The sequence below is a fragment of the Mustelus asterias genome, chromosome 15 (assembly GCF_964213995.1).
Source record: "Mustelus asterias chromosome 15, sMusAst1.hap1.1, whole genome shotgun sequence".
Classification (NCBI taxonomy): Eukaryota; Metazoa; Chordata; class Chondrichthyes; order Carcharhiniformes; family Triakidae; genus Mustelus; species Mustelus asterias.
This window is the reverse complement of record NC_135815.1, coordinates 6303990-6376078: the sequence shown is the minus strand read 5'-3', so window position 1 is coordinate 6376078 and position 72089 is coordinate 6303990. Positions and strand designations below refer to the sequence as shown.

The 72089-nt window shown below is 45.7% G+C and overlaps 1 protein-coding gene across 1 annotated transcript; it reads right to left on the bottom strand.

The window, feature by feature from the left end:
• Positions 1–18563: 18563 nt before the first annotated feature.
• LOC144504777 (endothelin-1) lies at positions 18564–59036 on the bottom strand. The gene is made up of 4 exons (XM_078230520.1): positions 58809–59036; positions 45161–45326; positions 22257–22385; positions 18564–19616 (listed from the first exon to the last, which is right to left on the bottom strand). The coding sequence occupies exons 1-4, from the start codon at positions 58867–58869 to the stop codon at positions 19505–19507; spliced, it is 468 nt and encodes a 155-aa protein (XP_078086646.1). The 5' UTR covers positions 58870–59036; the 3' UTR covers positions 18564–19504.
• Positions 59037–72089: the final 13053 nt, after the last annotated feature.

Below are 72089 nucleotides of genomic sequence, written 5' to 3'. Positions count from 1 at the left end.
TCCTGCAAGCAGAATTTAGGGAGCTAGGAAATAGATTGAAATACCCAGAAGGTAGTAATTTCTGGATTACTTTCCTGGGCCAGATACTAGTGAGTTTAGAAATGGGATATTAGCCCAGCTCTATGTGTGGCTGCAGAGAAGGTGCAGGAGGGAAGGCTATAGATTTCTGGGACTTTGGGACCATTTTTGGAAACAGTGGGAGCTGTAGGAGAGACTGAGTAGACTGGGGCTATACTCATTGGAATTTAGAAGAATGAGGAGAGATCTTATAGAAACATATAAGATTATGAAGGGAATAGATAAGATAGAAGCAGGGAAGTTGTTTCCACTGGCGGGTGAAACTAGAACTAGGGGGCACGGCCTCAAAATAAGGGAAGCAGCTTTAGGACTGAGTTGAGGAGGAACTTTTTCACACAAAGGGTTGTGAATCTGTGGAATTCCCTGCGCAGCGAAGCAGTTGAGGCTACCTCATTGAATATTTTTAAGGCAAGGATAGATAAAGTTTTGAACAATAAAGGAATTAAGGGTTATGGTGAGCGGGCGGGTAAGTGGTGCTGAGTCTTCAAAAAGATCAGCCATGATCTTATTGAATGGCGGAGCAGGCTCGAGGGGCCAGATGGCCTACCCCTGCTCCTAGTTCTTATGTTCTTATACTCTTATGTTCTTATGTACAAAGTGGGCTGAACTGAAATGGGACTAGCGTCCTTGCAGGGAGATTTGCTGGTGCTGTTGGGGAGAGTTTAAACTAACTTGGCGGGGGTGTGGGATCCTGAGAGAAGGTTCAGCAGGGGAAGATGCAACAGCCAAACGTAAAAGAGGCAGCAAGTGTGTCAGGAAGACAAAGACGTTTTCGGCCAGTTAAGGCACAAGAGAGTTTGGCAAGATTGGATGGTATTTATTTTAATACAAGGGCCCTGATGAAGAAGGCAGATGAGTTGAGGGCACAAGTTATGATGTGATTGCTGTCACTGAGACTGGTTGAGAGAGGGGCAGGTTTGGCATCTCAATATTCCAGGATATAGGATCTTCAGGTGAGACAGGGAAGGAGGTAAAAGAGGAGGAGGGGTCACAAGTTTGATCAGGGGATCAAAAACAGCAGCAAAGAGGGATGACATCTTAGACGGCTCTTCTAATGAAGCCATATGCATAGAGCCTAAAAACCAATAAGGAGCAATCACACTGGGAGTGTTCGAGAGGCCCACTAACAGTCCGAGAGAAATATGTCAGCAAATTTCAGAGAATTGTAAAAGTAATAGTATAGTGACAGAGGGGAATTTCAAACTCCCCAACATTAACTGGGGTAGTCCTAGTGTGAAAGGTTTAAAGGGAGCGGAGTTGTTCAAATGAATCCAGGAGATCTTTTTAAGCCAGTACGTAAAGGGACCTACAAGAGGGGGGCATGGTCCAGGACTTAATTTTAGGTTAAGAAGCCGGGCATGTGGTTGAAGTATCAATGGGGGAGCATTTTGCAAACAGCGATCATAACTCTGCTAGATTCAGGATTGTTCTGGAAAAGGACAAGGATGGGCTAGAAATCAATGTTTTAAATTGGGGTAGGTCGATTTTAATTAGATCAGATATGATTTGGCCAGATAAATTTGTGACAGAAGAGTGGGACACATTCAAGAAGGGACGAGGGAGATCACAGGGCCAACACATTCCAATAAAGAAAAAGGGTGCGACCAACAAACCTAGTGAACCCTGGATATCGAGGGATGTACAGCATTGGATAAAGAGTAAACAGGATACTTCTAGCAGACATCATGGGCTCAAAACAGCAGAAGCCCGAGAGGAGTATAGAATGTGCAAGAGGGAACTTAAAAAGGAAATGAGGAGAGCAAAAAAGGGACATGAAATGATAAATTAAAAGAAAAGTTGTTCAAAGTTGTTTTACAAGTACATTTAGGGTGAAATGATAACTAGGGAAAGAGTAGGGCCCATTAAGGATCACAGTGGTAATGTGTATGTGGAGTCGGAGGATGTAGGTAGGGTTCTAAATGAATAATTTGTGTCATTCACGAGAGACAGCATGTGTGTAGAAATCAGGGAGACGGACTGTGATATAATTAAAGAAATCAACATAGACAGTGTGGATATCCTGAATGGCCTGACAGATTTAAAAGTAGATAAATCTCCGGGGCCAGATGAAATGTATCCCGGGCAGTTGAGTGAGGCAAGGGAGGAAATAGCAGGGAGGCCCAAGGCCACAAGGACCTCTCTGGCCACAGGAGAGGTGCCGGGGGACTGGAGGACAGTCAATGTGGTATCATTATTCAAGAAGGGAGGAAGGGATAAAGCAGGAACCTAAAGGCCAGTCAATCTAACCTCAGCGATGGGGAAACTATTGGAAGCAATTCTGAGAAACAGAATGAATCTGGATTTGGAGAGGCAAGGATTGATCAATAACAGTCAGCGTGATTTTGTTAAGGGGAGGTCGTGTTTAACCAACTTGATTGAATTTTTCGAAGGAGACCAGGTGTGTTGATAAGGGCAATGCATTTAATGTATTCTTCTGGTACAGGAATGTGACAGAGAATCTGGTGAACTGGTGCGGCAACTATAATCTCTCCCTCAACGTCAACAAAACGAAGGAGATTGTCATCAACTTCAGGAAGTGTAAAGGAGAACATGCCCCTGTCTACATCAATGGGGACAAAGTAGAAATGGTCGAGAGCTTCATGTTTTTAGATGTCCAGATCACCAACAACCTGTCCTGGTCCCCCCATGCCGACACTATAGTTAAACAAACCCACCAACGCCTCTACTTTCTCAGAAGACTAAGGAAGTTTGGCATGTCAGCTACGATTCTCACCAACTTTTACAGATGCACCATAGAAAGCATTCTTTCTGGTTGTATTCCAGCTTGATATGACTTCTGCTCTGCCCAAGGCCACAAGGAACTACAAAAGGTCGTGAATGTAGCCCAATCCATCACGCAAACCAACCTCCCATCCATTGACTCTGTCTACACTTCCCACTGCCTCGGCAAAGCAGCCAGCATAATTAAGGACCTCATGCACCCAGACATTCTCTCTTCCACCTTCTTCCTTCGGGGAAAAGATACAAAAATCTGAAGTCACATATCAATCGACTCAAAAACAGCTTCTTCCCTGCTGCTGTCAGACTTTTGAATGGATTTACCTTGCATTAAGTTGATCTTTCTCTACACCCTAGCTATGACTGTAACACTACATTCTGCACTCTCTCCTTTCCTTCTCTATGAATGGCATGCTTTGTCTGCATAGCACGCAAGAAACAATACTTTTCACTGTATGTTAATACATGCGACAATAATAAATCAAATCACATCAAATCAAATTAAATCTTGGATTCCAACAAGGCTTTTGACAAGACCTTACATGGGAGACTGTTAGCAAAGGTAAGAGCCCGTTGGATCCAAGGAAATTTGACAAATTGGATCCCAAATTCACTAAATGGCAGGAAACAGAGGGTGATGGTCAAGGGATGTTTTTCGGACTGGAAGGCTGTGTCCAGTGGGGTCCCACAGGGATCAATGTTGGGGCCCTTGCTGTTTGTGGTTTATATAAATGATTTATATTTGAATCATAGAAATCATAGAAACCCTACAGTGCAGAAGGAGGCCATTCGGCCCATTGAGTCTGCACCGACCACAATCCCACCCAGGCCCTACCCGCCCATATCCCTACATATTTACCCGCTAATCCCTCTAACCTACACATCTCAGGACACTAAGGGGCAATTTTAGCATGGCCAATCAACCTAACCCGCACATCTTTGAACTGTGGGAGGAAACCGGAGCACCCGGAGGAAACCACGCAGACACGAGGAGAATGTGCAAACTCCACACAGACAGTGACCCAAGCCGGGAATCGAACCCAGGTCCCTGGAGCTGTGAAGCAGCAGTGCTAACCACCGTGCTACCATGACGCCCACATGAATGTAGGAGGGTTGATCAGTAATTTCTCAGATGATACAAAAACTGGTAAATAGTGAGGAGGATAGCCTTAGATTGCAGGATGATATAGATGGGCTGGTCAGGCCAGCTGATCAGTGGCAAATGGAATTCAATCCGGATAAGTGTGAGGTGATGCACTTGGACAGGACAAACAAGACAAGGAAGTACAAGATGAATGGCAGGACCCTTGGAAACATCAAGGATCAGAGGGACCTTGGTGTGCATGTCCCTTCAGGTAGAAGGACGAATGGATAAAGTGGTAAGAAGGCATATGATATACTTGCCTTTATATTAGCTGAGGCATAGAGTTTAAGAACAGTGAGGTTATGATGGAACTATATAAAATGTTGGTTAAGCCACAATGAGAGTATTGTGTGCAATTCTGGAATCCACATTTATAGGAGGAAAGTGTGCAGAGAAGAGTTACCAGGATGTTGCTGGGGCTGGAGATATAGAAATAGAGATTGGATAGACTGGGGTTGTTTTCACTGGAGCAGAGGAGACTGAGGGGAAACTGAGATGTATAAAATTATGATGGGCACAGATAGACAGGAAAAAACCTTTCCCCTGAGAGTAGGGATCAATGACCAGGGCACATAGATTTAAGGTAAGGGGCCGGAGGTTTAGAGGGGGTGTGAGGAAAAACTTTTCATCCAGAGAGCGCTGGGAGTCTGGAACTCCAAGTGTGGTGGAGGCAGAGACCCTCATAATATTTAAGAAATATTTAAATGTGCCCTTGTGATGCCAAGGCACGCAAGGCTATGGACCAAGTGCTGGAAAATGGGATTAGAATAGTTGGGTGGTTTGTCGTTTCCAGCGCAGCTGCGATGGGGAAAAGGGCCTTTTTCTGTGCTGTAGACCTCAATGACTGTATAACTAATCCCAGGTCCCAAACCTTTTAGAGGGAGAAGGTTTAAGATTTCCAATGTGTGAAGAGGTTCTCCGTGACACCCACCCCACCCCCTCCATCTGCCCCCCACCAACCTGAAGGGGTGGCACGGTGGCACAGTGGTTAGCACTGCTACTTCACAGCGCCAGGGACCTGGATTTGATTCCGGCCTCAGGTCACTGTATGTGTGGAGTTTGCACATTCTCCCTGTGTCTGCGTGGGTTTCCTTCGGGTGCTCCGGTTTCCTCCCCCAGTCCAAAGGTGTGCAGGTTAGGTTGATTGACCATGCTAAATTCTCCCTTAATGTCAGGGGGATTAGTAGGGTAAATATATGGGGTTACGGGAATAGGATTTGGGTAGATTGTGGTCAGTGCAGACTCGATGGGCCAAATGGTCTCCTTCTGCACTGTAGGTTTTCTATGATTCTAAATTCTAATACTGAAGTTCTTTCTCCTTTTTCTGAGCTCTCGCAACAGAAAGACAAAATGGTTTCTCATTCTCTACCCTTACAAATCCAAAATCATCTCTGCAACATCTCAATGAGATCACCTCTTAACCTTCTATGTACAAGAAAATCTTGACCTGTTCTGTGCCACACAGCCTCACAAGTTAACACTTCCAACTGGTCTATGCATAGGAGACACTGAAAGTGAGTTACAGACCGAAGTCTAATCGAGGGGTTCAGATGGATTACAAAGGAAAAATGAATATAGATGGAGTGTAAGGCTGAAATCCAGTCAACAGGCTCAGAAGGTTGATACATAGATTACTTGCAAATGAGTTCATGGGCTTTGGCTCCTGTCCAAGTGTGGTGAACCATCGTTGGTTCCCACTGTGGGATTGTTCTAATGTTGTTGTTGGGCTAGGGTGGGATTGATACACCTGTGGTTGTTACTGTTGTGGCACATCCCAGTCGGGCTCCGCCTCCTGGGAGAGGTATAAGACCCCCTGCTCGGGCGGGACCTCTTCAGTCTGGGATAGAGTGTTAAAGTTCTGTTAGTTCCATTGTTAGTTAATAAAAGCCTTCTTTTACCGAAGCTTCGTGCCTCGTGTCCAATTGATGCGCATCACCAAGCATAAACTCTGTTCAACCTATTGGTTAAAGTCAAATTTGAAGCAACATTTAAATGTAAACACATTCCTTGTACTCTTTCCATAAGAGTAATTATGCAAATAGTGGACAGCTGGATAAAAGCAAATCTCTCAGAGTGGAAGGATCAGAATCTACACGTGATAAGGTCCGAACAATTTACAAGTCTTATTACATTGTTAAAGTTTAATGGTAATTACCTTGTTAAACAGGTGGTGGGTGTTTGTACACAAATAAATTGGGATAGCTGGGACACTGGAGGTAGGGTAGAGGTAACGACATCAACTGAGAAAACTACAGTGTCTTAATTTTAACTTCACCAACCACCATGGAGCCTGTTAACAGCAGAGACTGTGGAGTCAGTTTATCTCTCACTGACTGGCAATTCAGTTCAAACTTTGAACTGACAATGTGACCCAAAATAATGTATTTATTATGAGATCATCCTATGATCAGATCAAGGGCTGATTGATGGAAGCTATCTGCTGCTGGAGCTAGCGTATGTCCTACGTGCACTCCTGGGATGGGTGAGGTCAAAGTCTGGGTACGAGTGCAGAGACGGGGGCCAAGGATGAATGTTCTGGCCCCAATCCCCCTCCCCACAGCAAGTGGTATCTTGGAAGTGAGCTCTCAGACATCTCCAAGTAGTTCCTCCCATTACATCCTAGCAAGGCATTGAAGGAACTCGGGCCAGTTGAAGCATGATTCAGAACTGTCAGAAGGCACTGAGATGTTCACTGGAGTAGCTGTTGATCCAGGGCTATGTTGTTGGAGAGCTCAATGGGTTTTCAGCTCTTTTGGGCCGTAGGAATGAAATTGAGATGGTTTCTCCTACAGCAGGGCAATACATTCTGCTAGAAACCACCCAACTATTCTGGTCTCATTTTCCCGCACTTGTTCCATAGCCTTGCGTGCCTTGGCATCACAAGCGCACATCTAAATACTTCTTAAATGTTTTGAGGGTCTCTGCCTCCACCACCCACCCTTTCAGGCAGTGAGTTTCAGACTCCCACCACCCCCTGGATGAAAAGTTTTTCCTCACGTCCTCTCTAAACCCCCTGCCCCTTACCTTAAATCTATGGCCCCGGTCATTAATCCATCTATCAAGGGGAAAGTTTTCTTCTGGTCTACTCTATCGATGCTCCTCATAATTTTATACATCGAGAAAATGAGGTACCCATTCTGGGGAAGGTGGGACCTGTACAAACAGAACGGTTTGCACCTGAACCAGAGGGGCACCAATATCCTGGGAGGGAAATTTGCTACGGCTCTTCAGTTGGGTTTAAACTAATTTGTCAGGGGGATGGGAAAACGAGCTGTAGTCCAGAAGCCAGTGTTGAGTGTAGTGAGGTACTGTGGAGGGTATCAAGGTCACAGGAGTGTACCGGCAGACAGGAAGGTGGGTTGAAGTGTGTCTACTTCAATGCAAGGAGCATCCGGAATAAGGTAGGTGAACTTGGAGCGTGGATTGGTACTTGGGACTACGATGTTGTGGCCATTACGGAGACATGGTTAGAACAGGGACAGGAATGGTTGTTGGAAGGTCCAGGGTATAGATGTTTCAGTAAGAGTAGGGAAGATGGTAAAAGAGGTGGAGGAGTAGCATTGTTAATCAAGGATAGTTTAACGGCTGCAGAAAGGCAGTTCGCGGGGGATCTGCCAACTGAGGTAATATGGGCTGAAGTTAGAAATAGGAAAGGAGCGGTCACGTTGTTAGGAGTTTTTGATAGGCCCCCAAATAGTAATAGAGATGTGGAGGAAGAAATTGCAAAGCAGATTATGGATAGGTGTGGAGGTCACAGGGTAGTTGTCATGGGTGACTTTAACTTTCCAAATATTGATTGGAACCTTTATAGGTCGAATAGTTCGGATGGGGCAGTTTTTGTAGAGTGTGTGCAGGAGGGTTTCCTGACACAATATGTGGATAGGCCGACAAGAGGTGGGGCCACATTGGACTTGGTACTGGGTAATGCACCGGGCCAAGTGTTAGATTTGTTTGTGGGAGAGCACTTTGGAGATAGTGACCACAATTCGGTGTCTTTTATTATTGCAATGGAGAGGGATAGGGCCTTATGGAAGGACAAGGTTTATAGTTAGGGGAGGGGTAATTATGACGCGATAAGGCAGGAATTAGGGAGCATAAGATGGGAACAGAAACTGTCAGGGAAAGGTACAAATGAAAAGTGGAGCTCAGAACAAAGAACATAGAACATCGAACAGTACAGCACAGAACAGGCCCTTCGGCCCACGATGTTGTGCCGAGCTTTATCTGAAACCAAGATCAAGCTATCCCACTCCCTATCATCCTGGTGTGCTCCATGTGCCTATCCAATAACCGCTTAAATGTTCCCAAAGTGTCTGACTCCACTATCACTGCAGGCAGTCCATTCCACACCCCAACCGCTCTCTGCGTAAAGAACGTACCTCTGATATCCTTCCTATATCTCCCACCACGAACCCTATAGTTATGCCCCCTTGTAATAGTTCCATCCACCCGAGGAAATAGTCTTTGAACGTTCACTCTATCTATCCCCTTCATCATTTCATAAACCTCTATTAAGTCTCCCCTCAGCCTCCTCCGCTCCAGAGAGAACAGCCCTAGCTCCCTCAACCTTTCCTCATAAGACCTACCCTCCAAACCAGGCAGCATCCTGGTAAATCTCCTCTGCACTCTTTCCAGCGCTTCCACATCCTTCTTATAGTGAGGTGATCAGAACTGCACACAATATTCCAAATGTGGTCTCACCAAGGTCCTGTACAGTTGCAGCATAACCCCACGGCTCTTAAACTCCAACCCCCTGTTAATAAAAGCTAACACACGATAGGCCTTCTTCACAGCTCTATCCAATTGAGTGGCAACCTTCAGAGATCAGTGGATATGGACCCCAAGATCTCTCTGTTCCTCCACAGTCTTCAGAACCCTACCTTTGACCCTGTAATCCACATTTAAATTAGTCCTACCAAAATGAATCAACTCACATTTATCAGGGTTAAACTCCATTTGCCATTTTTCAGCCCAGCTTTGCATCCTATCTATGTCTCATTGCAGCCTACAACAGCCCTCCACCTCATCCACTACTCTACCAATCTTGGTGTCATCACCAAATTTACTGATCCACCCTTCAGCCCCTCCTCTAAGTCATTAATAAAAATCACAAAGAGCAGAGGACCAAGCACTGATCCCTGTGGCACTCCGCTAGCAACCTGCCTCCAATCTGAAAATTTTCCATCCACCACCACCCTCTGTCTTCGATCAGACATGATGTGGAGATGCCGGCTGTAGAAACTTGATGTCCGTGTCGATATGCGCGATCTTCTTGGAGATCCTTTCCACTTGGAGCCGGCAGTTTGCGGTGTCGATGGTCGTCATGATGTGGAGATGCCGGCTAGAAACTTGATGTCTGTGTCGATATGCGCGATCTTCTTGGAGATCCTCTCCACTTGGACAGCCAGTTACCTATCCAATCGGCCAACTTTCCCTCTATCCCACACCTCCTCACTTTCATCATAAGCCGACCATGGGGGACCTTATCAAACGCCTTACTAAAATCCATGTATATGACATCAACTGCCCTACCTTCATCAACACACTTAGTTACCTCCTCAAAAAATTCAATCAAATTTGTGAGGCACGACTTGCCCTTCACGAATCCGTGCTGACTATCCCGGATTAATCTGCATCTTTCTAAATGGTCGTAAATCCCATCCCTAAGGACCTTTTCCATCAATTTACCAACCACCGAAGTAAGACTAACCGGTCTATAATTACCAGGGTCATTTCTATTCCATTTCTTAAACAGAGGAACAACATTCGCCATTCTCCAGTCCTCTGGCACCATCCCCGTGGACAGAGAGGACCCAAAGATCAAAGCCAAAGGCTCTGCAATCTCATCCCTTGCCTCCCAATGAATCCTAGGATATATTTCATCAGGCCCAGGGGACTTATCGACCTTCAGTTTATTCAAAACTGCTAGGAGTTTTCTCCTATTTCCTCCAGCCTATTAGCCTGTAACACCTTCTCTTCCTCAAAAACATGGCCCCTCTCCTTGGTGAACACTGAAGAAAAGTATTCATTCATCACCTCGCCTATCTCTACTGACTCCATGCACAAGTTCCCACTCCTGTCCTTGACTGGCCCTAACCACACCCTGGTCATTCTTTTATTCCTCACACAAGAGTAAAAAGCCTTGGGGTTTTCCTTGATCCGACCCGCCAAGGACTTCTCATGTCCCCTCCTCGCTCTCCTAAGCCCCTTTTTCAGCTCATTCCTTGCTAACTTGTAACCCTCAATCGATCCATCTGAACCTTGTTTCCTCATCCCTACATAAGCTTCCCTCTTCCTTTTCACAAGACATTCCACCTCTTTCGTGAACCATGGTTCCCTCATTTGGCCATTTCCTCCCTGCCAGACAGGGACATACCTATCAAGGACACCCAGTATTTGTTCCTTAAAAAAGTTCCACTTTTCATTAGTTCCTTTCCCTGACAGTTTCTGTTCCCAACTTATGCCCCCTAATTGTTGCCTAATCGCATCATAATTACCTCTCCCCCAATTGTAAACCTTGCCCTGCCGTACGGCCCTATCCTTTGGAGCTTGTTCAAGGAACAAATACTGAGTGTACTTGATAGGTATGTCCCTGTCAGGCAGGGAGGAAATGGCCGAATGAGGGAATCATGGTTCACAAAAGAGGTTGAATGTCTTATCAAGAGGAAGAAGGAAGCGTATGTAAGGTTGAGAAAACAAGGTTCAGTTGGGTCGCTTGAGGGGTACAAGGTAGCAAGGAATGAGCTAAAAAAAAAGGGTTTGGGAGAGCTCGGAGGGGGCATGAGAAGTCCTTGGTGGGTCAGATCAAGGAAAACCCCAAGGCTTTTTACTCTTATGTGAGAAATAAAAGAATGACCAGGGTGAGGTTAGGGCCGGTCAAAGAGAGTAGTGGGAACTTGTGCATGGAGTCAGAAGAGATAGGAGAGGCGATGAATGAATACTCTTCTTCAGTGTTCACCAAGGAGAGGGGCCATGTTTTTGAGGATGAGTGTCAGATACAGGCTGATAGGCTGGAGGAGGTAGATGTTCTGAGGGAAGATGTATTAGCAATTTGAAAAACCTGAGGGTCACTAAGTCCCCTGGGCCAGATGGGATATATCCTAGGATTCTTTGGGAGGCAAGGGATGAGATTGCAGAGCCTTTGGTTTTGATCTTTGGGTCCTCACTGTCTACGGGGATAGTGCCAGAGGACTGGAGAGTGGCGAATGTTGTTCCTTTGTTCAAGAAAGGAAATAGGAATGACCCTGGCAATTATAGGCTGGTTAGTCTTACTTCAGTGGTCGGTAAGTTAATGGAAAAGGTCCTGAGGGATGGGATTTATGACCATTTGGAAAGATGCAGCTTAATCCGGCATAGTCAACACGGATTCGTGAAGGGGAAGTCTTGCTTCACAAATTTGATTGAATTCTTTGAGGAGGTAACTCAGTGCGTAGATGAAGGTAGAGCAGTTGATGTCGTATACATGGATTTTAGTAAGGCGTTTGATAAGGTTCCCCATGGTCGGCTCATGAAGAAAGTAAGGAGGTGTGGGATAGAGGGAAATTTGGCCGATTGGATAAGTAACTGGCTATCTCATAGAAGACAGAGGGTGGTGGTGGATGGAAATTTTTCAGACTGCAGACCAGTTAGCAGCGGTGTACCAGAGGGATCAGTGCTGGGTCCTCTGCTATTTGTGATTTTTATCAATGACTTGGAGGAGGGGGCTGAAGGGTGGGTCAGTAAATTTGCTGATGACACCAAGATTGGTGGAGTCGTGGATGAGGTGGAGGGCTGTTGTAGGCTGCAAAGAGACATTGATTGGATGCAGAATTGGGCCGAAAAATGGCAGATGGGGTTTAACCCTGAGAAGTGCAAGGTGATTCATTTTGGGAGGACAAATTTAAATGCGGATTACAGGGTCAACGGCAGGGTTCTGAGGAATGTGGAGGAACAGAGAGATCTTGGGGTTCATATCCACAGATCTCTGAAGGTTGCCACTCAAGTGGATAGAGCCGTGAAGAAGGCCTATAGTGTGTTTGCGTTTATTAACAGGTGGTTTGAGTTTAAGAGCCATGGGGTTATGCTGCAACTGTACAGGACCTTGGTGAGACCACATTTGGAATATTGTGTGCAGTTCTGATCACCTCACTATAAGAAGGACGTGGAAGCATTGGAAAGAGTGCAGAGGAGATTTACCAGGATGCTGCCTGGTTTGGAGGGTAGGTCTTATGAGGAAAGGTTGAGGGAGCTGGGACTTTTCTCTTTAGAGCGGAGGAGGTTGAGAGGCAACTTAATAGAGGTTTATAAGATGATGAGGGGGATAGATAGAGCGGACGTTCAGAGGCTATTTCCTTGGGTGGATGTAGCTGTTACTGGGGGGCATAACTATAAGGTTCATGGTGGGAGATATAGGAGGGATATCCGAGGTAGGTTCTTTACTCAGAGAGTGGTTGGAGTGTAGACTGGACTGCCTGCTGTGATAGTGGAGTCGGACACTTTAGGAACTTTCAAGCGGTTATTGGATAGGCACATGGAGCACACCAGAATGATAGGGAGTGGGATAGCTTGATCTTGGTTTCGGATAAAGCTCGGCACAACATTGAGGGCCGAAGGGCCTGTACTGTGCTGTACTGTTCTATGTTCTAAGTCTCACACTTGTACTGAAGGCAGCTATTATTTTATCAGTCAAAGGATGTTGGCACTGTTGACAAGGCCAGTGTTTATCACCTTTGGGAAGGTGATGGGGAGCTGCCTCTTGACTAATGAGTGGTTTGCTAGGCGATTTCAGATAAGAGTCAACCATGTTGCTGTGGGTCCGGGAGCCCAGGCATAGGCCAGGCCAGGTTTGAAGAGTGGATTTCCTTCCCTGAAGATCATTAGTGAACCAGATGGATTTTTAAACAACAATTTGGTAGTTTCATGGTCACCTTTACTGAGATTGCCTGACTTTTTATTCCACATTGGTCTAAATAACTGAATTTAAATGTCCCAGCTAATAAGATGGGATTTGATCACTTGTCAATAGATTATTAGTCCAAGTCTCTTGATTGGTAATCTAGGAACATAATCACCCATCATGTTTATATGTTGCAAAGTCCCACAAACTGCAATGAGGTGAATAACCACATTGTCTACTTTGAATCATTAGCCGAATGTAAAAGACGCTGGAGGTAACAAGAAAGGAGAGTGTTGCATTTATATATCAACTTTCACATCCTCAGCAAATAACCAAGTGATCAGAGCCAACAATGCACTTTTGATGTGCAGACGCTGTTGTTTTGTAGGTGGGTGCAGCGGCCAGTTTTTACTCAGCAGGATCCCAGCAAACGTGATAAATGACCAGTTGACCACTGTTGGTTCAGAGATAAATGTTGACCGGGAAACGAGACTTCTGCTGCCCTTTCAGGATTAGTCGCAGGATCTTGTACATTCAGCTGAGAACTTGTCCATAGCTTAATGTCTGATTTGCAAACTGGCATCTCTGGCAATGTAGCACCCTGGCGTGTCAGAACGGGTCATGCAAAATAAATGCCCAAAGATTTGAAAAAGGCCCTTTGCTTTGGTAGCTTTATCTGTATCAGAGAAATAAATCATCCCAAGGACAATTTGTTTACAGACATAGATACTTTAATAACAATTTCAAATAGCAATTACAAATATCTATCTTAATAAAACAAGTACAACAGAAAAAAATAAGGATATGTACAAAAATGATAAGTTTGCACTATAAACAGTGGTTTCATCGTGTTACTGACTTTCTCTTTAGCCTGGGATAGAACATAGAACATAGAACATAGAAAGCCACAGCACAAACAGGCCCTTCGGCCCACAAGTTGCGCCGATCACATCCCCACCTCTAGGCCTATCTATAGCCCTCAATCCCATTAAATCCCATGTACTCATCCAGAAGTCTCTTAAAAGACCCCAACGAGTTTGCCTCCACCACCACCGACGTCAGCCGATTCCACTCACCCACCACCCTCTGAGTGAAAAACTTACCCCTGACATCTCCTCTGTACCTACCCCCCAGCACCTTAAACCTGTGTCCTCTCGTAGCAACCATTTCAGCCCTTGGAAATAGCCTCTGAGAGTCTACCCTATCCAGACCTCTCAACATCTTGTAAACCTCTATCAGGTCACCTCTCATCCTTCGTCTCTCCAGGGAGAAGAGACCAAGCTCCCTCAACCTATCCTCATAAGGCATGCCCCCCAATCCAGGCAACATCCTTGTAAATCTCCTCTGCACCCTTTCAATGGCTTCAACATCTTTCCTGTAATGAGGTGACCAGAACTGCGCGCAGTACTCCAAGTGGGGTCTAACCAGGGTCCTATAAAGCTGCAGCATTATCTCCCGACTCCTAAACTCAATCCCTCGATTAATGAAGGCCAGTACGCCGTACGCCTTCTTGACCGCATCCTCCACCTGCGAGGCCGATTTAAGAGTCCTATGGACCCGGACCCCAAGGTCCTTCTGATCCTCTACACTGCTAAGAATGGTACCCTTCATATTATACTGCTGCTTCATCCCATTGGATCTGCCAAAATGGATCACCACACACTTATGGATGTTGCTTCTACTGGTGGCATTTAATTTGGAAAATTTGCATTGAGAAATGAAACTTGCCTCCTCATCATGCTCTGACTGAGAATTCAGCCAGGCCCTTCCCAATGAGGAGGTCTTGAGAGACGGGAGGCCCTCGAGAGATCCATCCTCTGATACTCGTCGTTTCGTGGACAGAGCCCTCTCCCCCCCTCTCCCTCCCCTCCCCTCCCCAGCTCAATGTCTCTCTGCCAAAGAAGGAGATCCTAGGGGCAGGTCAGCCAGCAGGAGTGGGCAGTGTGGGTGATGTAAGGCCTGTACTGATTGGCAAACATCTCCTCCACCAGACTCCAGTTCGTGGCCCTGACTACCTCACAGTGTTCGGCTGCTTTGTTGAGTGAATGGGTTAGAATTGTCAATCAGAAGGTACGACAAGCACGTGGGGTTTCATGCTGGGCCAACTCTGCCATCGTAAGGACCATACGTATTGGGGCTCTACCCAGTGTTAGCAAATTTGAGCAGATGAGGGATTTCATCAAGCAACATAATTAATGGCGTTAGGGATTTAAAGAAAGGCTTGTATTTGTATAGTGCCTCTCACAACCCAGGATATCCCAAAGTGTTTTAGAAAAAATGAAGTACTTTTCGAAATAGTAATTTAAGAAAACACTTTGCAGTTTTCCCCTAAGTGGTTTCAGCTTCTGAAGAGTTCTCATCTATTTCCCGTCGAGGCATCATCAGCTTTCTTAGGGTAGCATGCACTTGACACTAAGGTTGTTTTCTTCCACCATCTGAGTTTTTGGATTAATAGTCCAGTGATAATATCACTAGGCCATCGCCTCCCCTGTTTCATTAGCTGCTTACTTAATCTCAAAATGTTGCCCCGTTACTTTAACTCCACTCCCAGAAATGGTTTCAGATAATGTCAGGTTGCCAACTCTGCACGAATGAATTCCTGGAGGTGCAGTCACATGATCCACCATCAGCAGCTCCGCCCCACACTCTTGCCATTGGCCACCGATATAACTAACCTCGTGGTGCTCTACCCTCTCACAGCCAATCAGGAAAGGAACAGACTCTTCATTATCCAATTGGATGAAACTTGTCTGTCCGTCAAACAGCTTTCAATATTTTAACAACTACCAAACTAAAATATTCAAAGAAAATTTTGAAAAACCGTCAGACAGCTCCGCAAGCCAGAGAGAAAAGCGACCACTCTAAATCTCCCACCAAAATATCTCGACTTCCCCCACATACTGTGCAGTTTTGGTGTCCTTATCTGAGAAAGGATGTCCTTGCTATAGAGGGAGTGCAGTGAAGGTTTACCAAGCTGATTCCTGGGATGGCAGGTCTGTCATATGAGGAGAGATTAAGTCAGTTAGGATTGTATTCATTGGCGTTTAGAAGAGTGAGAGGGGATCTCATAGAAACTTGTAAAATTCTACCAGGGTGAGACAGGGTAGATTCAGAAAGAATGCTCCCGATGGTGGGGGGAGTCCAGAACTAGGGGTCATATTTGAGGATAAGGGATAACTGAGGTGAGGAGAAATTTCTTCACCCAGAGGGTGGTGAATGTGTGGAACCACAGAATGTAGTTGAGGCCAAAACATTGTCTGATTTCAAGTAGAAATTGGATATAGCTCTTGGGACTAAAGGGATCAAGGGGGGAAGGGGGGATCAGAATATTGAATTTGATGATCAGCCATGATCAAAATGAATGGTGGAGCAGCGTCGAAGGGCCAAATAGCCTCCTCCTGCTTCTAGATTCTATGCTCCTTCTGGAGCTAACCCAACACACCACCGTCATTGCCCAACAGCTGCTGAGTGGAGACCAACAGACTTTTCAGTTGGGTAATTGCAAACTCGAAATCAAATGGCCTTGCCTGCTTTCCCATCTCCCAACAGCTAAATGTGGAAGTGTTCAACTGCCCCACTGATTCTTCTCCTGGGTGACGTTCATCAGTGCCCAGAAGATTGTTGCTGGATGCTCCAAGATGGGGAACTTTGGTGAACACTAGTTCTGCAACAATTTGTGTTTGAACCAGATGGTCACTCAGTCCTGGGATACAGAGCTGACGGTGGTGGATAGATTCCTCAATATGATGGATTTAGTGCTCTATGTACCTGGGATTCTGAATGCAAGCCGTTCTCTTCAGGGACAGAGTCAACCACCCCCGATAACACAACAATGCTGGAGCACTCGGCTAACACAACCAACCTTCATTTCTAGTTAATGAATCAGGCACTAACAGGGGAGGGGCAAAAGAGTGGCAGAGATTTTCTTTAAGGATGTAACATAGGAGGGAATTTTCCTGTCTGTAGTGGGCGAGGGCAGGGGGGGGATTTTCCGATTTTGGGGTGAGCGTGGGTGGAAAATCCTGCCCGTAATCTTTCTTGCAAAAGCTTATGGCTTGTTACGTCAGCGGCATTCTACAGTGTGGCAATTTAGCCAGAACATTTGTCAGAATACCTGCACCTATTTTACAAAATTGTGGCTGTGGGGCTCCTCAATCTTTACACGGGCTCCTTGGACTGAAAGATCTTGCAAGTTTCTGATGCAAGTGGAGTAGCTACTGCACTTCACATATGAAGCCTCACTATCTCAGCCGGACCAGGGTTCAGTACTACCTTCCTGCAAAGTAGCTTATTATACAGCTTCAGAAGCACATTACAGAGTGACGGGCAGATCTTATTTATTCGCGGGTGAGCATTACTATCAAGGCCAGCATTCATTGCCCATCCCTAATTACCCTTGAGAAGGTGGTCGCTAGCCACCATCTGCAGTCCATTTGGTGTAGGTATAACCACAATACTCTTACCAAGGGAGTTCCAGGTCTTTGACTCAGTGCCAGTGAAGGACAGAGTCCCAAATCAGGATGGTGCGGGGCTCGGAGATTCTTGCAGGTTCTTCCGAGTGTGTTAGCAACAACTTCTAGATATGAAAAATGCAAAGTAACATGCATCGACGGTTTAAAGCGACATCGCTCCATCCTGCTGTCAATTAATTGGACAAGCCGCAATAAAATGAGTTGACGCGATTATGGTGTTTTGCGGAAGCGTGGTGTGAAATATGACGCCTGTGGACAATCATGGGTGAAGAAGATCCAGGTTCCTGTTTGGGACTCCTCACCATCATCACCGCTATGTCATCAATCGCGATCCGCCTTCTGTGGGAGCACAACATTCGGAAAACAGGAACCTCCATGTGGGGGCAGACAGGATGATGGGAAGTGAAAACCGGTGACACCAAAAATTATTGATATGCACAACCGATTTGGCGAGGGGGGGGATAATGCCCAGTTAGAAATGAGCAGCAGAATTGAGACTCCAATTGTAAGGAAGGATAGATAACAATGACCACACCATTTTATGTAATATCTTTAACTTAGTAAAATACCCCATGGAGGTTTACAGGAGCGTGGTCGGACTAAATTTGACACCAGGACATGTCAAGTCATTAGAACAGGTAACCAAAAGCCTGGTGAAGAGGAGGGTTGTAAGGTTTACCAAAACAGGAGGGAGGGAAGGTGGAGAGGTTTAGGGAGGACTTCCAGAGCTCAAGGCCTTTGCAACTGAAGGCACAACCACCAAGGGGACAGCAGTGGGAGTCAGAGATACACAAGAGGACAAAATGGAGGAGAAGAGAGAGATACTTCAGAGGCTTGTAGGGCTGGAGGAAGATAGATGGAAGTGAGGTTGAGGTCATGGAGGGATTTGAAAACTTGAATGAAAATGTTCAGATGTATGCATTGTGGGACCAGGAGGCAATGTGCTTCAATTTGCCCGGGAGTGATGGACGACAGAGACTTGTGCAGCTGGATTTTATGCCCCCTCACCTGTAGAGTTTTGAAAGCAGTGTTCCTTCTGGTTAAATCCAGTAGGTGGCTTGCCCCACCCCCACCCCCACCCCACTGTCCACCACTGATGTTTTCGCTGGCAGGGTGAGGGATTCAGTGCCTCATATAATTCAGCCCATGGGAAAGAGAAAAGTGATTAGCATTTTCCATTGAAGATGGGCGGCACGATGGCACGGTGGTTAGCACTGCTGCCTCACAGCGCCAGGGACCCGGGTTCAATTCCCGGCTTGGGTCACTGTCTGTGCGGAGTCTGCATGTCCTCCCCTGTGTCTGTGTGAGTTTTTTCCGGGTGCTCCAGTTTCCTCCCACAGTCCGAAAGATGTGCGGGTTAGGTGAATTGACCATGCTAAATTGCCCCTTAGTGCCAGAGGGATTAGCAGGGTAAATACGTGGGGTTGCGTGATAGGGCCCTGGTGGGATTGTTGTCAGTGCAGGCTCGATGGGCCTAATGGCCTCTTGCATTGTAGGGATTCTATGAAAAAAAAGTAATTGTAATCATTTGTAAATGGTTCAATGGTGTGTGGCCCCCTCTCCCTCTCGCCCCATCTCTCAGTCGATTATGTGTGAGGTGGGTGTGGTTAGTAGACTGCCAGAGCAATCATTTCCTAATGACTTTAAAGGGACACTGCATTCATTGAAAGATCTTAGCAATTTTTTTCCTTTGGTTTTTTCAATGAGGTGAGACGAGGAATGAGACTTGACATGATTTACTTCATTCATTGATTGCGTGCCTGTCCAAGATTCCAGCCTCACCGAGTGATGTTACACACCTGGAGTTTGTTAGCCTTAAACCACGCTGAGCAGACGGTGCTCATGTTGCGCTTTGAGGCCATCAACTTGTCTGCGGAGTTGTACTGAGTTTGCTGCATAGTCTGTTGGCAGAAGCCGAATCAAGCATCCAGTCATAATACTCTGGTACGGAGTCACGAGTCTTTAATACTCGGCCATTTTTTGGTAGTTCTTATTGCTGTGTCATTCCACCTTGCCAACACTAAAATGCCACCCGCGTGGCAGTGAAACGACGTGTCTGTCCAAAGGGTGGGGCAGGAGGATGGGGGCGAGGGGTCTCCGATGTTTGAGGCGCATCCCTTGTGCTGTTGGTGAAACACCCCAGCAGCTCCCCCCCCCCCCTTCCCACTTCTTCCCACGCGCCACACTGCTTCTCCTTTAGCTTTCCGACTCCCACAAGGCACCTCTTCGGCCATCCTCACTTGGCAGTCTCTGCGTCCGCTTCCCTGCCCCTTTCCGGGACATTCCAATGCTCGCATCTCTGACGCGTCTGCAACAACAACAACAACTTTTGATTTCCTCTGGCTGCTAAAGCATTATATATAAATGCAATTTCTTAGCACTATTTTTTTGCTACGGTGCCATTGACATAGGAAATGTCCCAAGATGCAATATTGAGTTACATAAGGGGTTTTTAAAGTGGAGGAGAGAGAGGGGGAGATGGAGAGGAGGGGAGGTTCAGGGAGGGAATTCCTGTAGCTTTGGCAGTTTGAAGGTACGGCCACCATTGGCGGAGCAGTTAAAATTGGGAATGAACACAAAGACCAGAACTGCCGGGGGGGCAAAGTTCCTGAAGGGTTGTAGGGCTGGGGGTGGTTACAGAGATCGCGGATAATGAAACCCTGTAGGGATTGGAAAGCATGCCAATTTTCAAACTGAGGCATTGCCACACCAGCGGCCAGCGCAGTGGGGTGGCATGGTGGCACAATGGTTAGCACTGTAGCCCCACAGCGCCAGGGACCCAAGTTCGATTCCTGACTTGGGTCACTGTCTGTGCAGAGTCTGCACATTCTCCCTGTGTCTGCGTGGGTTTCCTCAAGGTGCTCCAGTTTCCTCCCACAGTCCGGAATACGTGCTGGTTAGGGTGCATTGGCCATGCTAAATTCTCCCTCAGTGTACCCGAACAGGTGCCGGAGTGTGGCAACTAGGGGACTTTCACAATAACTTCATTGCAGCGTTAATGTAAGCCTACTTGTGACACTAATAAATAAATAAAAACAGCACAGATCAGCAGGCACGTGGGTGTTGGAGAACAGAACTTGGTGTGAGTTGGGATACGAACAGCAGAGTTTTAGGTGGCCTCACGTTAAAGTGGCATGAACGAGAGATTGAGGAAAAGATTCAAGCAAATGGATCTGGGAATGTGGAACTTCAATCCCAGATTGAAGGAGTTCTCCTGGAGAACAGAAGATTGAGAGGAGATTTGAAAGAGGTGTTCAAAGTTGTGAGGGTTTTGGACAGCGTAGATCAGGAGAAACTGTTCCCATTGGTGGAAGGATCGAAAACCAGAGGATACCGATTTAAGGTAATTGGCAAAAGGAGCGAGGGCGACATGAGGGGAAAGTATTTTCACAGAACGAGTGGTTAGGATCCAGAATACGCAGCTGAGGGGGGTGGGGGGGGGCTTTCAAGTGGGAGTTGGATTATTATCTGAAAAGGAGTCAACTACAGGGATATGAGGAAGGGGATTGCCACAAGGTGCTATCTCATTCAGCACTGGCATGATGGGCAGAATGGCCTCTTTCTGTGCTGTGACAGTGATTCTGTCAAGTTTATGAGACATGGAGGGATGGTCAGCCAGGAATGCAGTGGAATAGTCAAGTTGAGAATTGACACTGCATTCCTGGCTGACTATCCCTGCATGTCCCATAAAGGCATTGCCAGAATCCAGATGGCAAGGAAACTGGTACCGCACAGTGATGCATCTCCACATTTTTGTGGTAGAATATGACTAATCTAGCATTCAAATGAAAAATTCCAACTCTTCCCCAGCTTCAGTAACAGGGAATTTATTTCTTGAATAACTTGCACCCATTTGGGTAAATATTCCCACTGCTCCTCTCAGCGTGGAACCTTAACATCAGAAGCCAGAGCATGGGGAATATTCAATTGGCCAAAGGTCAGAAGAGAAGAGAAGGGTGGCCTTCCAAGGATCTGTAGCATCGTGACTGGGTTCGCTGAGGTAGATGGGGGATTGGAGAGGGTGGGGAGATGTTTCCACTTGTGAGGCAGAAAACAAGTCACCAATAAATCCGAATATAAAATGCAGGAGAAATGTCTACCCAAAGGGTGACACAAGTGAGTGGTTTGGAATATCCAGAACCGGGTGGCACAGTGGTTAGCACTGCTGCCTCACAGTGCCAGGGACCCGGGTTCGATTCCCGGCTTGGGTCACTGTCTGTGTGGAGTTTGCACGTTCTCTCCCCGTGTCTGCGTGTGGTTTCCTCCGGGCACTCCAGTTTCCTCCCACAGTCCAAAGATGTGCAGGTTAGGTGGATTGGCCATGCTAAATTCCCCCGTAGTGTCAGGGGGACTAGCTAGAGTAAATATGTGGGGTTTTGGGGACAGGGCCTGGTTGGGATTGTGGTGGATGCAGACCCGATGGGCTGAATGGCCTCCTTCTGCACTGTAGGATTCTATAAAACAGGAAGGCACAAACCTCAGGTTTGAGACATGGGGCAGGGTTTTTCCGGCCGTATTCGCCCCAAAATGGAGAATCCCGCCCAAGGTCAACTGACCTCTGCATGGTCATCGCCCACCTGCCCCCCCACCCCCCTCCCCACCCCCCACCATCCGTTACAATCCCCGTGGCAGGCGGGATGGGAAAATCCCACCCAAGGCATGCAACTTGGGAGCATTTATTCATTCGAAAATGGGAACTCATTCCCCCTCCCCCAGAGTTGTGGATGTTGAGGGTCAGCTGAACGGTGCAAGAGATTAGAGGGGCTGAATGGCCCACTCCTGTTCCCAAGTTGCTGTCTGGACTTGGACGTGTATTACCAGCAAGTTCCCAGCAAACGTTGCCATGGTAAAGTGACTGCATCAAGCTTGCATAGTTTCAGGCAGTGTGTCACAGGGCAGAACTTATCAGACCTGAACCAATCTGCCTGGTCTGGCTTTTAAAACTTACCGGAGCACTCTCATTGGTGACTGGCAGAAGGTCCGGCAATGCCCGTCGCTGCCCCTGGTGCATGAGCATCGAGCCAGCTCTCGTTTTCGGCGTTTCAGAGGGTTGCCCAGTCCATACGGGACCACCTGGCTGTGAGGGTGAAAGTTACAATGAAACATCTGTCTAGCAGCAGTTAATCACAGAGCATATCACGGGAGTTAATCACGGGGCAGCACGGTAGCACAGTGGTTAGCACTGCTGCTTCACAGCTCCAGCGACCTGGGTTCGATTCCCAGCTTGGGTCACTGTCTGTGTGGAGTTTGCACATTCTCCTCGTGTCTGCGTGGGTTTCCTCCGGGTGCTCCAGTTTCCTCCCACAGTCCAAAGATGTGCGGGTTAGGTTGATTCGCCATGCTAAAATTGTCCCTTAGTGTCCTGAGATGTGTAGGTTAGATGGATTAGCGGGTAAATATGTAGGGATATGGGGGTAGGGCCTGGGCGGGATTGTGGTCGGCGCAGACTCGATGGGCTGAATGGCCTCCTGCTGCACTGTAGGGTTTCTATGATTCTATGATTCATACCCAGACTGAAAATATTCCCTCCGACAGGGTTTCCCAAACCGGGTTCCAGGGAAGCCCCAAGGGTTCCGGGTTAAGTCCAGACATTTTTTAAAAAGCTGTCCTCCCAGCTTGACCAATCCAAGGCAGGTTTTTCATCTTGTCGGCTACTGATAGGCACACATGGACGGCACGGCAACACAGTGGGTTAGCACTGCTGCCTCACAGTGCCAGGGACCCGGGTTCAATTCTGGCCTCGAGTCACTGTCTGTGCGGAGTCTGCACATTCTCCCCGTGTCTGCGTGGGTTTTCTCCCACACTCCCAAACTGTGCAGGTTAGGTTAATTGGGCATGGTAAATTGCCCTTAGTGTCAGGGTAAATATGTGAGGTTACGGGAATAGGGCCTTAAGAGGGATTGTGGTCGGTTCAGGCTCAATGGGCCGAATGGCCCCTTTCTGCACTGTGGGGATTCTATGGTTCTATGACCAGTCAGCCTATCAGCAGCCAATGAACCAAGAAGCTGGCCTCTGATTGGACAAGGTGTAAAATGGCCAGTGCCATGGGGGCCTGAGAGAGGTGTGTGTGTGTACGAGAGAGAGGTGAGTGTGTGAGACAGTGAGAGGTGAGTGTCTGCGTGTGCAAGTGTAAGGGATGTATGTATGTTTGTGAGAGAGAGAGAGATGAGTGCGTGTGTGTGTGCGAAATGAGAATCCAGCTCTCGAGCTGCGTTCCGAATATTGAATGAATTTATCAGCAACAGATCAGAATCACTCCGTCCATTAAAAATGACAAAAAGAAGGTAGACAAGAAACAGAAGCAGGAGTGGCCACCAGGCCCCTCAAACCTGCCTCGCCATTCAATACAATCATGGCTGATCTGTACCGGCCTCAGCTCCTTCTCTGTGCCGTTTCCCCATAGCCCTCTATTCCTTGATCTATCAAATGTTTATCCAGTTCCACTTTAAACACTTCTAATGATCCAGTCTCCACCACCCTCTGGGGCAGAGAATCCCAGAGATTCACCACCCTCTGCGAGAAGAGAATTCTATGCACCTCAGTTTTAAATGACCGGCGCTTTACCTTGTAGCTATGTCTCTGTGTTCAACACTTTCCCACTCATGAAAACATCTCACCATCTACGCTGTCAAGCCCTGTCACGATCATATATTTGAATAAGGTCACCCCTCACTCTTGTATACTCCAAGGAATACAGAGCCCGACTATCTAGTCTCTCTTGATATGACAACCGTCTCATCCTAGGAGTTAGTCCGGTGAATTTCCTGTGGACTTCCTCCAATGTTACGATACCCTTTTTTAGGTAAGGGGACCAAAACTGTACACAATATTCCAGATGAGGCCTCACCAATTGCAACAAAATCTTCCTATTTTTAAACTCCAGCCCCTTTGCAATAAAGGCCAAAATGCCATTTGCCTTCTTAACCACTTGTTGAACCTGCCGATTAGCTTTGTGTGATTCATACACTAGAACACCCAGATCCCTCTGTACTTCACTCACCTGCAGTCTCTCTCCATTTAGATAATGATCTGCCTTTTGATTCCTCCTATCAATGTGCATGGCCTCACATTTCCCACATTAAACTCCATTTACCAGGTTTTCGCTCAGTCACCCAATCTATTTCTATCCCGCTGCAGAATCACAGTATCCTCATCACAACCTTTGGACAGTATCCTCATCACTTTGGAGGAAATAATAGCAAATTGGATTATTATCTAAATGGAAAAAAATTACAACATGCTACTGTGCAGAGGGGCCTGGGGGTCCTTGTGCATGAGACGCAAAAACCCAGTCTGCAGGTGCAACAGGTGATCAAGAAGGCAAATGGGATGTTGGCCTATATCACAAGAGGGATAGAATATAAAAGCAGAGATGTCTTGCTGCATCTGTACAGGGCATTGGTGAGGCCGCAGCTGGAATACTGTGTGCAGTATTGGTCCCCTTATTTGCGGAAGGATATATTGGCCTTGGAGGGAGTGCAGAGAAGGTTCACCAGGTTGATACCAGAGATGAGGGGTGTTGATTATGAGGAGAGACTGAGCAGATTGGGTTTGTACTCGTTGGAATTTAGAAGGCTGAGGGGGGATCTTATAGAGACCTATAAGATAATGAAGGGGCTGGATAGGGTAGGGGTGGAGAGATTCTTTCCACTTAGAAAGGAAGCTAGAACTAGAGGGCACAGCCTCAAAATAAAGGGGGGTCAGTTTAGAACAAAGAACAATACAGCACAGGAACAGGCCCTTCGGCCCTCCAAGCCCGCGCCGCTCCCCGGTCCAGGATTGAATCCTGAATCCAGGATCCCCGCCCAATTTTCCAGCCTATCTACATCCTAATATCCTATACACCAAGCTGTACCTCACAGCTACGATGCTTTGTTCATCACAACCTATTAACTCACCCCCACAAACAGTGCACAAAGTAATCAGAACTCCCACCCACCTGACGAAGGGACAGCCTGTTCCGAAAGCTAGTGGCTTTTGCTACCAACTAAACCTGTTGGACTTTAACCTGGTGTTGTTAGAGTTCTTACTGTTTCTATCTGACAGCCAGTTTTCAATGCTAACATACTTCCTCCAATTCCATGGGTTTTGTGGTACTTCTCAAATGCCTTTTGGAAATCTAAATACATGACATTTATAGATTCTTCTGTCTACATCAATGGGGACAAAGTAGAAATGGTTGAGAGCTTCAAGTTTTTAGGTGTCTAGATCACCAACAACCTGGTCACCCCATGCCAACACTATAGTTAAGAAAGCCCACCAAAGCCTCTACTTTCTCAGGAGATTAAGGAAATTTGGCATGACTCTCACCAACTTTTACAGATGCACCATAGAAAGCATTCTTTCTGATTGTATCAGAGCTTAGTATGGCTCCTGCTCTGCCCAAGACCGCAAGAAACTACAAAGGGTCATGAATGAAGCCCAGTCCATCACGCAAAACAGCCTCCCATCCATTGACACTGTCCACACTCCCTGCTGCCTCGGAAAAGCAGCCAGCATAATCAAGGACCCCACTCACCCCGGGGATGCAATGGGCTTGTGGCATTATTGCGAGATTATTAATCCAAAAACTCAGCTAACATTCTGAATTCACGGGTTCGAATCCCGCCACAGCGGATGGTGGGATTTGAATTCAAAAGAAAAAATATCTGGAATTAAGAATCTACTGATGACCATGAAACCATTGTGGATTGTCAGGCAAACCCATCTGGTTCACTAATGTCCTTTAGGGAAGGAAATCTGCCATCCTTACTTGGTCTGGCCGACATATGACCCCAGAGTCAGAGCAATATGGTTGACTCTCAACTGCCCTCCAAGGACAACTAGGCATGGGCCATAAATGCTGGCCGGTCAGCGACACCCATGTCCCATGAATGAATAAAAAAATAAATACTCTCTTCCACCTTCTTTCGTCGGGAAAATGGTACAAAAGTCTGAGATCACATACCAACCGACTCAAGAACAGTTCATTCCCTGCTGCTGTCAGACTTTTGAATGGACCTACCTCGCATTAAGTTGATCTTTCTCTACACCCTAGCTATGACTGTAACACTACATTCTGCACTGTCTCATTTCCTTCCCTATGTACGGTATGCTTTGTCTGTATAGCGCAAGAAACAATATTTTTCACTGTATGCTAATACATGTGACAATAATAAATCCAATCCCTCGATCTACTCTCCATGTTACATCCTCAAAGAATTTGGCCAAATTTGTCAAACATGATTTTACCTTTCATAAAACCATAAAACTTGGAAGTATTTGTTTAATAAAAGGGAACTTTCTTGTTACAATAAATCCATGCGCGTAAGAAATAGAAAACACTTTTATAAATTTATTTTTGTACCTATTGCATAATAATGTTTTTTTGTGTGGTTTAACTCATCAGTATAATAAGGATGTATTTTTGGGATTCCGTCAGTATTCTCAGAGGTCGAGAGGGTTCCGTGGCTGCGAATGTTCGGCAAATCATTGCGTGACGTTCGATTATATATTCCGTGATTGTGTCATTTTTTTGTTATGCAATCCATTGTACAACCATTCTTATGACTCACAAAATTGTGCCGTAATTTAATTATTGAAATACGGGTAGAAATTTAAATGAACCATGCCTTCAATCTTGAATGAAAACAAAATAAGAGTGATTTTAGGAGGGTGATTAGGTAAGTGGTTAGGTAAGGATGCTGAGCGATTGTCTGGTAATGAACTGAATCATTATCAGGGTATGTTGCATAAACAGATAAAATGGCTGCTGAGGGTATGCACACTCAAAGTGGGGCCTTTATAAGTGAATGGCTAGATCGGGCGGCACAGTGGTTAGCACCGCTGCCTCACAGCGCCAGGGTCCCAGGTTCAATTCCGGCTTCGGGTCACTGTCTGTGTGGAGTTTGCACATTCTCACCGTGTCGGCATGGGTTTCCTCCGGGTGCTCCGGTTTCCTCTCACTGTCCAAAGATGTGTGGGTTAGGTTGATTGGCCATGCTAAATTGACCCTAGTGTCAGGAGGATTAGTAGAGTAAATGCGTGGGGTTACGGGAATAGGGCCTGGGTGGGATTGTGGTCAGTGCAGACTCAATGGGCCGAATGGCCTCCTTCGGTACTGTAGGGATTCTATCTCTATGTCTATTCTATGTCTAAATCCTGGTCTGTAGAAGATCAACTGTGGTTCAGTTGGTAGCTGCCTACCACCCTTAGTCCAAAGGTTCAGTGGGTTCGAGTCCCACTCCAGAGACTTGAGCACACTATCCAGGCTGACACTCGCAATGCAGGACTGAGGGAGAGCTGCACTGTTCGAGGCGCCTTCTTTCAGATGGGAACAAATCTACCTGGGAGATACCATGACCATTATTTTGAAAAGTGGGAGAGTTCAGCCCAGTGACCTGGCCAATACATATCAGTCAACCCAACCAGATCACATTGGTGTTTGTGGGAGCTTGCTCTGCACAAACTGGCTGCCGCATTTCCTACATTACAACCGTGACTACACTTCAGGACTATGCCGTGCTGGCTTCATTGATTATAGAGACATTCTAAGGTCATTAAATACGCTCCGTAAATGCAAGCTTTTCAATTTTTTAGTAAGTATCTTTCATTAAGGTAATGCATGCTGCAACATGAAAGTATGTACACTATGCATTGTGGTTTCGAAATTCCTGGCAAAGCCTGTGGTTGGGTGAAGGAAAGAAATTGGGCCTCCACCAGTTTACTACCCGATGAGAAATATCCAATGGGATGGGGCAGTGCCCTGCATGCCCCTCCCCCCACATTAATGCCAGACAGAGAGGCAGAACTGGGCTGATACCATCAGGCATCTGGAATTCCTTCACCTCCTCCTCAGTTGGGACTGCCACCTTGGCTGGGTTCAGAACAGGATTGCTCAGATAATTCATGGACTAAGGTGTCAAAGTTAGAAAGTGACAGAGTTGAAACTCATCCCCAATTGGAGGAGGCAAAGGAACGTGGGATTTCTAGATGTCAAAAAGAGCCGAGGCAATCAGATTGACCATCCACCAGATATTCCAACAATAATGGAGTTGATGGCCAATCACATTGATCAATCTCTGCCAATGAGTTTGCAACATACTCCGACATGAGATGAGGAAAAGTTTATTTATTTGTCACAAGTAAGGCTTACATTAAACCGACAATGAAGTTACTGTGAAATTCCCCTAGTCGCCACAGTCTGGCGCCTGTTCGGGTCAATGCACCTAACCAGCACATCTTTCAGAACGTGGGAGGAAACTGAAGCATTCAGAGGAAACCCATGCAGATACGGGGAGAATGTGCAGACTCCACACAGACAGTGACCCAAGCCGGGAATCGAACCCGGGTCCCTGGCGCTGTGAGGCAGCAGTGCTAACCACTGTGCCACCGTGCCACCCCCAGTGGTAGAGATATCTGGGAACTATGTGTGGAATCTTACAAGAATTTGGCAGTGTCAGTCCTGGAGCGTAAACTGGTGTGGAACTCTCTAGCTCCGTGGCCAGGTTCACTGCAGAGCATCTCCCTTTCATTGCCAAAAAGAGTGGGTGAGGTTTTTGCCATCACTTTTGTGGGGCTGGGACTCTTAAAGCCAGAACACAGTTTCACTGAGATCAGGGGTTGGGTGGGGCGGGGGGGGGTGCATTTTTAATGAAAAAATAATAATCTCCCCCCCCACCCACCCTCTCACCACAGAGGTACCTGTGGCCTTTCCCCTGATTATCCGCAGAATCTGTCTCGCCCCCTCCCTCTCCCCCACCTTGGGTCCTCACTGTCTTCCCCCCCATTAAACCGCTCCCCCAGCAACATCATCACTGGCATCTTCCGCACCCCACAACCCCACATCACTGCCGACATCCCCACCTGTCCCCCTGTCATTGTCCCCTTCTCCCCCACACCATCATTGCCAGCACAGCCGCACCACTGATCATCGCCAGGATCCCCCCCCCATAATCATCACCAGGAGTCCCACCCCCTACCCCGATCATCGCCAGGATCCCCCCCACCCCGATTACCGCCGACAACCCCCCCTTCTCCCCTCTGATCAATGTCAGCATTCCCCCCCTCCTTCTGCCCCCCCAACCATCGTCAGCATCCATCCCCTCCCCAATGTTTATGAAGCAGAAGGGACTTTTCAGTTAGAGATAATAAAATAAAACAAAACTTACTCCAACAGATAAGTCAAAGAACAGGATTTAATAAAGAAACTTCATTACTCCAACACTTGAGGCCTCACCCTGGGCCATTCCAAGCTCTCCCACTCTTTATACTGAGTCAGCTGGTCAGCTGATCATAATATCATTTTGTCATTGGTTACATAGTTTGCTGGGTCAGCTGACCCTTACATCTTGTTACCATTGGTCACATTACAACAGATCCAATGTTATCATTGGTTACATTCTAACCAGATTCCCTTTTTTTCCCAAAATAACTTAAGACAATCATCCTCCAGTATTCTTAACAACTTTCCAGTTCCTGCACCCTTTTTTGGAAAACAGTCGAATAACTGTCGATTTGCACCAAGCAAGTTAAGTTTGGAAACTTCCTTGTTTTCCAGCATTTGTTTAATGCTGACTAAATCAGTTGACTTTTCTGTTACACTTTTTGTTGCGTGAACATTGTCCCAGAAAGACCGATTGTCCACATAACACTCAATTGATACTTTCTTACCCAATGTGGACATAAAAAGTAACTCTGTTCATGTGTCAGACAAATATATCCCCATATCCACTGCCCCTGCTAACATTCGGGTTTTAGCCGCCAATGTACTTCTGACTACCCTTTTTATTTTCTTTGCTTCTCAGCCCAAGGGGCAACATTTTCCTTCCTTACCAACCAAGAATATTACGAATCCGGTACCACTCGAATGTCTATCTGGTAGATTGGCACGTGAAGCATCACTAAACACAACTAACTTCATGTCTTCCAGTTCTCCTTATGCTGGGAATTTAATTACACATTCTTCTAAATTTAGCTTTTCTTCAAGTTTTATTAGCCTGCAAGATCTCTCTGACTGGGGCATGGTGGCACAGTGGTTAGCACTGCTGCCTCACAGTGCCGGTTTCAATTCCAGCCTCAGCTCACTCTCTGTGCGGAGTCTGCACGTTCTCCCCCTGTCTGCGTGGGTTTCCTCCGGGTGCTCCAACTTCCTCCCACAGTCCGAAAGATGTGCGGGTTAGGTGCATTGGTCATGATAAATTGCGCCTTAGTGTCAGGGGGATTAACAGAGTGGGGTTATGGGAATAGGGCCTGAGCGGGGTTGTTGTTGGCGCAGGCTTGATGGGCTGAATGGCCTCTTTCTGCACTGCAGGGTTTCTATGATTCAACCTATTACTTAGCTCTAGGACATTATAGCTCCCATCTGGTCTTGTCTGTGTGCATAGCCAATGTAGCTGTCCTATCATACTCCTCAACAAATCTGTTTCTTTTTCTTTGACCCATTCCTCTTTATCCATCGAACTTTCTCTGGTGATGGGATGGGATTAATGCTGTTTAGATATCCCTGTTGACTTATCGTTACCCCAGATGTGCTTTGTCGGATATCAAGACCAAGGTATGGAAAAGCACCAGCTGCTTGACTCCCTACTTGAAATTCTGTCTTCAGCTTCTTAGTTGTCCTTTTTCCAAACTCTTCTGTGGCACCCCATAAGAAATCATCCACATGCATCATGAAAATTCCAGCTAATTTTCCTTCAGACTTCCAGTAGAATATTGCTGGATCTGCTTTTAACTGGACACAGCCAGTCTTCAGCAATCCAGATCGTACAGAAAAATTCCAAACACTTGATGCATCACTTTGCCCATAGACACATTTGTTCAATTTCCACAATTGTCCCTGTTTATTACCTGCTTCTTTGGGTGGCCTCAAAAAAACTTTTCTCTGAAATGTTTCGCCCTGCAGAAATGCTGCTTTGATATCAAATGATTTACACATCCAATTATTAGATGCTAGAACAGGAAAAAAATGTTCAGTGTCACTTTCTCTGCTGTGGATGAATCGACACTAATGTCTCTCCCATCCAAATGTGTTTCATACCCAAGGGCTATTAATCTGGCTTTAGCTCTATAGGTCCCATCTTGCCAAACTTTCTCTGTGCAAACCCACCTCTGGGACAAAGCAGGCTGCCCTTCATCAGGTACCTCGGTGTACACCCCAAATACTTTCTAACTGTCCAGCTCTCTCTGTTTGGCCTCTCTTACTTCCACAAGCTCCATTTTATTGGCAGCTGTCAATATTTCCTTATCATTGGGTTTCTACTCCTATTCCTGTCATCGGTTTAATTCCTAGCCTTCCTTGTTAAACTCCGATCTCTACTGCTGTGTCTGTTTCTGTCAGGGCTGCTAATCTCAGACCTCTGTTCTCTGTTAACACACCTTTGGTCTCAGATTTGTAACTTTTTCCTGGGTTTGCGAATGCTCACTGGCTCATCCTCAGGACTTAGATCTCACTTTTATTGTTTCCATCTGTCCACCCCATTTTCCCAATCTATAGCTTTGGCTTCCTGTCGTCTCTCCTGGATGTTGAGTCAGTGTTTATACTTTCCTGAGGCCTTTCCTGCTTTCCCGATTATAGTGGCCTCCCTCCACTCGCTTGACCCTTCGGGTATGTATGGTACCACTGTGCCTACTTTGGGGATTGAAACCGGCACGGTGAGGCAGCAGTGCGAACCACTGTGCCACCGTGCCACAGTCAGAGAGATCTGGCAGGCTAATAAAACTTTAAAAAAGCTAAATTGAGAAGAATGTGTAATTAAATTCCCAGCACTAGGAGAACTGGAAGACAGGAAGTTAGTTGTGTTTAGTGATGCTTCATCTCCTGCTTCATTGGTACTTTGTTGATCCCCTCTCATCTATTGTTGACTGATCCTCATAATAGCTCAGTGTATGTGCATGTGAGGTACAAGGTGCCTCCTGCACTTCTGCATCTTGCTCAGATGCTCCAAATTCATATCCCATTCCCACTCTCTCGAAGAGTGAGCTCGCACAGTCTGGTTACCGTGTTGTAGCATAACTACCTTGCCGTCTGTCCCTATCACTTGCCTCGGTCCTTTCCATTCTTTTAGGCCCTCTCTTTTGTAGTCGACCATATCCCCTTTCTTGAAGTAAACCCCCAATTGTCTCATGCGATGCCTTAGGTCTCGTCTTATCCATTGGTAAGGGCATGGAATGCCCTGCCTGCAGCAGTAGTGGACTCGTCAACATTAAGAACATTCAAATGGTTATTGGATAAACATGTGGATGATATTGGAATAGTGTAGATTAGAGGGGCTTTAGATTGGTTCCACTGGTCGGCGCAACATCGAGGGCCGAAGGGCCTGTACTGCGCTGTAATGTTCTATGTTCTATGTTCTATTGGAAACGTTGGTTTCCACGTATTCTGGGTCACATGTCATTTCAAAAACACGGATTTCTTCTTTTCGGGGAGTTTACTACACAGTGATATGGGGAATCACATTGGAAACGGCGATTCACAATCCCTTTAGCATTCCTTTGATGTAAAAGTATTTTATCAGTTTCCCATGTGCCTCTTTTTCCCCATTATCAAATCGGTTATATCCGATTTCAACACTAGGTCTGTTATTAACGTAACTGTCTCTGTTTAAGGGCCTTTGTGTCCCATTTGGTCTGGTACACGGCTGAGTCACCATTGACTCCTCCATTCTGGGTGCTATGACATTCCGGTCTGTATTGAACAAGGTGGCAGGGAATGATTGTTTCCCAAAAAGCTTCTTTTAATGATACTGCCATTTGATCAAAGAGGAGCTCTGTTCCCTTGAATTGTATTTAGTCATTTCTGAAAGGGTATCTATGTACGACAGAAATGCACAATCCAACAACCTAACAGCCAATACTGCATCTGGAATCTCCAAATTAAATTTCATTAACTTGTTACAGCCCTTACCAAAATCCATGATGTACTCTTCCATGGACTCATAGAATCATAGAATCATAGAACCCCTACAGTGCAGAAAGAGGCCACCTGGCCCATCGAGTCTGCACCGACCACTATCCCACCCAGGCCCTACCCCCATATCCCGACACATTTACCCGCTAATCCCTCTAACCTACACATCTCAGGACATGAAGGGGCAATTTTAGCATTGCCAATCAACCTAACCTGCACATCTTTGGACTGTGGGACGAAACTGGAGCACCTGGAGGAAACCCACGCAGACACGAGGAGAATGTGCAAACTCCACACAGACAGTGACCCAAGCCGAGAATCGAACCCAGGTCCCTGGAGCTGTGAAGCAGCAGTGCTAACCACTGTGCTACTGTGCCGCCCACGGTATCTTTTGATTTGATTTGATTTATTATTGTCACATGTATCAGTATACAGTGAAAAGTATTGTTTCTTGCGTGCTATAAAGACAAAGCATACCGTTCATAGAGAAGATGTGGAGATGCCGGTGTTGGACTGGGGTAAGCACAGTAAGAAGCCCCACAACACCAGGTTAAAGTCCAACAGGTTTATTTGGAATCACGAGTTTTCGGAGCACTGCTCCTTCATCAGCTGAATGGCCAGCAAGGGGGGGGGGGGGGTGTGGCAGGGGGGGGGGGGGGGTGGGGCAGGGGTTGGGGCGGTGGTCACTGTCTGCGGGGCCGGAAGATCCCGCTGGCGGGAACGGTTGGAGAATTTCAGCTGGTGACTTTGGTGACTCACAGAAATAACATTGCACTGTAAAGAAGGTTGAACTGAGGACCTTGTGAATAGTGTGGACAATGTCTATCCATCAGTGCATTATTTCACCTGGATCATAACTGCAGAAAGAGGACACCATTAACCAGCTTTAACTAACACTCGAGGTTGCATTAAATCTCCTCCAGGGCAGAGTGTTGTGGTTTCAGTTCCTCCTCTGTGAGTGTTTAGGTCCTACAATGTTCCGTGTGCCCAATGTTGGAACACTTAACTGGCATCAAACATTCTTATGATCCCTCCGAAACAAGATGGCGAGTATATTCTCTTCCATACATGTGGTGTTATTTCGACAGATTGGCCTGAATTTGCTTCCTGACTCTGCGCCCAGAGAACAAATCCATTTTCAAACACTCTCCATTAACCCTGGGAAATTAAAGCCACATGTAACCACTGCACACAACGCTGATCAACATTGCCTTGCTTCAATGAATACACTGAGATGCTGAGTGTGGAACTGGCACTTGCTTGTAGTCAGAAGGGGAAAAGTCAGAGCAATGTTTCTCTAACCTTACCCCATTGTCTGCTTGCTTTTTAAGTGTGAATATGTGGTATTATGTGTGTGTGTGTGTGTGTGTGTCCCCGACCGCTCGCCTCACCCCTGCCATTCCCTAAAATTCCTACATTTCAACAGTGATCACAACTTCAGAAGTACTTCATTGGCTAGAAAGCACTTTGGGATATCCTGAGGCTGGGGGAACACGATACAATTACAAGTCTTTCTTTCATCCTCTTTTTAATAATCATTTCTGCTTTCAAGTATTATGCACTGCACTTGAAAAGGCAACTGTGGGATTAGGATTCCACTGCTGTTTCTGATTAAAAAAAACTCAACGTTCTCACAACTCAACAAACAACGTTCCTCCTCCCAACCTCTCCCTTCCTTCTTTTAATAATGAGTTTACATTGATGTCCCCTCGTTACTGATTCATTGATGACCTGGTGGCACAGTGAGTACCATCCCGGGCCTACAGACTAGAAACCTAGGGTTCGAGTCCGGCTCCAGAAGGTGGTGGCCAAAGAAGGAATGTGGTGAAGCAGGTTGGGTATCGAAGGTCAATGGCAGGCGCTGAAAGTGGGAGAGAAATTGGGGCAGATTCCTGGGCAGCCGTGTGACGGACAGAATGTTGGAGCCTACACATCACTATCCAAAGCTCCAGATTGCAACAACTCGCTGAGTGATCTATAACTCACCACCACCAGTTACTGATTCACACACATTTTATCGGGTATCCTATTAGCTTTGCTATTTTTGATTTGATTTTGATTTGATTTACTCTTGTCACATGTTTTAACATACAGTGAAAAGTAATGCTTCTTGCGTGTTTTGCAGACAAAGCATGCCATTCATAGGGAAGGAAAGGAAAGAGTGCAGAATGTAGTGTTACAGTCATAGCTAGGGTGTGGAGGAAGATCAACTTAATGCAAGGTAGGCCCATTCAAAAGTCTGACGGCAGCAGGAAAGAAGCTGTTCTTGAGTCGGTTGGTACGTGACCTCAGACTTTTGTATCTTTTTCCCAATGGAAGAAGGTGGAAGAGAGAATGTCCGCGGTGCGTGGGGTCCTTAATTATGTTGGCTGCTTTGCCGAGGCAGCAGGAAGTGTAGACAGTGTCAATGGATGGGAGGCTGGTTTGAGTGATGTACTGGGCTACATTCACGACTTTTTGTAGTTTCTTGCGGCCTTGGGCAGAGCAGGAGCCATACCAAGCTGTGATACAACCAGAAAGAATGCTTTCTATGGTGCATCTGTAAAAGTTGGTGAGAGTCGTAGCTGACATGCCAAATTTCCTTAGTTTTCTGAGAAAGTAGAGGCGTTGGTGGGCTTTCTTAACTATAGCGTCGGCATGGGGGGACCAGGACAGGTTGTTGGTGATCTGGACATCTAAAAACTTGAAGTTCTCGAACCTTTCCACTTCGTGATGTGTAGCAATAGCAAAACCACTGGTTTTAACGACTTAAAATGTTACATCGGCTTAACGGGTTCATAGAACCATAGAATCCCTGCAGTGCAGAAGGAGGCCTTTCGGCCCATCAAGCCTACATCAACAACAATCTCAACTAGGCACTATCCATAAGACCATAAGACCATAAGACATAGGAGCGGAAGTAAGGCCATTCGGCCCATCGAGTCCACTCCACCATTCAATCATGGTTGATTTCAACTCCATTTACCCGCTCTCTCCCCATAGCCCTTAATTCCTCGAGAAATCAAGAATTTATCAATTTCTGTCTTGAAGACGCTCAACGTCTCGGCCTCCACAGCCCTCTGTGGCAATGAATTCCACAGACCCACCACTCTCTGGCTGAAGAAATTTCTCCTCATCTCTGTTCTAAAGTGACTCCCTTTTATTCTAAGGCTGTGCCCCCGCGTCCTAGTCTCCCCTGTTAATGGAAACAACTTCCCTACGTCCATCCTATCTAAGCCGTTCATTATCTTGTAAGTTTCTATCAGATCTCCCCTCAACCTCCTAAACTCCAATGAATATAATCCCACGATCCTCAGACGTTCATCGTATGTCAGGCCTACCATTCCTGGGATCATCCGTGTGAATCTCCGCATATCCCCCCATAAGCCCACATATTTACCCCACTAATCCATTGTAGAGGACGGTTGAGAGTCAACCACATTGCTGTGGGTCTGGAGTCACATGTAGGCCAGACCAGGTAAGGACGGCAGATTTCCTTCCCTAAAGGACATTAGTGAACCAGGTGGGTTTTTACAACAATCAGTCATGGTCATCATTAGCTGTTTAATTCCAGATTTTTATTGAATTCAAATTTCACCGTCTGCCATGGTGGGATTTGAAGCCAGGTCCCCAGATCTTGCTCTGGGTCTCTGGATTATTAGTCCAGTGACAATGTCACTACACCACTGCCTCCCCTAATTATTGGGCATTAGGCGGTGAGCTAATTGAGGTCATTCAGTTGATGAAGTTCTTATTGCACCATTTGCTTATTTTAAACATAGGAACATAGAAAACAGGCCAGGAGTGGGCCAATCAACCTCTCGAGCCTGCTTTGGCATTCAATTATATCACGACTGATCATCAACTTCAATGCCATTTTCCGCAATATCCCATATTCCCTGATAACTTTCCTAGTTAGAAACCTGTTGAACTCTGTCTTGGACATACCCATTAACTGCGTGTCCACAGACCTCTGGGGTAGAGAATTCTAAAGCTTCACCTCCCTCTGAGTGAAGAATTTCCATCCCATCTCAGTACTAAATATCCTGCCATTTATTCTGAGAGTGTATCCCCTGAATCCAGATCCCAGCCAGAGGAAACATGGCGGGAGTCTGGATGCTGTATCTACCCGGTCGAGCCCGCCAAGAATTTTGTAGATTTCAATGCGATTACTGCTCATTCTGCTTTACTCAAGACAATACAGACCAAATCTCCTCAATCTCGCCACAGAGGGCAATCCCTCCATCAGTCTGGTGAACTTTTGTTGTATTCCCTCTATGGCAAGACTCTCCTTCCTTAAGTAAGGAGACCCAAACTGTACACAATCCTCCAGGTGTGGTCTCACCAAGGCTCTATACATTTGCAGTAAGACATCTTTACTCCTGCATTCAAATCCACTTGCAATAAAGGCCAACAAATCATTTGTCTTCCTGATCACTTGTTGCATGTTGGCTTTCAGTGGCTCATGAGCAAGAACATCCAGGTCCCTTTGGACATCAACACTTCCCTTTGTGTTTTTTCTACCAAGGTGGATAACCTCACATTTTTCCACATTCTATTCCATCCGCAATGTCCATGACCACTCACTGAGTCTATCTAAATCCCCTTGAAGCCTCGTTGCATCCTCCTCACAACTCACATTCTGAACTAGTTTTGCGCCAGTAACAAACTTGGAAGGATTGCATGTGTTCCCCACAGCTAGATCATTGATGCAGATTGGGAGTAGCTGGGGTCCAAGCTATGATCCTTACTGTGCCTCACCAGTCACAGTCTGCTTGTCTGACAACAACTTGCTTATTTCTTCTTGAAACTCAATTTGTTTAGCCCTTAATCTTCCACACTTCAAGACATACAAGATTCATCTATATTAAGGTTTATTTATTAGTGTCACAAGTAGGTTTACATTAACACTGCAATGAAGTTACTATGAAAACCCCCTGGTTGCCACACTCCGACGCCTGTTCGGGTACACTGAGGGAGAATTTAGCATGGCCAGTGCACCTCACCAGCACATCTTTCAGACTGTGGGAGGAAACCAGTGCAGCGTTTTGGGTGGCACGGTGACACAGTGGTTAGCACTGCTGCCTCACAGCACCAGGGACCCGGGTTTAATTCCAGTCTCGTGTGACTGTCTGAGTGGAGTTTGCACATTCTCCCCATGTCTGTGTGCGTTTCCTCCGGGTGCTCCGGTTTCCTCCCCCACTCCAAAGATGTGCGGGTTAGATGGATTGGCCATACTAAATTGCCCCTTAATGTCAGGTGGACTAGCTAGGGTAAATGCATGAGGTTATGGGGATAGGGCTTGGGTGGGATTATTGTCAGTGCAGACTCGATGGGCTGAATGGCCTTCTTCTGCACTGTAGAGTTTCTATGACTCTATGATTCACCTGAAGGGAACCAACGCAGACACTGGGAGAACATGAAAACTCCACACAGACAGTGACCCAAGCTGGGAATCGAACCCAGGTCCCTGGCATTGTGAGGCAGCAGTGCTAACCACTGCGCCACTGTGCTGCCTGGTGCCACTGTGCCTCCATTCTCATAATTTAATGCTTTTATAAATAGGCAACTGATGAAATTTCTCCTGCGGTGCATCAAGTCATAATGACAAAGTTTGGGGTCTCGGCGCTAATATATAATGATATAAAAGTTCCTGGCGGGATGTAGTTATTTTTGTTATGCAGCAGCCAATGTGGCTTTGAGCTCCTGCTCAAGGTACATAATTAACCTCAGATTTAACATCAGAAAATGTTGAAACAATAACAGAAATGGAGGGATAAATTTCAGCTCCATTCGTGATTTGGCCATGGTCGCTGAGGCTTTGCGATTTTTCAACAACAGCCTGGAGACAATTGCGACTGAACTCTGCAGGAATGCACAAGACCAGCAAGTTGTATGTCGAACTGTGGATTTCTGCAGCTGTGTAAACAGCTGTAGGGACACCATTGAATGGTGCAGCAGTTGTTCTCCAGGTGGACCTGGCCTGGCCTGCTGACACACTCCACACACTAGCCCCACTTTAAGGCTCTGTAGATTTTCACTATCATTGCCATGGTCACCATCGTTGCCATGGTCACCATCATTGCCAAGGTCACCATCGTTGCGATGGCCACCATTGTTGCGATTGTCACCATCGTTGCCAAGGTCACCATCATTGCTATGGCCACCATTGTTGCCATGGTCGCCATCATTGCCATAGCCACCATCATTGCCATGGTCACCATCGTTGCCAAGGTCACCATCATTGCCAAGGCTGCCATCATTATCATGGCCACCATAGTTGGCATGGCTACCATCATTGCTGTGTCATATGATACTGGGTCGTTCAGCAAATTTTGTCTTTTGATTAGCGCTTAAAAATGATAGCAACAATGGTCAAAAGTATTGCAATTTGGGTTATAGAGGTTTACAGCATGGAAACAGACCCTTTGGCCCAACTTGTCCATGCCGCCCTTTTTTTTGAAACCCATAAGCTAGTTCCAATTGCCCGCATTTGGCCCATATCCCTCTATACCCATCTTACCCATGTAACTATCTAAACGCTTTTTAAAAGGCAAAATTGCATCCGTCTCTACTATTCCCTCTGTTCCAGACACTCACCACCCTGTGTGAAAAAACTTCAATACTTAATTTGCTTAAATGATAACTTATATCAATTAAGGAAATATCTTCCCTCTGTCAGAGGTGGGTGCTCCTAAATCCATAAGTCTCTCTGCTCCTCTCAATATTCTACCTCCCAGCATACATTTGTTGTTCCTCTGTTACTTTCTCAATCTTTAAATCCCATTGGTTATGGAGGCCAACTGTTGATCCAGTTGATCCAAGATCCCAGATGCTTCCTGGCTCCCATTATTGGCTTTCACATTCAAGCAAAAATATTCGATCCTGAGCCAAAGTCTCTCCTTATCCTTCCTGATAAAATCACCTCACGTTTCTCACATTAAATGTTATCTGATAACATACTCCTTCCGCGTTCCCTTGTAGTTGCTCACAGTTCCCCTGATGGCAACCATCATTGCCTACTCCTGGGTCTTCTGCTAGTATTTCTCCCCCATTCCATTAGAAAGAGTGATGACCCCACAAATACTGAAAGTTTGGGATGCTACACTTCAGATTATCCTAGTCCCATCCATCCACAGCCAATCTCCACGTCATAATTCCAATAGATTTGCGATGGATCTCCGATTGTTCCAAGGTCAGATATTACTTTCAAATAGACGCTAAATCAAGGCTCCATCTACACTCTCAGGTGGATATGAAAAATTCCCATGGCAAAAAAGAGTAGGGAACATCTCCGCAGTATCCTGATCAACATTTATCCCTCAAACAACATCCCTGAAAAAAAACTGATAATCTCATTAGTCACCCGTCCTAACTCTGTGTGGGAGCTTGCAATGATTAATTTAGCACCCACACTTACTGACGTAACAGTGATTGCACTTTTAAATGTATTCAATTAGCTTTGGGATGTCCTGAGATTATAAAATTCTCAATATAAATACAATCTCTTTGTTTTCAATCATTTCTGTGGGAGGAAAATCTCTCCTGGCTTCTCTCTCTCACTCAAATCAAATGATAATGATCAAAATTTTTCTCTGTGTCAGGCACTAACACTTGACAATGTGCTGGAACCTCGTGGATAGACTGAATGAATGGTTTTGATTTGATTTATTGTCATGTGTATTAGTGTACAGTGAAAAGTATTGTTTCTTGCGCACTATACAAACAAAGCATACCGTTCATAGAGAAGGAAAGGAGAGAGTGCAGAATGTAGTGTTACAGTCATAGCGAGAGTATAGAGAAAAATCAACTTAATACGAGGTAGGTCCATTTAAAAGTCTGACGGCAGCAGGGAAGAAGCTGTTCTTGAGTCGGTTGGTACGTGACCTCAGAATTTTGTATCTTTTTCCCGATGGAAAAAGGTGGAAGAGAGAAGGTCTGGGGTGCGTGGGGTTATGCTGGCTGCTTTTCCGAGGCAGTGGAAGTGTAGGCAGAGTCAATGGGTGAAGGAAGGAATGAATGAATTGCTACCTGTAGCATCTGCGCTCTCTCTTTCTCTCTCTCTCTCTCTCTCTCTTCACCAACCATATCAACACACTGTACAACTTGTTTCTTGTAGCAATACTTCTGTGTTCATCCACAGATGCCTGACTGCTGAAGGGATATAATTATAGTACAGCAAAAATACCTCAATATAATGAAAGCTGATCTATGATGTTAAATATAGTGCAGAGACAAAAAGACCCACCCTGCAAAATAGTTATTGTTGCAAGCAGCTCGGTCATGCTCTGGTATATGTGAGTGTCTGCATGTGTGTCTATTTGGATGTATTTTTGTAAATGTGTATCTGAGTCTAACCACAAGGGGTAAGAAACTCAGCAGTGTTTATTAACCTATAAATCTTTATTGCCTCTCATTGAGCTTACTTGTAAAGAAAGATGGAATGCTCATTTATGTCATACCTTTCACATAACTTGGAACATTCACAACCGGTGAAGTATTTCTGAAGTGCCCGTGATAATGCAGAGAATGCAGCAATTAATTTGTGCACAGCCAGCTCCCACAAACAGCAACGCGATGATGAGATAATCCGTTCCGGTGATTTTGGTTGAGGAATAAGTATTAGCTAGGACACTGGGGGGAATACCCCACCCCTCTTGCAAAGTGCCAAGATCTCTTACAACCACAAGATTGACTGAAAGGGTCCTTGTTCCAGGGTGAAGCTAAAGGCAAGCGGCTCCGACCAATATAAATGTTCCTTTGCAGCCGTTTAGATTTTATGCTGAAGTCTCTGGGGTAGGGAATGAACGCTCAACATTCTGATGCAGAAGCAAAGCACGTGTCACTCACTGAAAAAGCATGGCTGGCATGGAGAATGCCAGATCGCGAGTGGTGGAGAGAGAACGGGAAGGAGTGAGAGGGTGAAAGAGGAGAGGAGAAAGAGAGAGTGGGAAATGAAGAAAACCAGGCCAAGAGAGAGACTGGGCCTGTAGCACAGAAAAGAACAAAGAAAATTACAGCATAGGAACAAGCCCTTCAGCCCTCCAAGCCTGCACCGACCAGGATATCAGCTGCGATGACAGTGTAGTAACACTACCAGTATTACAGGTTGATGTTATCATGTTATGTATCAGCTCAACTGTCAATTATCTAATTTAGAGATTAGAGCTTCAGTTCCTGATAGCATAGATACTGGAATAAACTCCATTGGATCTACACCTCCAGACTAAGCACAAAATATTGGGTTACCCTTAAGGAAAGGACTGTGCCCTGCCGCACTGAATCACAGCATGCTTACAGCGCAGGAGGAGTCCATTCGGCCCATTGTGTCTGCACCAGCTCTTCCAAATAAGCAGTTCACCGAATTCCATTCCCCTGCCTTCCCCTATAAACCCCACGCATTCTTTCTTTACTGATAACACTCCTTTTGAATACTTCAGTTGAACCTGTCTTCACCACACTCTCAGGTAGAACATTCCAGACCTTAGCCACTCACTGCGTGATAAAGATTATCTTTATATTGCCTTTGCTTCTTTTATTAATTACTTGAAATCTGTGCTCTCTCATTCCAGATTCCTTCATGACTCCTCATGATTTTGAATATCTCTATCAGATCTATCTCTGTCAGTCCAAAGATGTGTAGGTTAGGTGGATTGGCCATGCTAAATTGTCCCTTAGTGTCCAAAGATGTGTAGGTTAGATGGATTGGCCATGCTAAATTGCCCCTTGTGTCCAAAGATGTGTAGGTTAGGTGGATTAGTGAGATAAATACATGGGGTTGTGTGGATAGTGCAGCGGTGAGCCTGGGTGAAATGCCCAGTCGGTGCAGACTCAATGGGCTGAATGGTCTCCTTCTTTACAGCAGCAATTCTATAATTTTATGATATGACCTCAGCTTAGCCCTCTCTCCTCCAAGGAAAGCAGTCCCAACCACTCCAATCTATCTTCATCACCCCAGTTCCTTGTCTCCGGAAACTTTCTCATGAATCTTTCCTGCACTTCACATCTTTTCTAAAATTGGTGCCTCGAATGAGTGGGAATAGCTCACTTCTATACTAAAAGTGAGACACCCACCATTCTGAGGGATTGGGCAGAATTTTCCCGCCCTGCCTGCCGCGGGAATCATAGCAGGCGTGACAAGGCCATGCAAAGGTCCCTTGACCTCAGGTGGGAATTTTCCGGTCTTAGGGTGAGCGCGGTCGGAAAGTCCCGCCCATTGAGTCTAATCCATCAGTAGATGGCAGAACTGTCCACAACTGTTCTGATGTGGTGAAAGGGGTTGGTCGATGGGCTGGGGTGGTGGGTTCACTCGACTCATCCTTGGTCAATGGCTATCTTTGGAACCCTGCTGACATAGGTTCTGCTGGGTCCATTGGTTGCCTAATGGGTCGTTAGCTCACAAGGTAGCCACAAAGTTGTGCCAAGAGCTAAGGGAGGAGGTGCAACTGTTGCTTACAGATTTGACTGCCATATTTTCAGCGTTTCCACCGCAACAATTCCAAAACTAAATCATATTTCAATAATGGTAAAGCTTTCAGGAATATCCTGAAGTTTTGAAAGGTGCTATATAAATGCAAGTTCTTCCTTTCCTTCATTCTACCTTGATCTGCTTTCTAAATAGGAGTCCACATCTATTCCATGTCTGACCATGGTAAACTTTAATGCAACAATTTTTATACTACATTATTTAACAAAAGTAAACTTCTTCACATTCAGCCCAAACATTTATGAGATGATTTCAACATTGAAGCTGCAATCTTTCCTTTTTCTACATAGATTTTCTTCCCCAGTTTTCCTAACATGAACCAGGGCAATGTGGTAACCTGGAAATGCCACACCTAGAACTGTCACATCTGGAAATATCACACCTGGAAATGCCACACCTAGAACTGTCACATCTGGAAATATCACACCTGGAAATGCCACACCTAGAACTGTCACACCTGGAAATGTCACACCTGGAAATGTCACACCTGGAAATGTCACACCTGAGAATATCACATCTGGAAATGTCACACCTGGAAATGTCACACCTAGAAATGCCACATCTGGAAATGTCACACCCGGAAATTTCACACCTGAGTGTGTCACACCTGGAAATATCACAGCTGGAAATGTCACACCTGGAAATGTCACACCTGGAATTGACATATTTGGAAATATCACACCTGGAAATATTGCAGCTGAATATGTCATTCTTGGAAATATCACAGCTGGAAATGTCAATCATGCAAAGCCTGTATGATTTACATTGCAACTTTTAGATTCAAACATTCCATTCATAAAGTAGCACAAATCACAATCAAGCTGATATGGAGATGCCAATGAAGAAGTATCAGCACCTTTTAAAATAGTTAAGATATGGGCAGAAGAGAAGGAGGCACGGTAGCACAGTGGTTAGCACTGTTGCCTCAGCACCAGGGACCCAGGTTCGATTCCGGCCTTGGGTCACAGTCTGTGTGGAGTCTGCATATTCTCCCCGTGTCTGCATGGGTTTCCTCCGGGTGCTCCGGTTTCCTCCCACAGTCCAAAGATGTGCAGGTTAGGTGGATTGGCCGTGCTAAATTGCCCTTTAGTGTCCCAAGATGTGTAGGCTAGGGGGATTAGTAGGGTAAATATTTGGATTACGGGGAGATGGTTTGGCGGGGGGGGGGAGGGGGTGTGTCCTGGGTAAGATGCTCAATTGGAGAGTTGGTGCAGACTTGATGGGCCAAATGGCCTCATTCTGCAGTGTTGGGATCCTATGATTCTAAAAACTCTGGAAGATATCAAGCTTATGAAAGGTTGAAGATGAGAGGCCAGGAGGGAAGACATTGGGATATTCAAGTTACCTGATCCCAAAGCTTTCTGGAGTTGTTAGAACTTTTCGTAGTAACTTAATTGCAGTGTTAATGTAAGCCGACTTGTGACACCGATAAATAAACTAAAACTAAAGATCTGACTAAAAATAATTGTTGCTGAATGAATTGACTGCATAAACCACTTACCCTGGTGTGTTGACCCAGACAATGCCCACATGGCAAAAGTAAACGCACTCTGTGTCTTGCATGTTACTGCAAGAGCAACGCTTCTCCCTGTGGTGGGGTGTGTGGACCTCCCCCAGTCCCTGGTGGCTGGCTGTCTCTGAATCTCCAGCAAGAGGCTTTGAAATCCCTGTGACAACAACAACAACAACAAGAATAAAGCACTGGACAGGCAGATTCAAACTCAGCTGGGTACTTCCACTCCAATTCCTTTGGTATCCATTCACAGGACACAGGCGCTGGTGGCCAGGCAGCAGTTATGATTCATCCCAATACAGCGAAATGGCCATTTCAGAGTCAACCACATTGCTGTGGGTCTGGAGTCACATACAGGCCAAAACAGGTAAGGCCAACAGATTTCCTTCTCTAACAAACATCAGTGTACCAGATGAGTTTTTATGAACAATCCGATAGTTTTGTGGTCACCATTACATAAGAAAAGAGAACATAAGAACTAGGAGCAGACGCAGGCCATTCAGCCCCTCGAGCTTGCTCCGCCATTCAATATGATCATGGCTGATCTTGTATTGGCCTCAACACCACTTTCCTGCCCTTTCTCCATGACCCTTCAACCCATTACTAATAAAACTATCACCTCCTTAGATTTACTCAATGTCCAGGAATCCACCACGTTCTGAGGTAGTGAATTCCACAGATTCACCACCCTTTGAGAGAAGTAGTTTCTCCTCATCTCTGTTTTAAATCTGTTACCCGCTGTGGGTCTGGAACAATTGCCATCATAAAGTCCAGACCTTGTAAGTTGGCAGATATAACATTTGTTTTTTATTCAGTCATGCAATGTTGGCTGGCCAGCATTTATTGCCCATCCTTAGTTGGCCTTGAAACTGAATGGCTTGCTGGGCCATTTCAGAGGGCAGTTGAGAATCAACCACATTGCTGTGGCTCTGGAGTCACATGTAGGCCAGACCAGGTAAGGATGGCAGATTTCCTTCCCTAAAGGACATTGGTGAACCAGGTGGGTTTTTCCGACAATCGACAATGGTTTCATGGTCATCAAGTAGATTCTTAATTCCAGATATTTTTTATTGGATTCAAATTCCACCATCTGCCATGGTGGGATTCGAACCCAGATCCCCAGAACATGAGCTGAGTTTCTGGATTACTCGTCCAGCGATAATACCACTCGACCATCGCCTTGAAATGGCTTTCAAACAGTTAGAGGTGTCATTGGATTGTGAAAGAACCCAAATAAAAATAACCCAAATTGAGCTTTGACGAAGGGTCATCTGGACTTGAAACGTCAGCTCTTTTCTCTCCTTACAGATGCTGCCAGACCTGCTGATATTTTCCAGCATTTTCTCTTTTGGTTTCAGATTCCAGCATCCGCAATAATTTGTTTTTATCCAAATAAAATCTGTTTCTTCTTAACCAGGGAACACCGCATAATTTAAACATTGCACCCTTCTGAATACACTTCTGAAGATTAGAAGCAAAGATTCCCAGCATGGAGCCCACAAAAATTCCCTCCAGCCTCAGGGCAACTTTATGAAAAGCCACAATGACCAGAATGTCTTGTCGCCAAGATTGATGAGAGTATGGAACTCAGTACCACAGGAAGTGAATCAAATAGATAGAGGAAGCTGGACAAACATATCAGAAAGAAGGGAATAGAGGGTTACGATGGTAGATTTAGATGAGTGAAAGCAGGAGACTTGAGTGGACTAGTTGGGCTGATTAGCCAGTTTCAGTGGCATTTACTGTTTGTATGAGTCTCACTGTGATCATTCTCTATGTCACTGATCCTGCTGTTTGCTGGAGTAAGAAGACACATTAATATGGATACCACCTGTATCAGCCAGAAGCCAACTTAACCCTAATTCTGAAAGAACGCTTGGACATTGAGATGCCAAAGGATGAATGAAGCCTGCTAGGTAATCTGATGCAGAAACCTGTGTTTAGCTGGACCTGGAGAGGATGAAGTCCATTCTGGTGGGCTTAAAGTTATGGGTTGACAGTCAGAAGCACATGACAACAATCCATCCCCTCCTATCATTGTGGACACTCAGGAATCTAATGGAAAATTCTTTGCCCGCTCACTCAATTCCCAACCCTCCTCCCACAAGTTATGACACACCACACAAAAATTGACAAGGTTTGTGTAAAAGTAGTGGAAACTCAGAAAACCCTCCCAACAAATAGGAATAAACATTCTATTGGCTGGGTATAAAGATTGGAGAGTGGCAAATGTTGTGCCTTTGTTTAAAAAGGGCTGCAGGGAAAAGCCTGGGAACTACAGGCCAGTTAGCCTCACATCTGTGGTGGGTGAATTGTTGGAAGGTATTTTGAGAGACAGAATCTACAGGCATTTAGAGACGCAAGGACTGATTAGGAACAGCCAGCATGGCTTTGTGAGTGGAAAATCATGTCTCACAAATTTGATTGCGTTTTTTGAAGGGGTAACCAAGAAGGTAGATGAGGGCAGTGCAGTTGATGTTGTCTACATGGACTTTAGCAAGGCCTTTGACAAGGTACCGCATGGTAGGTTGTTGCATAAAGTTAAATCTCATGGGATCCAGGGTGAGGTATCTAAATGGATACAAAATTGACTTCTTGATAGAAGCCAGAGAGTGGTTGTAGAGAGTTGTTTTTTGAACTGGAGGCCTGTGACCAGCGGTGTGCCTCAGGGATTAGTGCTGGGCCCACTGCTATTTGTCATTTATATTAATGATTTGGATGAGAATATAGGGGGCATGGTTGGTAAGTTTGCAGATGACACCAAGATTGGTGGCATGGTGGACAGTGAGGAAGGTTATCTCCAATTGCAGCGGGATCTTGATCAATTGGGCCAGTGGGCTGACGAATGGCAGATGGAGTTTAATTTAGACAAATGCGAGGTAATTCATTTTGGCAGGACTTACTCAGTTAATGGTAGGGCGTTGGGGAGAGTTACAGAACAAAGAGATCTAGGGGTACATGTTCATAGCTCCTTGAAAGTAGAGTCACAGGTGGACAGAGTGGTGAAGAAGGCATTCGGCATGCTTGGTTTCATCAGTCAGAACATTGAATACAGGAGTTGGGACGTCTTGTTGAAGTTGTACAAGACATTGGTAAGGCCACACTTGGAATACTGTGTGCAATTCTGGTCACCCTATTATAGAAAGGATATTATTAAACTAGAAAGAGTAAAGAAAAGATTTGCAAGGATGCTACTGGGGACTTGGTGGATTGAGTTATAAGGAGAGGCTGAATAGACTGGGACATTTTTCTCTGGAGCGTAGGAGGCTGAGGGGTGACCTCATAGAGGTCTATAAAATAATGAGGGGCATAGACAAGGTAGATAGTCAATATCTTTTCCCAAAGGTAGGGGAGTCTAAAACTGGAGGGCATAGGTTTAAGGTGAGAGGGGAGAGACACAAAAGTGTCCAGAGGGGCAATTTTTTCACACAGAGGGTGGTGAGTATCTGGAACAAGCTGCCAGAGGCAATAGTAGAGGCGGGTACAATTTTATCTTTTAAAAAACATTTAGATAGTTACATGGGCATGATGGGTATAGAGGGATATGGGTTAAATGCGGGCAATTGCGATTCGTTTAGGGGTTTAAACAAAAAGGGCGGCATGGACAAGTTGGGCCAAAGGGCCTGTTTCCATGCTGTAAGCCTCTATGACTCTATTACAAAACAATTTACAGTACATTAACAGGCCATTTGGCCCAACTGATCCCTGCCGGGGTTTGTACTCCTCACAAGCCACCTCCTGCCTTCAGCCTGATCAGTGTATCTTTCTATTTCTTTCTCCCCTCCAGCCCCCTCACACCCCTCCCACCCCCGGATGCTGGATATAGCACTTGGGGCGAACAGGATCAAAGGTTGAGGGGAGAAATCAGGATAAAGCTATTAAAAGCAAATTACTGCGGATGCTGGAATCTGAAACCAAAAGAGAAAACGCTGGAAAATCTCAGCAGGTCTGGCAGCATCTGTAAGGGTCATCTGGACTCGAAAAGTCAGCTCTTTTCTCTCCTTACAGATGCTGCCAGACCTGCTGAGATTTTCCAGCGTTTCCTCTTTTGGTCTCTCCATAAGGCCATAAGTTGGACAATCAGCCATGATCGTGATGAACAGTGGAGCAGGCTCGAAGGGCCGAATGGCCTCCTCCCGCTCCTACCTTCTATGTTTCTATGTACTTGCCCCGCTCTCCCTTCAGTGGATTTGCTACTGTTCGTCTCTGCATCTGGGTATGGCCACAGGCTGTCATTGCAAAACAGGAATGTCCCAGAACTGGAATGTCCAAGGCCTGGAGATTATGGTTAGATGGTTATGGTGATGGAAGGAATGTTTGTGTTGCAGCCTGTCTGTCTGCGAATCTCCGGGGAAAGAGAGCAAAGGTACAGGAATAACAGTCGCCATCTGCGGAGGGAGGTTAAACTGAAACTATTCGATCATCTTCTGAATTTGACCCTTCTCCCCCCCCCCAACCCACCCCACACCGGCACCACCCCACCCCCCATCCCCTGTCCCCGTCCCTTTCTCTGGAAAAGCCGCAATTATGTCAAATCCTTGGCAGTTATTTGATCCAGTTGGAGGGTGAAACACGACTTCGAATCACACACGTTGACTGAGCTTTCTCCTGTTCCTGTCTGAGACACAATTATGCTTCTATCATTCTGGAGCAACTAGCCCTGCCACTCTGCCACTCAATTACCCAGTAGCAACCTAACACAACAAAGAAAATACATCAAACTGTCCAACATGAAAACTGATACAACACGCAGTGCTCTCAGTTGCCCTCAACAAATTCCTTACATTAAACTCCCTCAATAAAACTCCACAGGATCCGTGTTGGCAGGGTTGCTTATGGTGCTCCTGTAGACACACTGGGACGAAAAAGGAACTTGTATTTATACAGGCCCTTTTGTGACCTCAGGACATCCCGGAGGGCTCTTATGGCCAGTGTGAAGTTCCCATCCCTGTCCTAATGTCGTGGAAGCCAAGTCTTGCAGAGCAAGCGACCACGAACAGCAGTGTGATGACCACAGTCTGTTTCAATTGATGATGGCTGAGGGTTAAATAGTGGGGAAGGCACCGTGGAGAACTCAAATAAAGGAAAAGTACTGCGGATGCTGGAAAGCTGAAACAAAAATGGAATATGCTGGATGAACTCAGCAGATCTGGCAGCATCTGTGGAGAGAGAAACACCGCTAACGTTCTGGGTCTAAACGGGCCTTTTGCAAGCCCTTCTGTCGAAAGGTCATTTAGATCCAAAGTGTTAACTCTGTTTCTCTCTCCACAGATGCTGCCAGACCTGCTGAGTTTATCCAGCATTTTCTGTCTTCACATCATGGAGAGCTCTCCTGATCTGCATCATTGGGGCGGCACGGTGGCACAGTGGTTGGCGCTGCTGCCTCACAGCGCCAGGGACCCGGTTTCGATTCCCAGCTTGGGTCACTGTCTGTGCGAAGACTGCACATTCTCCCCGTGTCTGCGTGAGTTTCCTCTGGATGCTCCGGTTTCCTCCCAAAGTCCGAAAGACGTGCTGGTTAGGTGCATTGGCCATGCTAAATTCTCCCTCAGTGTACCCGAAGATGTGTGGCGACTTGGGGATTTTCACAGTAACTTCATTGCAGTGTTAATGTAAGCCCATTTGTGACACTACTAAATAAACGTTAGTGTCTTATGTTGGAATTTTACAGACCCTCCCACCGGCAGGATTTTCCAATCCTGCTGAAATCAGTGAATTCTTGAACAGTTCGCTCTGACATATTGCAAAAATTGAGATTTTTTTACATCCGCCTAAAGGAGTTGGGGATCAGGTCGGAAGGCAGAGTTGGGGATTATCACACCAGGTCAGTCATGATCCCAGTGAATGGTGGAGCAGATTCAATGGGCTGAATGGCCCAATTCTGCTGCTATGGTCTTATATTTTAGTGTCTTCTTCGCAAGATTGCATCTCCGACAATGCAGCGATCCCACAGCGCTGCAGCGAGTGTCTGCGTGATCGCATGCTTGAGTCTTGGGAGTCAAAGTTGAGCCGCTGAACTTCTGAGTCAAAAGTCAAAGTGCCACCAACTGAGCCAAGGCTGACGCCTTAGAATTTCTGCTGGAGTTTTCCTGTCCTCCTGGCATTAATTTACACTGAAATCCCAGAGTAACAACATTAGGCACCTTCCCTCCAGCACACCTCTCATTGTACACACTGCATTATTACCAATGCTTAATTCACGTTAATCTTAATTAATCTTGCCAGATATTTTATTTAAAGCAGGTGGATACATTGACCAAAACAGTGGACAGGTGCAGAGATACCTGTAAAACATGATCACTATTCCCAAGCTCCTGATGCTGCAGTAGCTCACAGTGTCAGAATGATAGTGGGCCGTAAAGAGTGTTGCAGACGGACACATTCAAGGGCCACGTGCTGAGAGTCTAAAGCACAGAGCAGCCACCGCAGAGGCCCAATGGGGGAAGGTCTGCCTAAGACCTTTCGTGATGTGGAGATGCTGGCGTTGGACTGGGGTAAACACAGTAAGAAGTTTAACAACACCAGGTTAAAGTCCAACAGGTTTATTTGGTAGCAAAAGCCACACAAGCTTTCGGAGCTCTAAGCCCCTTCTTCAGGTGAGTGGGAATTCTGTTCACAAACAGAGCCAGTTTCACTGGCTGTCTTGTCTGGAGACAATACACATCTTTTTAGCCTGTCTTGATGCTCTCTCCATTCACATTGTTTTGTTTCTTAAAGACTTGATTAGTTGTAAGTATTCGCATTCCAACCATTATTCATGTAAATTGAGTCTGTGTCTTTATAAGCTCTGTTTGTGAACAGAATTCCCACTCACCTGAAGAAGGGGCTTAGAGCTCCGAAAGCTTGTGTGGCTTTTGCTACCAAATAAACCTGTTGGACTTTAACCTGGTGTTGTTAAACTTCTTACTGTGTAAGACCTTTCAGCCATAGTGCACAAAGGGGAGAGGAATTGTATAGAATCGTAGAATTCCAACAATGCAGAAGAAGGCCATTCGGCCCGTCAAGTCTGCACCGACAACAATCTCACCCAGGCCCTATTCCTGTTACAGCACATATTTACCCTGCTAATCCCTCTAACCTATGCATCCCCAGGACAGTAAGGGGCAATTTAGCTTGTCCAATGCACCTAACCCGCACATCTTTGGACTGTGGGAGGAAGCTGGAGCACCCGGAGGAAACCCACGTGGACAGGGGGAGAATGTGCAAACTACACACTGACAGTCACCCGAGGTCAGAATTGAACCCAGGTCCCTGGTGCTGTTAGGCAGAAGTGCTAACCACTGTGCTACCGTGCTATCCTGTAGAACCCCCTTGGGCTGTCTGACTCACATTGAATGTACACAGTGAATATTACATGCAGCATAATTATATTGAAGCACCTCAGAGTGTGACTGCATCTATGTAGATGACTTAAATACCTTTGTCCTGTAATGATCATTTTGAAATGTATATAATGTTTCTTTGACTGTATTAAAGCAGCTCAGAATGTAACATAGTCTGTGCAGAAAGCCTGATCATTATCACACTTTGGAAGATTTCCATAGAATCCTTACAGTGCAGAAGGAGGCCATTCAGCCCATCGACTCTCTGAAAGAGCACCTTACCCAGACCCTATCCCCGTAACCTCACACAGGTGGCACAGTGATTAGCATTGCTGCCTAACAGTGCCAGGGACACCGGTCGATTCCCAGCTTGGGTCACTGTCTGTGTGGAGTTTGCACATTCTCCCCGTATCTGCGTGGGTTTCCTTCAGGCACTCCAGTTTCCTCCCATAGTTCAAAGACGTGCTGGTTAGGTGCACTGGCTATGCTAAATTCTCCCTCAGTGTACCCGAACAGGCGTCAGAGTGTAGCGACTAGGGGGATTTCACAGTAACTTCATTGCAGTGTTAATGTAAGCCTACTTGTGACTAATAAATAAACTTCAAATCCCCCGAACCTCCATGTCTTGGGACACTGAGAGGCAATTTATCATGGCCAATCCATCTAACCGGCACATCTTTGGAATGTGGGAGGAAACCGGAGCACCCGGAGGAAACCCACGCAGACACCTGGGGCGGGGGGGGGGGGGGGGGGGTGTGGGAACATGCAGACTCCGCACGGTCACAAAGATAGTGGGGTGTAAGGAGTTAAATTCTGAGGAAAGGCGGCATATTCCTGGCTTGTATTTCCTTGAGGATGAGGAGTGGCCTGATCGAGGATTTTGAGTTGTTAGATGGATTCAATAAGGTGGGTAGAGAGAGATTATTTCGCCAGTTGAGATGTTTAGAACAATGGGACATTATCTTCAAATTACATTAAAGCCATTCAGGAGTCAATCATTGAATCCCTACAGTGCAGAAGGAGGCCATTCGGCCCATCGAGTCCACACCGACCACAATCCCACCCAGGTCCTATCCCCACACATTTACCCTGCTAATCCCCCTGACTCCAGGGTCAATTTAGTATGGCCAATCCACCTAGCCTACACATCTTTGGACTATGGGAGGAAACCGGAGTACCCGGAGGAAACCCACGCAGACCCGGGGGAGACTCCGCACAGAAAGTGACCCAAGGTCAGGATCGAACCCGGGTCCCTGGCGCTGTGAGGCAGCGGTACTAACCACTGTGCCACTGTGCCACGAAGAACCACTTCACACACGGGTTGTGAAAATCTGCAATCCTCTCTCTGCAATCCTCCTCTGGGCGGCACGGTAGCACAGTGGTTAGCACTGCTGCTTCACAGCTCCAGTGACCTGGGTTCGATTCCCGGCACGGGTCACTGTCTGTGTGGAGTTTGCACATTCTCCTCGTGTCTGCGTGGGTTTCCTCCGGGTGCTCCGGTTTCCTCCCACAATCCAAAGATGTGCGGGTTAGGTTGATTGGCCATGCTAAAATTGCCCCATAGTGTCCTGAGATGCATAGGTTAGAGGGATTAGCGGGTAAAATATGTCGGGATATGGGGGTAGGGCCTGAGTGGGATTGTGGTAGGTGCAGACTCGATGGGCCAAAGAGCCTCTTTCTGCACTGTAGGGTTTCTATGATCCTATGATTCTCCACCATAAACTGTGGACACTGGGGCCAATCGGAGCTTCAACAAGTGTTTGTTAGTCAAGAGTGTGGGGAATTATGGAGCTAAGGTAGGTAGAATGGAATTGAAAATATAAATCAGTCATGATGTAACTACAACAACCTGGAGTGAACGGAATAGCCTCCTCCTGTTGCTGTGTCTTTTGTCTCTGATATTCAGAGACTGCAGTGAAGAAATAACATCTAACATCCTCTGTGCAACACCGAACATACAAATATGGTTCACTAATGTCCTTACCCGGTCTGGCCATGTGACTCCAGATCCACAGCAATGTGGTTGATTCTCAACTGCCCTCTGAAATGGCCTAGCAGGCCGTTCAGTTCAAGGGCAACTAGGGAAGGGCAATAAATGCTGGCCAGTCAGCGATGCCCGTGTCCCACGAATGAATAAAAAAAAAATTACAGTTCCTCTTGTAAGAACGAACAAGCATTTATAAAGTATCTGTCACAACCTCAGTGCACCCCAAATGTTTACAATGAAATGCAGTTATCATTACAATGTAAGAACAGATGAATATTATAATATCCTGACTTGTACTCCAAAGCTAGACAAGTTATTCCAGCACAACGACATCACTGGCATCTGTCAACAATGTGGAAAATTCTTGTCCATAAAAAAAACAAGATAAATCCAATCTAGTATATTACCGCCCTATCAGCCCATACTCAATCATCACCAAAGTGATGGAAGCTGTCATCAACGGTGCTACCAAGTGGCACTTACTCAGCAATAACCTGCTCAGCAATGCTCAGTTTGCTTCTGTCAGTTACACTCACCTCCTGACCTCATTTCAGCCAATAGGAATAAGGTGGAAACTCTCCGCTGGTTGGAATCATATCTAACGGGCGGCACGGTGGCACAGTGGTACCGCACAGTGCCAGGGACCCCGGTTCAGTTCCCAGCTTGGGTCACTGTCTATGTGGAGTTTGCACATTTTCCCCGTGTCTGCGTGGGTTTCCTCCGGGTGCTCCGGTTTCCTCCCACAGTCCAAAGACGTGCTGGTTAGGTTGATTGGCCATGTTAAATTCTCCCTCAGTGTACCCGAACAGGCGCCAGAGTGTGGCGACTATGGGATTTTTCACAGTAACTTAACTGCAGTGTTAATGTAAGCCTACTTGTGACTTGTAGATAAACTCCACTTTACTTAATTTACTTTACTTTAGCACAGAGGAAGATGGTTGTGGTGTTTGGAGGTCAACCATCTCAGTCCCAGGACATCACTGCAGGCGTTCCTCATGCCTATCGTCCCCAACCATCTTCAGCTGCTTCATCAAATGCCCTTCCCTCCATTATAAGGTCTGGAGTGAGGACATTCACAGATGATTGCACAATGTTCAGCACCATTTGTGACTCCTCAGATACTGAAGCAGTCCATGTTCAAATGCAGCAAGACTTGGACAATATCCAGGCTTGGGTTAACAAATGGTAAGTAACATTTGTGACACAAAAGTGCCAAACAATGACCATCTCCACGAGAGAGAATCTAACCATCTGCCCTGGCATTCAATGACATTACTGTCACTGAATCCCCCACTATCAACATCCTGGGGTTACCATTGACCAGGAACTGAACTCGAATAGCCATATAAATACTGCAGCTTCAAGAGCAGGGCAGAGGCTAACGACTCTTTAAGTTCAAGTTTTAAGTTTAAGTTTATTTATTATTGTCACAAGTATGCTTACATTAACACAACAATGAAGTTACTGTGAAAATTCCCTCGTCACCACACTCCGGCACCTGTTCGGGTACACTGAGGGAGAATTTAGCATGGCCAATGCACCCAACCAGCACATCTTTCGGACTGTGGGAGGAAACCGGAGCACCCAGAGGAAACCCACGCAGACACTGGGAGAATGTGCGCACTCTGCAGACAATGACCTAAGCTGGGAATCAAACCATAGTCCCTGGCACTGTGAGGCAGCAATGCTAACTACTGTGCCACTATGCAGAGAGAAACTCATCTCCTGGCTTCCCAAAGCCTGTCCATCATCTACAAGATGGAATCCTCTCCACTTGCCTGAATGAGTGCGGCTCCAACAACACTCAAGAAGATCAACAGCATCTTCCAAATCCGCAACCTCTCCCTCATAAAGGTGCAAGGGTAGCAGATAGATGGGAACAATACCGCCTGAAAGTTTCACTCCAAGCCACACGCAATCCTGACTTGGAACTATTCTTTCATGGGATGTGGACGTCCATTTTGAATTGAGTGGCTGGCTAGGACATTCGAGAGGGCAGTTATGAGTCAACCACATTGCTATGGCTTTGGAGTCACGAGTTGGCCAGACCCGGTAAGGACGGAAGATTTCCTTCCCTAGAGGGGCATTAGTGAACCAGATGGGTTTTTTACAGCAGTTGATAATGGTTGTCATGGTCACCATTACTTGGATACAGTGAGAAGTCTCACGAGATTGGGTTAAAGTCCAACAGGTTTATTTGGAATCACAAACTTTAGGAGTGCTGCTCCTTCATCAGCTGAGTGGCTCGCTCACTTGAGGAAGGAGCGGCGCTCCGAAAGCTCGTGATTCCAAATAAACCTGTTGGACTTTAAGCTGGTGTTGTGAGACTCATTACTGTACCCATCCCAGTCCAACGCTGGCATCTCCACATCATGGCTACCGTTATTTGGGTCTATCGCCATTGCTTTACAGTTGCTAGGACAAAATCCCACCACTCCCTCCTTAACAGACTTACACCACTAGGACCGCAATGGTTCAAGAAGGCAGCTCACCACCACCTTCTCAAGGGCAATTAAGGATGGGCACTAATTTCTGGGTCTTACCAGTGAAGCCCACATCCCATGAAGGAATGATATGGAGTTACCGGTGTTGGACTGGGGTGGGCACAGTAAGTAGTCTCACAACACCAGCTTAAAGTCCAGCAGGTTTATTTGGTAGCACGAGCTTTCGGAGCGCTGCTCCTTCATCAAGACTTGCATTCCAACCATGATCTTGTAATTGAGTTTGTTTCTATATATGCCCTGTTTGTGAAACAAATCCTGCACTCACCTGATGAAGGGGCAGTGCTCCGAAAGCTCGTGCTACCAAATAAACCTGTGAGACTTCTTACTGTGCCTTCATCGGGTGAGTGAAGGGATAGAAAGAGCTGTGTGGCCCACGGCAGTGTGCCCTCGATGGGTCACAGCAGTTCAGCACTCCCCTCTCAAGCACGCCCTGAGCAGAATGCTCCCAGCCCCTCTGTTGTAAGCGAGCTATTTTTGTCCTCACAGTGCAAACGGTCACTATATCACTAGGACAGTTAGAGAGTTGTGCAGGAGGGGACTGGGATGCCTCTCCTGACCTAGCCAGCCTCAGTGCATGACAGGAGAAGTTTCTCCCAGCCACATTCCTGAGGTTATGTGGAATGGAAATGAAGGAGGTTCACCTGTCGCAGAAACACGATCATCTTTTCATCTGGGATGTGACGGCTTTGAAGGCTCCCCCCGCGGCTGCTGCAGACTCAGATATATCTTGTTCCAGTGGGGGCATGGGGAAGGGAGAAATCTTTATTCCTCAGTTGAAGGCAGCCACAAGGGCAAAGCAAAACACACAAAATAATCCAAAAAGTTACTGCGGAGTGCAGCCAGTCTGAAAGGTACGTTTCAAAGAGAAATCGCTGCTCGGAGAATCAGTTTTAAAAGGGGTGCTTTAAAAAGCTCCACCTGAACTCGGATCCGCACACACAGGGTTACGCAGCAAATAAAGTGGATTCCAATCCAACTTGCATTCTTGAAGATGGATTGTTTTTGATATCTAAATAAGATTGTTTTAATGAGGATTGTGAAACCACGTTAGACAAAGGTGTGGAATTCATGGTGACTGAAGCATTTGTATAACTCTGATTTGAGGCGTTAAAAAAACACTAAATTAATGGTGATCATGACCATTTCCCTCACACACACACACACACACACCCGCACTCACACCCAAACACACACCCAGACACACACACATCCACATTCACACCCAAACACACCCCTACACACACACCCCCAAACACACACACCCACACACACACATGCCCAGACACACACACACACACCCCCAAACACACACACCCACACACACATATACCCAAACACACACCCAAACATACACCCACACACACACCCACACACACATACCCAAACACACACACACACATACACACACACCCACAGACACACACACCCACCCACACACACATACCCAAGCACACACCCCCACACACACCCTCAAACACACCCCCACACACACCCAAACACACCCCCCCACACACACATCCCCACACATACACCCAAACACTCACCCACATACACATACCCACACACACACCCACACACACATACACCCACATACCCAAACATGCACACACAAATAGACACATCCACCCACACACCCACACACTCTCCCTCTCACACACACACGCACAAACACACACACATACCCCACCCACACACACACAGACACACAAACCCGCACACACGTATCCACATACACACACGCACGCACAAACACGCACTCTCTCTCACACATACACCCCACCACCTTTCTGGGATTGTAGAATGCAAGGCTGTATAGTACTCACCTTCTGGAGTCAGATGTGAGGTGAGGGATAGAGCCAGAATGCAGTGGATGAAGGAATTCATCTCCACGAGTTGACCGGTGTGTATTCCCAGGACACAGGGGAAATGGTTCTCTTTGTAGAAGATTCCTTCGCTTATCACATCTGCATCTTCTGCACGAATGTAGGCTCCAGTGGACTCTCGGTGCAGGCAATTTCACACAAACAGGAAACTCTCGCTCTCTCTCTCTCGCTCTCTCTCTCTCTCTCTCACTTGCAGTCCCTCCCTTTCTGTAGTAACCCTATCTGGAAATATCTCTCTCACCCTCCCACAGTGAAAGCTGCAATCCCTCACATTGTCAGTCACCTGCCAGTGTCAGGTTAAACCTCATCAGGAGAGAGCTGGGGGGGGTGGGGAGGAGGGTGGTGGCGGGCAGGTCCAAGGGGGGAATGTAAGGAAGCCTTGCCCGTGTGTATGTGGACAGGGGGGGTGTCTGGCTGATTGGAACTGATTGCCGGCAGGGTCTCTGCATTCAGTGATGTGGAACAAGTAGGGAAACTGCGGTTAACTTTTAATATCCTGCTTCACCAATCTCAGCTTTATTTATGGACCTTTCCAGCTCAATAACTGAACCCTCCATCCATCTGTGGTCAACAATTCAGCCCCTCCCTTCTGATAGCCCAGAAATTATTTGTTACCAGTTTATTTAACGATTTTACCGAATTTCCCCTCGGGGAAGTATTTGAAGAGTGTTTGTGTGTGTGTGTGTGAGAGAGAGAGAGAGAGAAAGAGAGAGATTCTGGTCTTATTTATTGTTTTTGAATAGAAACACAACCTGGAGGGAGAGGCGGGGAGGGAGAGAGAGGGAGAAAAGAAGATAAAGAGAGAGGGAAAGAGAGAGAAAGATAGAAACAGAGAGGGAAGAAAAAAAGGGAGAAACATAGAGAGAAATATAGGTATACAGAGAGAATTATCAGTCACATTCCTGCCCAGAATATGCCTGGGGGTAGCACAGTGGCACCAGGGGTCAGCACTGCTGCGTCACAGCACCAGGGACCCGGGTGCGATTCCCAGCCTCGGGTCACTGTCTGTGCGGAGTCTGCACATTCTCCCCGTGTCTGCGTGGGTTTCTTCCGGGTGCTCCACAAGACGTGCTGTTTAGTTGATTGGCCGTGCTAAATTCTCCTTCAGTGTACCCGAACAGGCGCCGGAGTGTGGCGACTGGGGGATTTTCACAGTAACTTCATTGCAGTGTTAATGTACGCCGACTTGTGACACGACTAAATAAAAAGAAACAGATAATAATCATCAAATCTCACTGCACCAAAGGTGAGACTGTGGCGCAGTGGGAATATCAGTGGATTGGGAATATCAGTGGAGTGGGAATATCAGTGGATTGGGAATATCAGTGCATTGGGAATATCAGTGGATTGGGAATATCAGTGGAGTGGGAATATCAGTGGAGTGGGAATATCAGTGGATTGGGAATATCAGTGGATTGGGAATATCAGTGGAGTGGGAATATCAGTGGAGTGGGAATATCAGTGGATTGGGAATATCAGTGGATTGGGAATATCAGTGGATTGGGAATCGAAAGGCACCCATGATGCTCTGGGGGTCACGGCTGGTGGAATTTAAATTCGATGAATATAAAAATCTGGAAAGCATTACACCATCTGGTTCACTTTAAGGAAATCTGCCATCCTTACCTGGTCTGGCCGACATGTCTTAACAGCCCCTCTGAAACAACCCAGCAAAAGGCATTAGGGGTGAAAGAAACGCTGCCCTGGACTGTGACGCCCACATCCTTTCGAGATCATTTAAAACGCAGGCCATTCAGCCCATGCATGCCAGCTTTTTGAAGTTAGTCCTCTTGACTGCAATGTCCTGCAGGTTTCCTATTTTTAAGAGATCTACTATCATTCAGCCCCTCGGACCTGCTCTGCCATTCAATAAGTTCATGGCTGTTTGTGTTTCGAGTTCCACATTCCCATGTCATCCCCACATTGCAAGATGCACTGCAGCAATTCACCAAAGATCCTTAGACAGCACCTTCCAAACCCACAACCACTTCCGTCTGGAAGGACAAGGACAGCAGATAAATGGGAACACCACCACCTGCAGGTTCCCCTCCAAGCCACTCACCATGCTGACTTGGAAATATATCGCCGTTCCTTCGCAGTCGCTGGGTCAAAATCCTGGAATTCCCTCCCTAACGGCATTGTGGGTCAACCCACAATGGACTGCAGCGATTCAAGAAGGCGGCTTCTCAAGGGCAACTAGGGATGGGCAATAAATGCTGCCCAGCCAGAGAAGTCCATGTCCCAGGAATGAAAAAAAAACCATGGATACCTTGCTTAACAAAAATCTATCTACCTCCACCTTAAAAATATGCAGCCACTCCGCTTCCACCGCCTTATAAGTTCATAAGTCCATAAGATATAGGAGCAGGATTAAGCCATTCAGCCCATCGAGTCTGCTCCGCCATTCGATCATGGCTGCTATGCTCCTCATCCCCATTTCCCTGCCCTCTTCCCATAACGCTTCAGCCCATTACCAATTAAAAATCCGTCTAACTCCTCCTTAAATTTACTCACTGCCCCAGCATCCACCACACTTTGGGGGAGCAAATTCAACAGATTCACAACCCTTTGGGAGAAGTAGTTTCTCCTCAACTCTGTTTTAAATTTGCTACCCCTTATCCTAAGATTATGATCTCTCGTCCTAGAATGCCCCACAAGAGGAAGTATCCGCTCCATGTCTACCTTTTATCATCTTGAATCCCTCAATTTGATCTCCCCTCATTCTTCTAAAGTCCAGAGAGTTTAGGCCTTCTTAGGCCGAGTTCTAAAGTTATAAAGGCAACTCCCAAATTTAAAACAATGCCCTCTAATTCTGGACTCACCTACAAGCAGAAGCATTCTTCTCACTTTCACCTTGTCCAAGACCATTCAGGATCTTGTACACTTCAATCGAATTACCCCTCACTCTTCTAAACTCCAGTGCAAACAAACCCAGTCTGTCCAAACTTTCGTCATAAGACAACCCGCTCATTCCAGGTATCAATCTAGTAAATCTCCGCTGAGCCACCTCCAGCATATTTACATCCTTTCCTAAATAAGACCAAAACTGCACAAAATATTCGAGATGTGGTCTCATCAATACCCTGTATATCCTTAATTTTATGTTCAATTCCTCCCATAATAAAGTTTCAAGTTTATTTATTAGTGTCACAAGTAGGCTTGCATTAACACTGCAATGAAGTTACTGTGTTTGATTACGCACTGTATCTGCATACTAGCTCATGCACCAAAACACCCAGATCCCTCTGCACTTCAGAATTCTACAGTTTTCCATTTAAGAAGTATTCTTTGTTTTTATTTTGTTAAGAGCACGGCTGAGTGCAAATGTCAAGTTGTTCAAATCCCAGAAAGGGAACTTGAAACAACTGTGATGTTGATGTGTATGTATGAGGGGAGATTTGAAAGCCAGAGATTGATGTCCATAATGATTTGTGATAATATTAATGAAGTAGATGTTTATTAAGAAATATAAGAGAAAGGTGAAATAGAAGCACATTTAACTTTGACAATTGGTGGGATTTTACAGCTTCACTCGGGCGAGACTGGAAAGTCCCACCCGAGGTCATGGAATCATAGAGTCATAGAAATGTGCAGCATGGAAACAGGCCCTTCGGCCCAACTTGGCCATGCCACCCCTTTTGTTTATACCACTAAGCCAGTCCCAATTGTCTGCATTTGGCCCATATCTCTCTATACCCATCTTACCCATGTAACTGTCTAAATACTTTTTAAAAGACAAAATTGCACCTGCCTCTACTACTACCTCTGGCAGCTTGTTCCAGACACTCACCATCCTCTGTGTGAAAAAATTGCCTCTCTGGATAATTTTGTATCTCTCCCCTCTCACCTTAAACCTATGCCCTCTAGTTTTAGACTCTTCTACCTTTGGGAAAAGATATTGACTATCTAACTGATCTATGTCCCTCATTATTTTATAGAACTCTATAAGTTCACCCCTTAGCCTCCTACGCACCAGAGAAAAATGTCCCAGTCCATCTAGCCTCTCCTTATAACTTAAACCATCAAGTCCCGGTAGCATCCTAGATTTTTTCTGCACTCTTTCTCATTTAATAATATCCTTTCCATAATAGGGTGACCAGAACTGTACGCAGTATTCCAAGTGTGGCTTTACCAATGTCTTGTACAACTTCAGCAAGACGTCCCAACTCTTATATTCAATGTTCTGACCAATGAAGCCAAGCATGCCGAATGCCTTCTTCACCGCTCTGTCCACCCGTGACTCTACTTTCAAGGAGCTATGAACTTGTACCCCTTGAACCCTTTGTTCTATAACTCTCCCCAACACCCTACCATTAACTGAGTAAGTCCTGCCCTGGTTCGATCTACCAAAATGCATCACCTCGCATTTATCTAAATTAAACTCCATCTGCCATTCGTCAGCCCACTGGCCCAATTGATCAAGATCCCATTGCAATCTTAGATAACCTTCTTTGCTGTCCACTATTCCAAGGTCAATGGAGATTTCCGTTGGCAGACTCTTGCTTGTGCCAATTTCCTGGGGGGCAAGGTGGTAGAGTTCCGACCAATGTTTTTACATAGTATCTCTTTTTTAAACAGTTCCAAGTAATCTTAACTGAACTACCTTTGGAGCTAACTCTCCCCAATCTGTTCCACCACATGTTTTGCTTTTTAAGAGGCATAAAACCCCAATAAATGTTGTGATGTTAGTGTACCTTTCAGAGTTTATTTTTAATTCATGCTCACAGCCTTAGGTGATGTCATTGTTGGGAAGAGAAGAAACTGTGGGCAGCTCAGATGACAGGGATTTCGTTTTCAGTTTCAGTTTGGAGCTACAGGTTTGCGTTTTTAGTTTCAGAAGGGACAGCAAGCTAAAAAGAAGTGTTTTCCCTCTCTCCCTGTTGTTTTGAAAATTCTGTTGGTTAGCTGAAAACAAGATCTTGTCTTCCTGAAGGGTGAAAATCTGCTGCAGTTGGAGGCTGGACCAGAGTCTCGCTGGTGTTTTGAGAAGCTGTCTTGTCTTCAAACTGTCCTGATTCGCAAGAGTATTTAACTGCAGAATTCAACTAACTGCCTCAATCCTAGTATCACGTGAGCATTAGTTTGTCCTGTGTTAAACCTGTGGAAAGGGTCTTTTGTCTATGGAGGTTTTGGCTTTGATTGGGACAGCTTTTATATATTCATTAAGGGTTTTGCATTTTCATGGTTATTTGTTTCTTGTTTGTAATTGATAAAAGTTCTTGTAATTTTCTTACTATACATGTTAACTATATTCCTAAATAAACTTTATAAATAAAATATTCCTAAATAAAATGCTACTGTGCAAAGGGACCTGGGGGTCCTTGTGCATGAGACACAAAAAACCAGTCTGCAGGTGCAACAGGTGATCAAGAAGGCAAATGGGATGTTGGCCTATATCGCAAGGGGGATAGAATATAAAAGCAGAGATGTCTTGCTGCATCTGTACACGGCATTGGTGAGGCAGCAGCTGGAATACTGTGTGCAGTATTGGTCCCCTTATTTGCGGAAGGATATACTGGCCTTGGAGGGAATGCAGAGAAGGTTCACCAGGTTGATACCAGAGATGAGGGGTGTTGACTATGAGGAGAGACTGAGCAGATTGGGTTTGTACTCGTTGGAATTTAGATGGCTGAGGGGTGATCTTATAGAGACCTATAAGATAATGAAGGGGCTGGATAGGGTACAGGCGGAGAGATTCTTTCCACTTAGAAAGGAAGCTAGAACTAGAGGGCATAGCCTCAAAATAAAGGGGGGTCAGTTTAGGACAGAGTTGAGGAGGAACTTCTTCTCTCAGAAGGTGGTGAATCTCTGGAATTCTCTGCCCACTGAAGTGGTGGAGGCTACCTCGTTGAAAATATTTAAATCACGGATAGATGGATTCCTGATCAGTAAGGGAATTAGGGGTTATAGGGATCAGGCGGGTAAGTGGAACCGATCCACTTCAGATCAGCCATGATCTTATTGAATGGCGGGGCAGGCTCGAGGGGCTAGATGGCCTACTCCTGCTCCTATTTCTTATGTTCTTATGTTCTAACTTTGTTTAATAAAAGTTCCCTAGTGGGTCACTTGAATCATGCCTGAAGTGAAACATCTCATGCTTACCCTATCCAAATTCAAAAAGCAAAACTTATTCAATTACAAATGAAAGAGCTTGAACCTGAAAAAGAATTAAAGCAGCTTGCATTCAAAATGTAGGAAAGAGAGAGAGAGAGTAGCAGAACAAAAAGCCAAAGAAAGGAAGGTCATTGCAGCAGAAAAAATAAAGAAAGGGAGGAACAAAAAGAAAAAATAAATAAAACGGCTTGAATTACAGATCAGGGAAAAATAAATGAAAAGATAGCCCCAGCAGAAGAAAAAGAAAAAAAGGAGAAAATTAGAACTTCAGGAACTGGAAAGACAATTTGAACTTGAAATCTCAGAAGTGCAAATGTGTAAAACTGTAAGGTTAGCAGCAGAAACGGCAGATGATTATGAATTAGTTCATCAATCAAAGTTCGGTTTACGACATCAGTTCCAGCATGTAAGGGATAGAAACTGGGGAAAAGAGAAATACTCAGGTGGTAAAGGTAAAGATGTGGGAGATAATAAAGCCAGGATACCTCAGGTTAAAATGGAAATGCAGGAGGGTGGATGAAAAGCCTCAGATATTTTCACTGTAATAAATTAGGCCACGCAAAGTCACAGTGTTGGTGGTTTAAGAAAAGTACTGGGAAGACTGATGTGCTAAAATAGGAAAAGCCAGTGGGGTTTGTTCAAGTGGTAAAGGAAAGCGCAGTTGAAGCGAAAGGGGTGCAAAAGAATATGCAGCCTGGTCAGCAGTTGATTGATAAGAACAAAGAACAAAGAACAATACAGCACAGGAATAGGCCCTTTGGCCCTCCAGGCCCGCGCCGCTCCCTGGTCCAAACTAGACCATCCTTTTGTATCCCTCCATTCCCACTCTGTTCATGTGGCTATCTAGATAAGTCTTAAATGTTCCCAGTGTGTCTGCCTCCACCACCTTGCCCGGCAGCGCATTCCAGGCCCCCACCACCCTCTGTGTAAAATACGTCCTTCTGATGTCCGTGTTAAACCTCCCCCCTCACCTTGAACCTATGACCCCTTGTGAACGTCAGCACCGACCTGGGAAAAAGCTTCCCACCGTTCACCCTATCTATGCCTTTCATAATGTTATACACCTCTATTAGCTCACCCCTCATCCTCCGTCTTTCCAGTGAGAACAACCCCAGTTTACCCAATCTCTCCTCATAACTAAGCCCTTCCATACCAGGCAACATCCTGGTCCTCTGCACTCTCTCTAAAGCTTCCACGTCCTTCTGGTAGTGTGGCGACAAGAACTGGGCGCAGTATTCCAAATGCGGCCGAACCAACGTTCTATACAACTGCAACATCAGAACCCAACTTTCATACTCTATGCCCCGTCCTATAAAGGCAAGCATGCCATATGCCTTCTTCACCACCTTCTCCACCTGTGACGTCACCTTCAAAGATCTGTGGACTTGCACACCCAGGTCCCTCTGCATATCTACACCCTCTTTGGTTCTGCCATTTATCGTTTAGCTCCCCACTACGTTACTTCTACCAACATGCATCGCTTCGCATTTATCTGGATTGAATTCCATCTGCCATTTCCTTGCCAAATTTCCAGCCTATCTATATCCTTCTGTAGCCTCTGACAATGTTCCTCACTATCTGCAAGTCCAGCCATTTTCGTGTCGTCCGCAAACTTACTGATCACCCCAGTTACATCTTCTTCCAGATCGTTTATATAAATCACAAACAGCAGAGGTCCCAATACAGAGCCCTGCGGAACACCACTAGTCACAGGCATCCAGCCAGAAAAAAACCCTTCCACTACCACCCTCTGTCTTCTGTGACCAAGCCAGTTCTCCACCCATCTAGCCACCTCCCCCTTTATCCCATGAGATCCAACCTTTTTCACCAGCCTACCATGAGGGACTTTGTCAAACGCTTTACTAAAGTCCATATAGACGACATCCACGGCCCTTCCCTCGTCAACCATTCTGGTCACTTCTTCAAAAAACTCCACCAGGTTAGTGAGGCATGACCTCCCTCTCACAAAACCATGCTGACTATCGTTAATGAGTTTATTCCCTTCTAAATGCGCATACATCCTATCTCTAAGAATCCTCTCCAACAACTTCCCTACCACGGACGTCAAGCTCACCGGCCTATAATTTCCCGGGTTACCCTTCCTACCCTTCTTAAATAACGGGACCACCTTAGCTATCCTCTGGGACCTCACCTGTGTCCAGTGACGAGACAAAGATTTGCATGAGAGGCCCAGCGATTTCATCTCTCGTCCCCCTGAGCAGCCTTGGATAGATTCCATCAGGCCCTGGGGATTTGTCAGTCTTTATATTCTCTAAAAAACCTAACACTTCCTCCCTTGTAATGGAGATTTTCACTAACAGGTCAGCACTCCCCTCCGAGACACTCCCAGTCAACACTTTGTGAATACCGACGCAAAGTATTCATTCAGGATCGCCCCTGCTTCTTTGGGCTCTAAGCATAATTCCCCACTTTTGTCCCTGAGAGGTCTGATTTGTTCCTTGACAACCCTTTTGTTCCTAACGTATGAATAAAAGAAGGTGCCAGATCTCTTTAAAGAATTTACTTCTCTGGGTAAAGTTTACTGATGTGTACCAGGAGGAGTAGTTAAAGAAGTTAAAATGTTAAGAGATAGAGGAGCAAGTCACAATCTTTGATGGTAAGAGATGAGGAATAAATATTGCCAGAAAAGGTGTGAACTCAGGGCGAGAAGAGTAGTGTTCCATTATATAGGGGATTTTCACAGTAACTTCATTGCAGTGTTAATGTAAGCCTACTTGTGACTAATAAATAAACTTAAGCTTTAAGGTGAGGTTGGAGAATCCAGTGAAGAGTGGTGAAGCGGTAGTAGGAGTGATAGAGAAATTGTCTTGTCCGGGAATATCTTGGGTAACGATGCAGCTGGATCACAGGTGGGAATGACGCATACTGTAGTTGAAAAGCCAGTGGAGAATCAAACAACTGAGTTGTTGAAGGATGCATATCCTGGGATTTTTTCTGATTGTGTAGTAACAAGGTCACAAAGTCATAGGTTAAGACAAGAAGAGAAATCAAAAAATGGAAATATCAAAGTTGAAGTCCAATTATCAGAAATGATTTTGATCAGGTGGTAGGAAAAGAACACGAATGGGTGGAGGATGAGGTGGATATTTTTAGTTCAGGAAAGTTGGCAGAGTTACAACAGAAAAATATAGAAATAAAACAGTTATATCAGAAAGTATATAGAGAAGAGGAATCTGAGTGTATACCAGAAGGTAATTCACATATAAGCCTTACTTGTGACTAATAAATAAAGTTTACTTTTTACTTTACTTAAAATGATGTCTTAATGAGGAAATGGAGACCTTTACATATTCAGGCGGATGAAAAGTGGGCAGAGGTTCATCAAGTGGTATTCTGGTAGGGATAGAAAGGAGGTGTTGCAAGTAACACATGAGGTACCAGTAGGAGGTCATTTGGGAGTAAGGAAAACTCAAGCTAAAATACAAAAACATTGTTATTGGCCTGGACTGCATAAAGATGTAATTAAATTCTGTCAGTCATGTCATACATGTCAAGTCATAGGGAAACCTCAAACGGTGATAAAACCAGCACCCTTAATATCTATTCCAGCATTTGAGGAACCATTTACAGAGGTATTAATTAATTGCGTAGGATCCCTCCCTAAAACAAAAAGTAGGAATCAATATCTATTGACTATAATGGATGTGTCCACTAGGTTTCCTGAGGTCATTCCATTATGCAATATTACAGCTAAAAGGATTGCAGGGGAATTACTTCAATTCTTTACTAAATATGGACTACCCACAGAAATACAATCAGATCAAGGATCAGATTTTACCTCAAAGTTATTCAAGGAGTTATGGATAGCTTAGGAATAGAACAATTTAAATCAACTGTGTACCATCAGAATCCAGGGAGCGTTAGAACGGTGGCATCAAACTTGAAAGACAATGTTGAGGGCTTATTGTCAAGGTTATCCAGAGGATTGGGACAAAGGAATTCAATTTGTATTCTTTGCAATTAGGGATGCACCTAATGAGTCAATCAAATTCAGTCCTTTTGAAATGATTTTTCGTCATGAGGTAAGAAGGCCATTGAAATTGCTTAAGCAGAAATTGGTGAGTGAGCGTTTTGAGATTACATTATTGGACTACGTGTCAAATTTTAGGAAAAGGTTGAATAGAGCAAGTGAATTGGCTAGACAGTATTTAAAAGTGGCACAGCATGTGATAAAACCGGAAGCAGAGAAAAAATCAAAAATCCGTAGTTTTGCTAGTGGGGCTAAAGTATTGCTACCAGTGGTAGATGAACCGTTAAAAGCAAGGTTTAGTGGGTCTTATCAAATTGAAAGGACATTGAGTGAGGTGAATTATTTGGTAAGAACGCCAGGTCGAAGGAAAACTCACAGCATATGTCACGTGAATATGCTTAAAAGTTATTTTGATAGGGAAGGAAAGCAGAAGTAGGATTCTTTGGTGGTAATAACTCAGAGTGGAGAACCAAATCTAGGTGACTCTGAATTTGATATTCCTACTATTAAATTGGATAACGAGGACATTATTAAAAATTGGGATAAATTACTGAGTTACCTTCCAGAGGAAAATTGAAGTGACCTGAAAGAGTTATTAATATCTCATGGACAAGTATGTGGGAATAAGTTGGGAATTACTAGAATGGTTATGCATAATATAGTTGTAGAAAGTGCTGTTCCAATGAAACACCTTCCTTGCAAACATGACCTTTTCAAGCTGGCACAAGTTCAGGTGGAAAAGTTGATGTTTACTCGGTCTGAGATGCAGCAACCAAAGTCTCGATCAATCAGGCAAAACTGGTGGAGGTGGAGAAGGAGAACTGATTAATGGACGATAATGTGAATAAAGAAAATGAGCAGCTGTGGAGACAGATACGAATCAAATTGACTGCTTTGGGACATTTTCCTCAGTTGTTCAAATTGCCTGAACATAAACTGCAGGACCGTCAAACCAACTCATGATCTATGCAAAGGAAAGTGTGGACGAATCAACAGTCACATGTAATCTCAAAAAGAAGATTGAGGAGTGAAAATGTTGCAAAAGAACAAAGAAAAGTACAGCACAGGAAACAGGCCCTTCGGCCCTCCAAGCCTGTGCCGCTCATTGGTCCAACTAGACCATTCGTTTGTATCCCTCCATTCCCAGACTGCTCATGTGACTATCCAGGTAAGTCTTAAACGATGCCAGCGTGTCTGCCTCCACCACCCTACTTGGCAGCGCATTCCAGGCCCCCACCACCCTCTGTGTAAAAGACGTCCCTCTGATATCTGAGTTATACCTCGCCCCTCTCACCTTGAGCCCGTGACCCCTCGTGATCGTCACCTCTGACCTGGGAAAAAGCTTCCCACTGTTCACCCTATCTATACCCTTCATAATTTTGTACACCTCTATTAGGTCTCCCCTCATTTTTCGTCTTTCCAGGGAGAACAAGCCCAGTTTACCCAATCTCTCCTCATAGCTAAGACCCTCCATACCAGGCAACATCCTGGTAAACCTTCTCTGCACTCTCTCTAAAGCCTCTACGTCCTTCTGGTAGTGCGGCGACCAGAACTGGATGCAGTACTCCAAATGTGGCCTAACCAGCGTTCTATACAGCTGCAACATCAGACTCCAACTTTTATACCCTATACCCCATCCTATAGAGGCAAGCATACCATATGCCTTCTTCACCACCTTCTCCACCTGTGCTGCCACCTTCAAGGATTTGTGGACTTGCACACCTAGGTCCCTCTTGATGGCTCTGCCATTTATTGTATAACTCCCCCCTACATTAGTTCTTCCAAAATGCATCCCTTTGCATTTATCTGGATTAAATTCCATCTGCTATTTCTCCGCCCAATTTTCCAGCCTTTCTATATCCTGCTGTATTGTCCGACAATGTTCATCGCTGTCTGCAAGTCCAGCCATCTTCGTGTCATCTGCAAACTTGCTGATAACACCAGTTACACCTTCTTCCAAATCATTCATATATATCACAAATAGCAGAGGTCCCAGTACAGAGCCCTGCGGAACACCACTGGTCACAGACCTCCAGCCGGAAAAAGACCCTTCGACTGTTACCCTCTGTATCCTGTGGCCAAGCCAGTTTTCTACCCATCTAGTCACCTCTCCTTGTATCCCATGAGCCTTAACCTTCTTAACCAACCTGCCATGCGGGACTTTGTCAAATGCCTTACTGAAATCCATATAGACGACATCCACAGCCCTTCCTTCGTCAACCGTTTTTGTCACTTCCTCACCAAATTTGTAAGGCACGACCTCCCTCTTACAAAACCATGCTGTCTGTCACTAATGAGATTGTTCTGTTCTAAATGCACATACATCCTGTCTCTAAGAACCCTCTCCAACAACTTCCCCACCACGGACGTCAAGCTCACTGACCTATAATTACCCGGGTTATCCCTGCTACCCTTCTTAAATAACGGTACCACATTCGCTATCCTCCAATCCTCAGGGACCTCACCTGTGTCCAATGAAGAGACAAAGATTTCCATCAGAGGCCCAGCAATTACATCTCTTGTCTCCCTGAGCAGTCTAGGATAGATGCCATCAGGCCCTGGGGATTTGTCAGTTTTAATGTTACCTAAAAAACCTAACACTTCCTCCCTTGTAATGGAGATCCTCTTTAACGGGTCAGCACCTCCCTCTGAGACACTCCCAGTCAACAAGTCCCTCTCCTTTGTGAATACCGATGCAAAGTATTCATTTAGGATCTCCCCTATTCCCTTGGGTTCTAAGCATAATTCCCCTCCTTTGTCGCTGAGAGGTCCGACTTTTTCCCTGACAACTCTTTTGTTCCTAACATATGAATAAAATGCCTTAGGATTTTCCTTAATCCTATCTGCCAAGAACATTTCGTGACCTCTTTTTGCCCTTCTAACTCCCCGTTTGAGTTCTTTCCTACTCTCTCTGTATTCCTCCAGTGCTCCATCTGTTTTCAGTTGCCTGGACTTAACGTACGCCTCTCTTTTCTTTTTGATCAGATCCTCAATTTCCCTGGTTATCCACGGCTCTCGAACCCTACCTTTCCTATCCTTCCTTTTTACAGGCACATGCCTATCCTGCAGCCTTATCAAATGTTCCTTAAAAGACTCCCACATGCCAGACGTGGATT

Coding starts and splice junctions, on each gene's coding strand:
- LOC144504777 (XM_078230520.1), bottom strand. CDS start 58,869: ATGAATTCCTTCATCCACTGCATTCTGGCTCTATCCCTCACCTCACAT. Junction 22,386..45,160: donor GTCTGGGTCAACACACCAGG/GTAAGTGGTTTA, acceptor TCACCCTCACAG/CCAGGTGGTCCCGTATGGAC. Junction 19,617..22,256: donor TCACCAATGAGAGTGCTCCG/GTAAGTTTTAAA, acceptor TTGTTGTTGCAG/ACGCGTCAGAGATGCGAGCA.